At 38.3% G+C, this 72,089-nt stretch overlaps 1 protein-coding gene and 1 pseudogene across 2 annotated transcripts; one reads left to right on the forward strand and one right to left on the reverse strand.

Moving 5' to 3' along the window:
* Nucleotides 1–1,387: 1,387 nt before the first annotated feature.
* LOC143564487 (uncharacterized) lies at nucleotides 1,388–31,781 on the forward strand (annotated as a pseudogene). Its single transcript, XR_013140879.1, has 14 exons — nucleotides 1,388–1,810; nucleotides 28,055–28,194; nucleotides 28,261–28,379; nucleotides 28,456–28,543; nucleotides 28,620–28,771; nucleotides 29,755–29,919; nucleotides 30,005–30,115; nucleotides 30,424–30,535; nucleotides 30,616–30,759; nucleotides 30,873–30,910; nucleotides 31,010–31,102; nucleotides 31,187–31,270; nucleotides 31,401–31,553; nucleotides 31,647–31,781. The product of XR_013140879.1 is annotated as an uncharacterized LOC143564487 (transcript).
* A 7,758-nt stretch (nucleotides 31,782–39,539) lies between these two features.
* LOC143564494 (tripeptidyl-peptidase 2-like) lies at nucleotides 39,540–52,914 on the reverse strand. Its single transcript, XM_077051754.1, has 35 exons — nucleotides 52,455–52,914; nucleotides 51,315–51,393; nucleotides 51,154–51,227; nucleotides 50,949–51,058; nucleotides 50,761–50,841; nucleotides 50,585–50,671; nucleotides 50,353–50,495; nucleotides 50,042–50,192; nucleotides 49,839–49,961; nucleotides 49,683–49,766; nucleotides 49,411–49,598; nucleotides 48,505–48,617; nucleotides 48,271–48,332; nucleotides 48,065–48,186; nucleotides 47,913–47,992; nucleotides 47,775–47,836; nucleotides 47,514–47,668; nucleotides 47,262–47,440; nucleotides 47,056–47,168; nucleotides 46,819–46,989; nucleotides 46,601–46,729; nucleotides 46,407–46,507; nucleotides 46,205–46,322; nucleotides 46,037–46,116; nucleotides 45,883–45,952; nucleotides 45,713–45,798; nucleotides 45,585–45,636; nucleotides 41,065–41,199; nucleotides 40,916–40,990; nucleotides 40,754–40,846; nucleotides 40,562–40,654; nucleotides 40,401–40,499; nucleotides 40,210–40,299; nucleotides 39,892–40,092; nucleotides 39,540–39,817 (listed from the first exon to the last, which is right to left on the reverse strand). The coding sequence occupies exons 1-35, from the start codon at nucleotides 52,780–52,782 to the stop codon at nucleotides 39,668–39,670; spliced, it is 4,077 nt and encodes a 1,358-aa protein (XP_076907869.1). The 5' UTR covers nucleotides 52,783–52,914; the 3' UTR covers nucleotides 39,540–39,667.
* Between the last annotated feature and the right edge of the window lie 19,175 nt (nucleotides 52,915–72,089).

Raw genomic sequence — 72,089 nt, forward strand, 5'->3', positions numbered from 1 at the left:
TTAGAACTAATTGACTAAGTGGTTAGTCTTACTTGTGAAATGTTGAAAGTAATAGGAGTTAGACTTAGTCATAGAATTGCATGAAAAATGACTAAGTGCACATTACTTGATTTTTGTTAAAGTTGTGACTAGGAACATAATGTAAACGTTCTAAGTCTAACGAATTGGTCAAGAGTCATCAACGGGTCGTCGGTCAACATTTTGGTCAAATGTCAACATTTTGGTCAACGGTCAACAAAACTCAATTTTTAGTCTTCGGTCATCGAGACTTGGACTTTTTAGTCAACGGTCAACAACTTGGACCTTTTGGTCAAAGGTCAAACGAAAAGTCAAACTTTGGTCAAACTTCAAATAAACAAGGGAATTGTTTGGATACTAAGGGTTCTAGGAATCGATTAGCAAATACTTATAGTGCTTGTGTGATTTAGGCGCTAGAACAACATTGACTTAAGAAGTTGACTTTCAATTTGACCGCATTCGAGGTGAGTTTCACTACCCCACTTTTTACTTACTCCTTTTGGGGGGAAAGCATGCAACATACAAACTTTTTGGATAATTGTAGACTTTTTAATACCTCATGTGTACATTGTCAACTTAAATTGAAGTCCCCATGCACATTGGACCGTTAACAATTATATATTGGTTGGGTAATGAAAGGTAGTACTACTGGGTTTGACAAACCCCCTCGGGGCTCTCGGTTGAGGGAGTCGTCGGGCGTCTCATTTACTAGAAACACACTAGTCTTATATTAGACTTCGTGGGTGGCAAACAAACTAACAAGTCAGCCTCGGTCACAATGGTACACACACTAAAGTAACATGATTGCTAGCGTAGTTAACTAGCGGTATTACTAATGCATACATTATCAATGCTTTACTACTTACACTGTTTACATACTAAATGGTTTGATTGAAAAACTTGTTTTTAAACTCAAACCTGTGAACTCACCAACCGTTGTGTTGACCCATTTTAGCATGTCTTTCTCAGGTCGCTGATAGTGCAACGATAGGAGTTGCATTCATGATCACCAATAGACATTGCATCATAAGTTGGAACCTTTTTATTTAATAATGTTATGGCTTGCGCATGTTTTGGGCACTTTAGACTATTTGGTTTTTCTTAGGGATGTTTCCCGTTATGTTACGCTTCCGCATATTAAAACATTAAGAAATTAAATCTGAATGGTTTTCCCAAATATGAGACAATAAAGTTTATTTAAAATATTTAGACGTTGTTTGTTGTAACTAATGATTGAGATCCTGGTTTGTCACGCGCCTCGCGGTAAAACCCTGCATGTGGGAATTGAGGGTGTGACAATCCCGAGGAAGAATCTGAGGAAGAACCCAAAAAAGAGTATCTCGATAATACCAATGAGATATCAACACCGATGGAGGAATCACTCACTTCCCAAATCCCAAGTTACGGCTCTGTTGATCCATATGTCCAATATCTTGAGAAACTCAAGAACCAAGCTTCATCAAGTTTTCCACCGTTTCAAGGCGTGATCCCAATGGAAGAAGAGCAAGCCATCGAAATTCGAGAACAAAACGAAGATGCAGAAGCTTTCTTCCACTATTCATTCGACGTGACAACATCCTCGTATCCAGAACCAAGGAATCATTATGACATGGTGACGATGGGTTACCGCGACCTACCTCCAAGATATGGATACCCCAATGAAGTCCCACAATCATATGAGGAACACTTGGACTGTGCCCTGCATGAGTCGGACGATTTGAGGAAGAAGATGGTCGTTGATGGGAAAAAGATAGGAGAAACGCTTCTTAGAAAATGCAACAAGTTAACCAAGGTGGTGAGGAAATTCATGAAAGATTGAAGATGGAGAAGGATGTGATATGAAAGTTATGTGTGTAATGTAATCATATGTGTTATGTGTATAATAAAGAACGTTGAAACGTTCTTATGTAAAGATAGGTTTATCAATATATATATATATATATATATATATATATATATATATATATATATATATATATATATTAATATGAAATAAGATATATGTTTAATAAAAGAAAATTTTTAAATTTCAGATATTAAAAGACATAAGTGAAAAAGAAAAAGATAATGTCTGAACAAAGTAATAACAATGAAAGTGTACGAAAAGAAGAAGAAATAAGAAAGGGAAAGGGGAAAGACCCCGTAAATAAACAAGATGAACCGATTCTCGAAAAATATATGAGTCAAATCCAAAGAATGATAAAAGATGCGATTAGAGAAGAATCTATGGCTAGGTCCCAATCGAAACACTCAAAACATTCTCATTCCGTTGATCTTTTTCATAAATCGTAAAATCTCGTCCGAAACCGTCTCGTGTCGAAGAGAGTGTTCACGAATCGAATGTTGATGGAGGAATTAGACAAGAATTAAAGAAACTCAATATCGGAGGATGTTCGTTTAAAGATTTCAAATATTATGGACCAAAGGAGTTCCATGGTGATAATGGAGCCATCACAACCGTGAGGTGGCTTGAAGAAATGAAAACGATTGTTATAACAAGCAAGTGTTCCGACAAGGAGAAGATTCAATATTCTGCTCTCATGTTCAAAGGAGAAGCGCTCGAGTGGTGGAATACGATGATTATGAGTAAAGGAAGAGAGGTGATGTACAATCTGACTTGGGAAGAGTTTAAGGCTATGTTAATGGCAAAGTTTTGTCCCATGCATGAAACTAACCAAATTCAAACTAAATTTCTCAATCATAAGGTCGTGGGGACGAATCTTCGAGAATACAACAGCAAGTTTCACGAGTATTGTCGTTTGGTTCCCCAACTGGTCAATCCTGGATCTAGTAAAGTTACACGATAAATTTGGGGACTGCCGCTGGAAATCCACGATATGGTGAGATCTCATTTACCTCAAACTGCCGACTCCGCGATGGAGTTAGCTGGTTACCTGATGAGCGGAATGGTCCGCAACAAGGAAGAAGACAAGAAGATTACAACGACAACCGCTCAAGGGAGAACAGGAGGAAGCGCCAACTACAAAGGCAAGGGCGCAAATCATAGCCGATCTGGGTTCAACGCAAACGCTCCATGTTGTAAGACTTGTCGAAAAAGCCATCAAGGGCAATGCAGACATGCTTCAACAACCGTCTGTGAATCTTGTCAAAGACCGGGCCATGCTGCTGCTGATTGTTGGAAGAAAAAGATGACATGCTACAACTGTAAAGAGATGGGGCATCTAAGCTTCGAGTACCCAAAGAACAAACCCGCGACTGGTGGTGCGGGTGGAAGTGGCCAGAACAAGAAAGGAAATGCAAGAGTCTTTGTACTTGACATGAAAAAGGCCGCTGACATGCCGGAAACCATTACCGGTACGTTTCTAGTCAACGACACCTATGCTAGAGTTTTGTTTGATTCGGGTGCCAATTTAAGTTTTATAGATTATAGCTTTTGTAGTCTATTAAACAAACCTCTAACAAAGTTAAATAAAACTCTAAGCGTCTAGACTGCTAGTGGCGAAATCATTAAGATCTCCGAAGCCCTTGAAAACGGAAAAATTCATTTAGCTGGTTATATTCTACCTATCCAACTCTTACCAATGGAACCTGCTGGTTTTGATATTGTACTTGGTATGGATTGGTTATCCAACAACCATGCTCGTATCATCTGCAATAGCAAAACCGTTGAACTTCAAGCCCCCGATAAACGAACTATTCGAATTGAAGGGGACAAAGACGCTGGCCAAGTTAGCATAATTTCCATGATTAGGGCTAACAAATGTTTAAATCAAGGATGCTTATCATTCTTGGCCTACGTCACTGAAGAATCAAAGCCAAAGGAGATAAAGGACGTACCTGTAGTCTTCGACTTTTCTGATGTCTTTCCGGATGAACTTCCCGGAATCCCTCCCGATCGTGAAGTAGAGTTTGGGATCGATCTTATTCCCGGTACTGCTCCGATCGCAAAGGCACCATATCGTCTCGCTCCAACTGAAATGAAAGAATTAAAGAAACAACTAGACAAGCTTCTTGAGAAATGCTTCATTCGACCGAGTTCATCACCATGGGGAGCGCCGATTCTTTTCGTCAAGAAAAAGGATGGATATCTGCGTATGTGTATCGATTATTGTGCTTTAAACAATGTCACAATCAAAAATTGTTATCCACTCCCTCGAATCGATGATCTTTTTTACCAACTTCAAGGTGCTAGTTTCTTTTCCAAAATCAATCTTCGTTCCGGCTATCACCAACTCAAAGTCCAATCCGAGGATATCCCGAAAACCACTTTTTGAACAAGGTATGGACATTATGAGTTCACGGTCATGCCGTTTGGACTTACTAATGCTCCAGCTGCATTCATGGACATGATAAATCAAATCTGCAAGCCTTACTTGGATAAATTTGTTATCGTATTCATTGACGACATACTTATTTATTCTAAGTCCAAAGCTGATCATGAAGTCCATCTCCGAACCTTACTTGATATACTTAGAACCGAGAAGTTGTACGCCAAGTTCTCAAAATGCGAGTTCTGGTTGCACGAAGTGCAATTTCTTGGGCATGTCATAAATGTAAATGGTATTCAATTCGATCTCGCTAAAATAGAAGCCATATCGAAGTGGGATATTCCTAAGTCACCAACCGAGATCCGAAATTTCTTGGGTTTGGCCGGCTATTATAGAAGGTTCATTGAAAACTTTTCTCGTATAGCCGTTCCCTAGACTTCTTTGACTCGCAAAAACATCAAGTATGAATGGGGAACAAAGCAACAAGAGGCGTTCGATATACTTAAACAAAAGTTTACCCAAGAACTTATACTGGCCTTGCCAGAATGTAACGAAGATTTCGTTGTCTTTATTGACGCATCTCATTCCGGCTTGGGATGTGTGCTAATGCAACAAAAGAAGGTAATCGCATACGCCTCTCGTTAACTCAAGGTACACGAAAAGAATTATACGACTCACGATCTAGAATTAGGCGCCATAATTTTTGCACTTAAGATATGGAGGCACTATCCCTAGGGAGTAAGATTTACCGTGTACGCTGATCATAAAAGCTTAAAACACATCTCCGATCAAAAAGAGCTTCATATGCGCCAGCGACGCTGGATGGAAACTCTCAAAGACTTTGACTGCGAGATTGTTTATCATGAAGGCAAAGCCAACATTGTGGCTGATGCCTTAAGTTGTAAAGAGCACGAAAAGCCAAAAAGAGTCCGAGCGTTAAGGTTAGAACTTCAAGTCGATCTCTTCGAACAAATCAAATCTGACCAAACTCAAGCGATCAATGAAAATCAAATCTCCGACGAAAAGCATGACGGCACCATTGAGTTGCTAGTCAAGGGTGACGATGGTATCCTTAGACTCAGTAATAGGATTTGGGTACCAATCGTTGGAGGCTTGCGTGAGAAAATCATGAATGAAGCTCATAAGTCCAAGTACATGATGCACCCCGGTAGTGACAAAATGTACCAAAATCTTAGACCAAACTACTGGTGGAATGGGATGAAGAAGGACATCGCTTCGCATATTGCGAAATGTTTAACTTGTTTGAAAGTCAAGGCTGAACACCAAAAGCCTTCGGGATTGCTTCAGCAACCCGAACTTCCCGTATGAAAGTGGGAGTTAATAACCATGGATTTCATTACCAAACTCCTTAAAACGACTCGACAACACAATGCTATTTGGGTTATTGTGGATCTGTTGGTGCATAATGTCAGTAGTTCAGTATCTTGTGTTTTGTATGTGTCTGTAATCGTTTTAGATTGTTTGTTTGGTTTTGAATATTGTTTTGTATAAGTTTGCCTGAGATGTAGGCGAACTTGGAGAATAAGCGAAGTTATGACAACTTCTCCTAGTATGTTAGGCGAAGTTGTCGAGGTCTATTTCGGCTTATCGTGATACAGTTTTTCCGAACGTATGTTAGTGATTATTGATATCACGTGTTGAAGTGTTGCAATACAATCTAGTTTATTAGTATTGTGCCGTGAGTTTGTCTTATCGGTTCAACGTATTATCTATCTTACGCTCGTATCGTATTACGTGGGGGATTCCGCACCCTCGTGTTACGAGATATTCCTGTGTGATCCGGCTGGGAACCTACAATTGGTATCAGAGCGTTTGCTCGTGATTGTGTGGTTCGGGATTATCACACGGGTGTTAAGATCGTTCCGTTCTACTATTCGCGGAACGAGTTTACGTTGAAATACTTAGTTTTTGTGTCTTGCCCATCTTCCACCATCAAATATACCCCAAAGCACCTCCGCATTACTCGCAATACATCCAATTAAAACCTGCAAACCTTGTGTTCATCAAGCGAAGTTGCCGTCAACTTACGTAGGGTTTAAGCGAACTTATAAGGTTTAAGCGAAGTTAATAAGAGGCGAAGTTAGGAAGCAGCGAGGTTGAGTGTTAAGCGAAGTTAAGCTTCAAGCGAAGTTGTAATAACTTCGCTATTTGATCACTGTTCACAAAAAGTACTTTCTTTTTATTTCGAGTCGTATTTCTTTCAACTATGACTTCAATAAACATTACAGAACTGGTAAAGATGGAGGTTGAAGCCGGTTCAGCAACTAAAGCTCCAAAAATGCTTAAGGGTACCAATTTCGTTGCATGGAAAGATCGGTTTGAACAGTATGTGAAGTATCAAGATGCTAAGATGTGGGTTTGCATTCAAGACGGATACATTCCACCAACATCCTTGTTTGAAGGTCGTGAACAGATTAAGAAGTACAGTAAGATGGAAGAGGAGGAAAAGAAAATGTATGAGGCAGAGAGTAAAGCTCATGCAGCTATAACAATGGCTCTTCCACAAGAGATTCTTCATACCTTCAAGAAATACAAAACTGCTAGAGAGCTATGGGAAGCACTAGAAAATAGATATGAAGGTAATGTGGGGATACGTGCTTCCAAGACAAAGCTGCTAAAAACCCAATTCTCGGTATTCAAGTATTTGAAAAATGAATCACTTGACGATATCATCACAAGATATTATCACTTGATGACCGAACTAAGTAATTACTCCATTGAATACAAGGAAGAAGAGATAGTAGAGAAACTTCTTGATGCTCTTCCACCGAAATGGGAAATGTACACTATTCTGATAAGAGAAGATAAAGACTTTGCCAAGATCGATTTGGAAACAGTGGTAAATAAGTTACGAAATTTTGAGCTTAACATGGTTCGGAAGGAGACACCAACTGATCAGGTTCAGGATCCAGGAATGTATGGTGCGAAAGTCACTCCAAGCTCAAGTTCAAAATCAGAATCCTCTGCCTACTACTCAACTCGAGATGGTCATGTGATTCTCAATATGGATGGTGACGTATGTTTCGTAGCTGGAGGTAGTAATCCTTCAAAACCTCAAGCCACAACTGGAAATTTCTCGTCAAATGTTCCAAGCTACAACTACTCACAGATGCCCATGAGTGTTAAATCAGCTGAACAGCAGTTTGCTCTCTATGCATCCTTCATTGCATCCTATGAGAACTACATCAAAGGTAAAATAGTCGACCCTGCAACGTTGGATGAAGACTATGATCAGATCGATGCTGATGATTTGAAAGATATGGACCTGCAGTGGCAGATGGCTATGATAGTAAGAAGGGTAAAGAGATTCATGAAGAAAACGGGTAGAAAGTTCGTTGGAGAAAGACCAGGGTTTGATAAATCAAAGGTTCGATGTTACAACTGTCAACAAAATGGTCACTTTGCTAAGGAATGTACAAATGAGAGAGTCGAACGAAGTCAAAACAGGCCTGCACAACAGAATGGGGGTGGTAGTGAAAATAGGGCTATGGTATCTAGACAGAATGGTGGATACAACTGGAATATACAAGTTGAGGAAGTGTTCGAACAGGTTAATTTGGTAAACATCGAAACTGGAGGAAGTGAGAGGGAGACGGGAGAAAATCAAGCATATATGGCAGAAGTGAACGATCAGCTCTCTGAGGTAAGTTCTGAACTTCATTGTGAACAATGTGAAAATCTGTCTGAACAATTGAAAACAATAACTGATCAGTTTGTTAGTTTGGACACACAATTTAAAACCTTAAAAGAAGATCATCACTATACTAAAACTAGAGAAAACAGTTACTCGGTAAAAATAAAAGCTAGTGAAAAGGATATCAGAAGTCTTAAAGCCAGTCTAGCTGAAAAAATACAAGTAATTGATCTTAGTTATGAAGTGTTAGAAGAAAAAACCAAACTAATTGCTGAAAAAGATAAAAAGATAGTTGATTACAAGGTAAAAGTGGTGGAACTAAACAGAAAAATTGAACAATTTAGAAATTCTTCAGCAATGCTAGATCACATCATAAGTGTTCAACGTTCCCCGATTAACAAAGGAGGAATTGGATTTTCTGAAGTTCCACCACCGTATAACAATAACTATACTTATGATCCTAGTAATCAGCAATCTGCGAATGTTGAGATTAGTCAGACAGTTCCAATCAAAATTTCTACTAAAGAAACTGAAGTTAATAAAAGCGAAACGAGTAAGTCAAGTTCTAATGTTGCGATTTCTGTCCCTAGCTCTGTCTCATCAAATTCGGACAAGTCAACCGAATTGGGTTAGATAAAAGAAGAGGTAGTGTTACTAAAACGTGGGGAGGAATATAAGCCCGATGAAAAGAATTCTTCCCTAAATCCGTTCGTCCCACCATATGTTAAACAAACGGGTAGTAATGCAACCTTGACATCTGCAACAACTGTTGAGACGAAAGTTCAAAACAGAAGTTGTTTCAGATGCAATAAAGTAGGACACCTTATTGCTGATTGTCCTCTAAAACAGAGAAAATTTAGAGGTATGAGGCCTCCGAAAACTGAGAATAAAACGAATACTAATTATGATACTTGTAAGAATGTGAACACACCAAATTTCAGTCATTGGACTAATCCAAGATTTCAAAGAAATCAGTCTCATTTTTTCCCAGTCAACTACTAAACCAACAATTATAATTCAGTTAATTCACTAAGGTTTGGATGGCCTCATAGCCAGTCCTCTAGAAGGTTTCCTTTCAGAACTTACAGAAACCATCCTCAAACTGACTTTGGGCAACCAAAGTACTGGATGCCGGTCAACAGATTTAATCGACCCAAGACCAGTAGGTCTTGGGTCCCCAGATTTTAATCTATTTCTTTAATTGTGCAGGAACAGTCAAACAGGGCTGTAAACAATATGTGGATCGTTGACAGTGGCTGTTCCCGGCACATGACTGGTAACAAGAAATTGTTACGTGACTGGAAATCTATTCAAAGAGGAAGGGTTAGTTTCGCCGGTGAGAGTGGAGGTAGAATCAGTGGTATTGGAACTGTGACGAATGGAAGAATGAAGTTAGAGAAGGTGAATTTTGTGTAAGAGTTGAAGCATAACTTGTTGAGTGTATCTCAGATTTATGACAAAGAATACACGGTGCATTTTACTAAAAATGAGGCAATCGTTCTTTATCCTGGTTTCATGATACCAGAGGCCTAGGTGGTGATGAAAGCTCCACGAGAAAAGAACACGTATGTAATGGATATGAGGTCAACTAAGATGACAACAGAAGAGTCATGTCTTCTGTCAAAGGCAACTAAGTCTGAGTCAGATTTATGGCATCGAAGAATGGGACATATACATCTTCGCAAAATGAATTACATTGTCAAGAATGGGCTGGTACTTGGAGTTCCCTTGAAGAATTTTAACTTTGAAGATCAATGCTTGTTGTGTAAGAAAGGAAAGCAACACAAAAAGCCTCATCACTCCAAGAAGGTTAACTCAATTGTCAGTACCCTAGACCTACTACACATGGATCTCTTTGGTCCTGTGAATGTAAAGAGTCTAGGTGGAACGTCATACTGCTTGGTTGTAACCGATGATTACTCTCGATACTCTTGGGTATACTTTTTGAAGGCACAAGATGAGACTGTTCAGTTGGTAATTAACTTGATTACCAAGGTTGAAAATATTGTTGGGAGAAAGGTTAAGTACATCAGGAGTGATAATGGTACAGAGTTCAAGAACTATCAGATGCAGATGTTCTGCTTACAGAAAGGGATAGAACATCAGTACAGCGCCCCGTATACTCCGCAACAAAATGGAGTAGCTGAGAGGAAGAATAGAACGCTAATCGAAGGAGTCAGAACCATGCTGGAAGATGCTAAACTTCCTGTGGTGTTCTGGGCTGAGGCTGTTGCCACAGCCTGTTATATCCTTAATCGTGTTTTAACTGTTAAAAGATTAAATAAAACTTGCTATGAGCTTATGCATGGTAGAAAGCCAAACTTGAATGGTCTCAAACCTTTCGGGTCCCCATGTTCGATATTAAAGACAAACTCTAAATTTGGTGAGAAAGCCGACGAAGGTATTTTAGTCGGATATGTTGTTGGGACTCCCAAGAGAAGAGTCTTTAATTTATCGAACAACAAGGTTGAGGTGGTCTGTAATACTGACATTACGAGTTACAAATCACCAAGGCCTAGCATGGGACCTGCTGAAGCTTTCGACTATGATAAACTATTCAAATCTTTTAATGTGCCTTACTTGGATTTTGCAGAAGTTGATGAGAAAATTGCTTCACATATTCTGTATGACGAGGAGGAAAATATTGTGCAATGTCCGCAATACGATGAATTCAAACAACCTCGTCAAGTGCCGTTGATACTCCTGCTGCCTCCACTGAAGAAGAATTCTACAATCCATTTCACTCTCAACATCAATCACACACTGATGAACTCTCTTCAAATTCAGAAAACAATCTGGAAGTCGGTCCGGTTCAGACTACTGGAATTCACAAAAATCATCCTTTGGAGAACGTGATAGGTAATCTGTCTGACGGTGTTCAAACAAGAAGAAGTTTGGATGAACACACATGTGTTTACGCAAGCATTAAAGACACGGGTATCATAAATGAATACTTGTACACCTGCTTCATCAGCCATATTGAATCGAAGAATTAGCAAATGGCTCTAAAGGATAGCTCATGGGTTGAAGCCATGCAAGAAGAATTAGCACAGTTTGAGAAGATGGAAGTATGGAAATTAGTTGAAAAACCACAGAACGTAAATGCAATCGGTACAAAGTGGGTTTTTAAATGTAAGAGAGATGAGAAAGGGATAATCATATGGAACAAGGCAAGACTGGTAGTAAAAGGGTTTAATCAACAAGAAGGAATCGACTACAACGAAGTGTTTGCTCCTGTGGCAAGATTGGAGGCAATTCGACTATTTTTGGCATTTGCTGCACACAAAGAGATGAAAGTGTTCCAGCTAGATGTGAAAAGTGCCTTTCTTAATGGTAAAGTCGATGAGGTGGTGTATGTTGAACAACCTCCGGGTTTCCCTGACCCAGATTTTCCTGATCATGTGTACAAACTGAGTAAAGCTTTATATGGGCTACATCAGGCCCCTCGTGCCTGGTACGCAACCTTGTCCGATTACTTGCTTGAGAATGGGTTCGAAAGAGGAAAGATCGATAGCACGTTGTTTATCAAGAGAAAAGGGGGAGATTTTCTACTCGTTCAAGTCTATGTGGACGACATCATTTTTGCTGCATCAAAAGTCACCATGTGTCAGGAATTTGAAGCGGTCATGAAGAAGAGGTTTGAAATGAGCGCCATGGGCGAATTAACTTTCTTTTTGGGATTGCAGGTAGATCAGAAGAAAGATGGGATGTTTATTCATCAAACGAAATATGTCCATGATGTGCTCAAACGCTTCAAGATGGACGATAGCACCCCATTTGACACTCCAGTTTGCGTCAACCACAAACTGGGTGCTGATTCTGACAGTGATGAAGACGTTGATCCCACCCAATATCGAGCAATCATAGGTTCTTTAATGTATCTAACTGCATCTAGACCTGACATTATGTTTGAAGTTTGTCTTTGTGCTCGTTTTCAGGCAAGCCCGAAGGAATCTTACATAAAGGGAGTGAAGAGAATCTTGCGGTATCTCAAAGGCAAGCCTAAGTTGGGATTGTGGTATACGAAAGGGGGAGAACTAGATTTGGTAGCCTACACAGATTCTGACTATGGAGGTTGCAATCAGAACAGGAAGTCAACAACGGGTGGGTGTCAGTTTCTCGGAGGAAGATTGGTGTCTTGGCAGTGCAAAAAGCAGACCTCAGTAGCCATTTCAACCTGCGAAGCAGAGTACATGGCAGCATCAAACTGCTGCTCCCAGGTTCTATGGATACAACAGCAATTGCGCGATTATGGTCTGAATTTCACTCAAACTCCTATTTGCATTGATAACACTGCTGCAATATTAGTAACTAACAATCCCGTCAAACACAGCAAAACTAAACATATTGACATTCGTCATCATTTTATACGGGATTGTGCTGAGAAGAAATTAATTGTGCTTGAAAATGTTGATTCTTTGGATAATTTTGCCGACCTTTTTACTAAAGCGTTTGACCGATCCCGTTTTCAAAATCTTGTTGAGCTTAATGGGATGATCCATCCTGAGTAACCTGGTTTATTAAAAAAAAACATCACTATCGCTTAAAATTATGTCGGTTGCTTAAGTTTGAAGGACATATCTTCGGATATGTTTGGTCCTTACTTCTACTTGTAGATTTTAAGGATAACCATTAACCAGATGACTGAAAGTGACCGGGGTGGTTTATGATAGGCTTTTATTCTTTCGCTGAAAAATAGTCGTTCATACTTAGTTAGAAGGACACATACTCGTATGTGGTCGGTCCAGCTGATCCATTGGATCTTCAGGATAGCCATTTACCTGAAGACTTTGACTTGATCGGGGCGATAGAATTTAAAATTTTTTTTTTGGGAGATGATATAATTTTTCAAGTCTATAACTTCGTAAGAAGTTTCAATACAATGTTTAAAAGAAAATTGATCCAACCTTGGAAAGTGATAGAAAACTGTTTTTGTGTGCTTAACTGGTGAAGTTATTAGGCCTAAAGGACTCAAGAACAGTCATTGTATGTTATGGTAGCTTTCTATGGTACGTAAAAGTAGAAGTGATACAAACTAAATCTTCTCGATTTAATGTGGAGAATCATTCTGAGTTGTGCATGTCTCCATGTACATCTTTCCGAATGATAGGCAGAAAAGTGATTACCCAGTCATACACGAGCCCGTGAGTGTTCTGATTCTCGAGAAGATAGTGTCAACTACCTGCAGTGATCCAGATTCGGGACTTGCAGTTGTCTACAATTTGAAGCTGTATTAACGTCTTTATTAATAAAAAAAACATGTATATTGTTAAGCCTTTTGAAGCTTATGTTGTTTCAAATATCAAGAAAGAGGCAAGAGAGAATATTTCAAGCATAAAAAAAAGGAACGGGAAGAAGACTCTAAAGATCGATGTGTGCGTACTGTTTAATCAGACACAACGGGTCGAAGTCAACTCGGGGTGACATGGGGAAAGCAAAATATGCTTTGAGAATAGATAGGAGGCATCACAATCTCTCATGTGATGTCCATCTAAAGTTTGAGCTTAATTGAACCTAATCCGTATCACAGACGCGATGAAAACCATACTAAGTTTTATAGCTGCTTACAACCTGTTTCTTTAAGTCATAATACCGCTGAACATGGATCTATGTGACAACCACTTAATTAGTATGATTCCTTTTCGGATCTTTTCCAAAACATGCAGGTTCTCGTCAAGACTGAAATTTGATCCCGTTTATTTTATTACTAAAATTTTCATTGCCTATTCTGTCTTATGGTTTAAAACAAGGTTACTTGGTTCTTTGATCGTAAAGTTTAAATTTTTAACGGAGGATTTTAAAAGCGTGTTGCATTTTGATTAATTTTATAAGGTTCTGTTTGTAAATTGACTATAGGCAAAGTTAATTGGTAATCTAATAGGCGAAGTTAACCACCAGGTTGACTATAGGTGAAGTTAATATTGGGCGAACTTAACAGATGAGCGAACTTAACACAACTTCGCCTATGTGGTTGCTTCTAACTATAAGAGGGGTTCGGTGGTCAAACGAGTCAAAGTATCTTCAAACTTTAACCCTCGATACCTTGAATCGAAACCTCATTATTATCTGTTTTTTGTCCGTGATAAAGGTGTGTAGGATCGGTTTAACCTGTAATTCATATTAATGGTGATAATCAGAAGCCTTGGTGATCCGATTTGTGACATAGTTTGTGCAACCCTTTAAACACTCGATAAACTATCTGTTTTTACTGTGTTTGTAACCCATTTGGTCTTCTAGATCTCAATTGAACAATATTTTCATGTTTTCATTCTCAAATACTACCAAACAAAACCATGATCGGATCTCCGTAATACGACGATTCAGATGGAGGTGAAGTTAGGGTTTAGGCGAAGTTGTACTCAACTTCGCCATATGTTTAACTTCGCCTCCTCAAGAATATTTTGTTTAAGTTTTCTGGTTTGTTCTCAGGCGAAGTTAGGGATTAGGGTGAAGTTGTCCTCAACTTCGTCATATTTCTAACTTCGCCTGCACATGAAATTTTTACCTAAGTGTTCTGATCAGTTTACTCAGGCGAAGTTGGGTTCTGCGAAGTTAAACATAAAAGATTTCATAACTTCGCTCATGGTAATAGGCGAAGTTATGATCTGCTATGTCAATGTTCTAACTTAGACCGTTTTTTGTGCAGATATGGCTACTGTGGCAGGGGCTGGTGGTGACGAAGGTGGTGACAACAACCGACAATTCTTTCCGGGTCACAACATGTATATCACTTTGGATCCGGATGCTAGTGGTATAGACGACTATCGTGAGATCATTTCATTCCTCGTTAGCTCACGTATTTTTCACGCCATCACGACTACTCTCCCCATTTCACTACCAAATATCGAAGACTTTTGGCGAACGGTAGAATATGACTGTAGAGTTGATCCTCCGGTTATGCGCGCTACAGTGAACAATCAGGTGGTACAGTTCTTGGCAGATCAAATAAGGGCCGCTTTACAGTTCGGGTTGAAACTACAAATGATCCAAAAGATTTTCCGGCTCCATTCAGAGATGGTGCGTTTCTGCGTATGGGTTATTCGGGTCCGTTAGGTGACACTCAACGGAGAAAGGGATTTTTATTAGATTAGTGGCGGTTTCTGATGCACGTGATGATAGTGTGCATGTCGGGTCGTAAAGCTGGTACAGACGGTATGGGGGCAACAATGCAATCTGCAATAACTGCCCTGACTTACAACAAGCCCTACAGCTTTAGTCAGATGGTGTTTTATGAAATTGATCGTCAGAGACGCGCGGTCGCCAGGGAAAGATTTTTGATGTACCCGAGATTCCTACAGATGATTCTGAATCACGTAGCCCCTACGCTGCCTCAACGAAGTCCTATCCGTTATGTTGAAAGTGTAAGTAAGAGAATTTTTGCGCAATGTAGGTCATCAAGTGCTTGTAGCAAACCAGAACTTCGTCCGCGACACACTGCTTTGTTTGGTTATTTGGTGAATCCTGCTTATATTGTTCCTCCAGGAGATGAATTTCGTGACCCGGCACCGCAACAGGCTAATGTTCCTCAATCACCTCTTGTGGTTCAACCACCACTTGTGGTACAGCAAGCACTGCCTGCTGATCCTGTTGCAGCTCCGGTAGAACAGGTCGATCTTGAAGTCGCCTTTGGAGGGCAAGGGGTTCTTTGACATGGAACAAATTGATCCAGCTGCTGAGGTTCGAGCCCCAGTAGCTGAGGCATCTGGTGTGAATATTTCTATGGTCACTACGTCTGTGGCGGATTTTGAGAGAACCGACTCTGACTCATCCACTGACGATATTGCTGAAGCACAACTGATTCTGGTCAGACAAGAAAGAATACATGGCAAGAGAAAGAAAGACTCGGATGACAGTGAATCTGACTATGAGGAGGAGTTAGACAAGTTGGTACGAAGATCGAAGAAGGTCAGAGCTGGTGAAAGTTCAGGAGTTGGTGAAAGCTCAAGGGTGGTTCGTTTCTCTCCACCCTCGTTATCTGGTATGACTATGGTTCCTGCTTCTATGACTGTGACAGTACCGATTACCTCAAGTGTTCCCGTGGTGACCACATCGTCATCCTTTGGTGTTCCTCCGACCACGTTTCAATTTACAGCACCGGAGATAGTCTCCTTGCCACCTCCTACTGTCACTCCATCGGAAGTTGTTGCAAGATTTGTTGAGTCAACGTTGGTTGCTACTGCGGGGATGCCTGTTTCAATACCACCCGCAGTTACTTTTCAGACTACTTCTGATATTCCAGCTAGCTTGGGCATTCCTCCACCGTATGCTCAAGACATTTCTCACATAAGGTTTGATTTTGATGCTACTTTATCAGATTCCGAGAGGATAGCAGCTCTTGAACGGTTGGTTGTTGAACAGTCAAGAATTAATCTCATCCAAACTCATGCCATCCAGAGACTTGTGGCAGAGAACCAGTTACAGTCGTCCCTCCTTGTTGAACACGGTAAATTATTTGATGCCCTTAAAGAGTTCTTAGCATCTCAGGGGGAGACGAGCTGCAAGGGCGACGAGTTGAGAACCAAGAAGAGACAAGATAGAGACGATGATCCCAATGCATCGAAAGGTGCAGGTGGTGAGTTGCCAAGAACTGAACAAACTCTTGGGACTTCCACATCTCAGGGGGAGTCAACTGGTACATCAGGTGGATCAGGTGGTGAGAATGTCGTTGTTGTTGATGATGAGGAAATGTTGGGCGATGATGATGATTTAACAGATGATGTGTTAACTGTTGATGAGATTGAAAAGATAGGAGAACAGATTCTGATTGATAGTGAGATAGAAGAAGGTGAGATTGTGGATGATAGTGTAGAACATGATATTCCAGATGTTGACAAGGTGAATGTGAGTCTAGATATGGATGTGTTAGATGAGTCTGAGTGGGAAGAACAGCCGAGATGGAAAGAAGGCTATGCTCAGTGGTTTGTTAAGACAAAGAAGCCAGCGGTTCCAACAATGTTCAAAAAGAGTTACAATATCAAGGGGTATGCTGAGTCGAAGAAAGGTATTATTTGCTGGCTGTATGATGAGCAGTTAAAGTTATTTGTGATTAAACGCTTTGATGGGATTCAGTATTTTAAGAGGACTTTGAGATCGCTCAATACCTTGCCTGAGTGTGAGGTGAAGGATTTGGCTAAATTGAGATTGATTAATAGGAGTGATGACAATATGGCTAGAATAATTGGGAAGATCGTGTGGAAAGAAAGCGTGAAAGAGAAGAAGTTTGAGTTGTTAAAACCTCAGAAAGGGAAGTTAGTTGAAGATAAGGAAAGGAGAATGCGAGCTGATGGCAAACCTTGGATGGTGATGAAATATAAGCCGATTCGGTGTTTGAAAGAAGTGCCGATGAAGATAATGCCCAAGGATGTTTTAAAGAGTCTCAAGTGGTGGTACGTTGATAGTCAAACAGCTGAAGCTTTTATGGAAGATGAGGACGAACAGGAGATTCTAAGAGTGTATGATCCCATGCACTTGGTAAATTTGTCTCAAGCTGATTTGTAGGTACTAAACGATAAGAAGATATTCTACATTCCTGCGTGGAAAGATGAAGCCAAGAAGTACCAGAGGGTGGTCTCTGTCTGTGTAAGACATGGCGTTCATGCTTGAAGACGGGTGGCACGAGATTTTTGGGATTACTAGACACGAGAATGAAGATAGAGATATGAAGCTACTGCCAAGGGAGAGTCTGTTGGTGCATAATGTCAGTAGTTCAGTATCTTGTGTTTTGTATATGTCTGTAATCGTTTTAGATTGTTTGTTTGGTTTTGAATATTGTTTTGTATAAGTTCGCCTAATATGTAGGCGAACTTGGAGAATAAGCGAAGTTATGACAAATTCGCCTAGTATGTTAGGCGAAGTTATCGAGGTCTATTTAAACCTCCACTTCGGCTTATCGTGATACAGTTTTTCCGAACGTATGTTAGTGATTATTGATATCACGTGTTGAAGTGTTGCAATACAATCGAGTTTATTAGTATTGTTCCGTGAGTTTAATTTATCGATTCAACGTATTATCTATCTTACGCTCGTATCGTATTACGTGGGGATTCCGCACCCTCGTGTTACGAGATATTCTTGTGTGATCCGGCTGGGAACCTACAGGATTGATTGACAAAATCCGCACACCTTATACCCATCAATGAGTCATACTCTATGGATAGACTAGCGCGTATTTATGTGAGCAACATCGTTGCCTTGCATGGAGTACCGTTGTCTATAATTTCTGATCGAGATAGTCGTTTCACGTCTTATTTTTGGAAAAGCTTCCAACAAGACTTAGGTACAAAGCTCAACCTTAGCACCGCCTATCATCCACAAACTGATGGGCAAAGCGAAAGGACAATTCAAACGTTGGAAGACATGCCTCGCGCTTGTGTGATCGATTTAGGCGGAAGTTGGGATGACCACTTACCCCTAATGGAATTCTCGTATAACAATAGCTATCATACAAGAATCCAAGCCGCACCATTCAAGGCGTTATATGCTCGTAAATGTAGAACGCCCGTGTGCTGGTCTGAAACTGGAGACAATCAATTATCTGGACCCGAGATAGTCCAAGAAACCACCGACAATATTCTCCAAATCCGAGAACGCCTTAAGACGGCACGTGATCGCCAAAAGAGTTACGCCGATGTCCGTCGTAAACCGTTGGAATTCAATGTTGGTGACAAAGTTCTTTTGAAAGTCTCGCCCTGGAGAGGCGTTGTTCGCTTCGGTAAGAAAGGAAAACTAAGTCCTCGATTCGTTGGATCCTTCGAGGTACTTGAATGAATTGATACTGTTGCATACCGATTACGACTACTCGAGGAAATGCAAGGGATACACGATGTATTCCATGTTTCGAATCTGCGTAAATGTTTAACCGATGAATCTTTAGCTATACCAATAAAAGACGTCGAAATAAATGAAAACTTAAAATTCGTGGAACGTCCAATTCAAATAGAAGATTCAAAAACAAAGAAATTAAAAAGAAAAACATTGAAAATCGTGAAAGTTAAATGGGACTCACGAAGAAGGCCCGAATATACATGGGAACTCGAATCGGAAATGAAAAAGAAATACCCCCATTTGTTCTTGTAAAGCAATCTCGAGGACGAGATTTATTTCAAGGTGGGGAGAATGTAACATCACGTAAATTTCAAGCCAAAAATGTTAAACTTCCAAAGTTTAGGGATCAAATATGCCAAATTCCAAACTCCAAGGTTTAAAATGAAAATTATGTTTTCTTGTCCTATCGCGATACGCGATGGGACAAAAGGACAAGCCATCGCGTATCGCGAAGGGCTTGGTCAAAAGCTTCTGGAAGAAGTCAATAGCGATTCGCTATCACCTTTGAACCAACGTCATCGCGTATCGCGATAACGTGGCCTGACTGTTTGTGACACGTGTGCCACGTGGCAACCGGTGGCACTATGTGTTGCCACGTGTTACCACGTGGCAGTCGGACCGCTACGTGTCGCCACGCGGCACAACGCCTGCCACGTGTAGCCACGTGGCAGGTCTACGTGGTGACTGTCCAAGCCTACGTCGCGATACGCGACGGGCTGGCCAAGGAGGCCATCGCGTATCGCGATGGGCTCCAAAATTTGCCTATAAATAGAAGGCCACATGTTCTTGTTTCTCACACCTCAAATCACACATACAAACTTCTCTCTAACATCTCTCTAGAAGTCTACTATCATATTAACGATCCACCTCGAAAAGCGTGCCCGATTTCTAGTTTTCCGTGCCAACGTTTCCTCGTAGTTCCTGCCACCCTCCACCCACATATCAACCAAGAAGGCGTTTTTTAATTTCCAATATCATGGCGATGAGTCTCGAAAGGCGTGTCAAAGAGTGTTGAAGTTTGGTGTTTATCATTTGGCGTACTAAAAGGATGGTGACGAGAAGGGAAGTTTTGATCAAGAAGGCAAATGAGACCAAGCGGCGTTGGAGTGCTGCCGGAATCATTAGGGTTTCCATAAGCCTATAAAGGTATGCGTAACGCTGGTGAATACAATAATAAAATATTATAAAGGCTTAAACCTTAAGTCGAGGTTATACTCGATACCTCGATAAAAGAAAAGAAACATAACATAACAAAGAAAAGAATAAAAGATAAGATAATAAATATCGAAAAATATATATATGTGTGTAAGTATATATATACTCTTTTTTATGAAAATATTGTTTAAGTAATAATTAACTATTCTTAAATGATAAAAGAAAAGAATACGTTTCTTAGAGAAGAAGAAACGTCGGGTTTTATAAATAAACTAAAGGTTTATAAATTACTTTCAAACTAAAGGTTTTTAAGTAAAAGAAATTTTGAACTAAAGGTTCATCGAGGTAAAGTTTATAAAATAAAACTAAAGGTCTTAAGCCGGATTGTATATCCGACTAACAATTGGTTATACTCGTACTATAGGTGCGAGATAGCAATGGGAAAGACCCTCGGACGGTGATTGAAGCCGATCCAAATCAAAAGGTGAATACACCCCAACTTTTACAAACTTATTTTCAAATGAGTCAACGTGTTATATGAAAAACTTTACATGAGACTAAGTGTCTCTAAAACGTTTATAAACAAGGGTATATATACTAGCCTCAGGCTATCGTGTACGTTTGTCTGTATCCTTTCATATGTGGTGGGCACACCACACCTGGTCACAATTACGCTCGCCTGCGGGGAGTATGACCTTGTGTACTCATATAGGCACTCAACTAGTCGAACGATGCGGTGTTTCGCTGGGGTAACCGAGTATAGAGACTTGAGTTTATAAATTGTGTTGTTTTAACTTGATTATTCCTAAGCCACGTTGGGCCGAGGCCTACGTAGTCTCGAGGGGTAATTAATTAAAGAAAATATTTTTAGCGTCAGCATATTCACCAGCGTTCGTTGCTAATGCTGACGTATTTTCTTACATTTTGCATGTGAACAAGGATAGCGCTTGGAGTGTCGAAGTGCTATAGATATCCGATAGCTCGGATCTTTTGTTTTAAACTTAAATATGATTAATGGTGGTTTTTGTAAAACATAAACAAGTAATTCTTTAACACTAAACGGGAAACTTTTATATCCCGTCTTTTGTATGTAAATATTTACAACTTAAATCCGCATGTTTATAAGTCTTCCGCTAATTAAACATAACTCTGATTTATTTACAAATGTGGTACCAACATATGTGTCATACGCCTAGGCCATAGTTCGGGGTGTGTGACAGGTTCTAACCAAAGTACTAGTGCTGTGGGGAAAAATAAAATGCCAGCACCACTAAGTATCTGACAGTTTCTTTGTTTATTACAACTTTCCATGTGAATTTTCATTTTCCATAACCTTATAAATTGATTTGTAGGCCAGTTCTGTGGGAAACATCTTTACCTCAGGTGAGGCTGTGCAACAAGAATCCGCTCCTCAGGTAAGCATTTGACAGTTTGATTGATTTTTTTTAATAATTAACTTTCCATGTGAGTGTGGTGATTTTGCATAAGTTAATTGTAGGCCAAGTCTGTGGATAAAATAGTTGTCCAAACGGTACCCGCTCCCCAGATCGCGACATCAGTAAGTATTTGACAAATTCGGTACTTTTTATAATTCGTTTCCAATGTGAGTGTGTTCATTTTCTATTACCGAATTGCAGTCCAAGTCCGTGGACAAAAATGTTGACCAAATAGTAGTCGATTACCATAGCGCGACATCAGTAAGTATTTGGCAATTTCAGTTTTTATATTTTATAACCAAATAAGTCTAACAATTCCAATTTCTTTTATATTACCAATGAAGCCTGTAGAGAACAATGTTGACCACACTACGGATAGTAACGGCTCAAAAAAACCATCAGTAAGTATTTGGTAATTTCAGTTTTCCCTTTAATTGTTGATTGATTTCCATCCATAAGCTGATTCATTGTTTTTTTTTAGGTAAAACGGAGAACCCATAAAAGAGGTTGATGTATCTACGGATGAAGCTTCCCCACATTCTGAAATAGAGGTATGTATTGCACGAAACATTGTTAATTTCCCACCAACATGGCATATCCATGGGTATGTACTTATATATTGACTTCAACTAAGCCATATTAATTTCCCATGCTTGTTTATAGGTGTATGAGTGTCGTTTGTGTGTGCATGACAAGCGTAACAAGGTGGCACATGGTAGAGTTCATTGGTCACCGTTCCACAACAGTTGCATGGAAAAGCAATCCCGGAGGGTTGCTATAAAGGTAGTATTGAAGAAGCCATAAAGGAACATGCAATTATTCCTTGAGAGGCAGGTGAAACTATGACTGTTGGTAACGCAACTGGTAATTTTGTTGTTTGGCCAGAACACCTGATCTTATGTGACCAGGAGGTTTGTTCCCTTTTAACTTTAAATCTATATGAAAACTTAACCGAACAAATATCTATGTTCAGATTCATTTATTTTAAAAAATGAACACTTGTGTTCGTTTATGTTCCTTTGTTTATAATCTAAGCTAACATAATTGAACAAAGATAAACGAACATAAAAGAACGTACGCTCATGAACATAAATGAACGAACGGAGCATGTGTTCCCGCCGAACACAAATTTTGTGTTCGTGTTCATTCGTTTATTAAATAAACGAACATAAACGAACTTCCCGCTGAACGTTTCACGAACAGTTCAACGAACGTTTGGTTTGTTTACAGGCCTACTATTTTGTTCTATTCAATTACAAAATATGACATTAATTATACATATTTGTTTTTCATATTATGTTGTTCCAGCTACCACCACTCCCATCCTCAAAAGAACCAGACAGAGCTGGCAAGAAGCCAAAGGAAAAGTACACAACAATAGACAGGGTGACCAAACAGAAGACAATGAGTAGTACCCAAGAAAACCGACGCCTTAGCTAGTATATAGGTAGTCGTTATTTTGTATTTTGTAAGATATTTTGCATATATCTTACAAAAAGATGTATACATTTGCTTAAGTGAATATTATTGTTAATATAATTTGTTTCTAATTTTGTTTTGTCATGCTTGCTTACAGCTGTTTTATATTACTGCACAAAAAATAAAAATAATTATATATTGCCTAATTACACACTATTTGGCCACATAGAACACATTAAATAGGTGTGGCCAAAAGTAAGACAATATTCGCACCCCAAATTACAAAAATTAGAGTCTATAAATGACAATTAGCCACAACAAAAACATTGTTGTGTGACGAAAGGGTAGCAAAGTTGATGGAGATAACAAATTATGTGTGGCTAAAAGTGTGACAAAGCCACACCGAAAACTCGTGATTTTATATATCACCATTACCCACACCATGCTTGCTTCGTTTTTTGTGTGTGTGACAGAATCATATAAAACGTCATATAAAAAAATCACCATGTGTGACCAAATGGCATAAAATAACCACACTAGCCATTGGCCACACTTTCATCACTTGGTTTTTGTTTGCGTGGAGAAACGAGATCAAATGGTCATTGGAAAAATCACTATGTGTGACCAAAAGTATGATAATGGCCACACTTTCTATTACAAAAGCATTATGTGTGACAAATGGTAAGACAATGGCCACACCACAAACTACAAAAGAGTGTTTGAGTGGCAAGTTCACATTTTTAGCCACATTGACAGTAACCTCCAGTGTCTATATGATATGATTGGCCACGCAAGACATCACTATGTGTGACGAAAAGTTTAACAATAGTCACACTTTAAATTAGGAAAAGCATTATGTGTGACAAACGGTAAGACAATGGCCACACCACAAACTACAAAAGAGTGTTTGACTGGCAAGTTCACATTTTTAGCCACATTGACAATAACCTCCAGTGTCTATATGATATGATTAGCCACACAATACCTCACTATGTGTGACGAAAAGTTTGACAATAACCACACTTTAATTACGAAAAGCATTATGTGTGACAAACGGTAGACAATAGCCACACTATAATCTACAAAGGAGTGTTTGAGTGGCAAGTAAACATTGTTAGCCACTTTTAATGTAATATACAGTGTCTATATGATATAATTAGCCACACTATTATTAAATTTAAGTGGTCATTGCTTTGCTATATCCACACGGTATATGTCACAATGCACGCTTAACACAACCCTATTGGCCACATTATTATAAAATTCATGTGGCTGAAACATGAATTCATGTGGCTCTATACGTGCAATGGTCACTCATAGTAAATAGTCATGTGGCCATTTTCTACCGTTTAGCCACACATATTGGAGAGGCTTCTTGATGGCCAACAACTAATGCATGTACCCTTTAGCCACACTTATAATCACATAAGGCCACTAAAAACTGTGTGTGGCCATATCATACCCACGGTGTTGCGACCTTTGGTCACATATGACCTGAACCAAAGTGTGTGGCTAAAGGCCTACGGCCACACTTTTTTCGTGTGACCAAAGGTCAATTTTCATGTAGTGATAAAAACTAAAGTTACCAATATGCTCTTGACTTAACGGACAAATTAAACGGAGTTACGAAAAAGTACTAAAATGGTCAGTTTTTGAAACATGGAGTAGCCTGTTACGAAAAATTCAAAAAAAGTACTAAAGTTGCATAGTTGATAAAACCACAGGTACTAAAATGGCACTTAACTCTATCTAAAATGATTTATTAATATGTTACAAGTATGAATTGTGTACTATAATTTCTAAGTTCATTTTAATAAGTTCTATGGTATTGGGTATGTGGCAACCATCCTCGGTTTTATTCCGAGTCAAGGACCGAACCAAGACCGAACTAAACCTAGTTCACTCGCTTAAGACACACTAGTGTGTTTTGAGCCACCGAATCTCATATTTTCTCTAAAACTATTTTATAAACTAATTTTAAATTGTTTTCTCAAAACACTTGGTATGTTGGATCTAACTTGATCTTATAACAAGTTTGGACCGACAAAACCAAACACTTGCTTAACGGACGTCGAGGTTCTTCTTAATAGAACTACACACTTGGTTAAGCTTCTTTTGATTTCATTGAGTTAGCTCATAACATTTTGGAACCTCGGCTTTGAGCTTGACCAATTATCAAGACTCGAACCGACATATCTGAACACTCGTAAAGTTTCGTTTTGGTATCTATTTAACTTTGCAATATTGCAATTGTACTCAAATATTTACTTAACAACGGTTAAGTAAAAACTAATAAATAGCACACCAAGACCCGACTTCGAGTTCCAAAATCAATACTTTAATTCCTTATGTGTTTACATTTTAGCCTTCAAACTTTAATTATTTATGTTACTTGTCAAGTTATTTTACTTTAAAGCTTTTAAAACCATCTACTAACTCAAGACCCTTTTTAATCTAGGTCTTGCCCGTTGAACTTACCTTTCCCCTGTTTTATCGCAAACTATTCTTTAAGTTACTTATTTCATGTGAGTACATTTCATCCCCCGTTTTCACTTTTATACTTTGGAGGTAACATGCATACTTATCCAAAACAAGAACGATTTACTATCTTCAAACCACAAACTTTAGGGTGTATGATACTTAGAATACTTGCTCTATTGTGTGTTATATGTGTCATATGCTTTACGTGCACGAGTGTTTATTTTATGTTGTTGTGGAACGCTATATGTATGATCATACGCACCTCTAACTACTTAGCCTTGTGCAAGTAGCATAGGGAATCATTATCCGAGTATGTCGGTTGTTACCGATTCGAAAGGATCCTCATTTACATATGTTTTATATACCATGATCGATGTTTTTATTTATAGTCTCATTAACGTTTGTGGGTTTCGCTCTATTATATATATATATATATATATATATTCAAAACTATGAAATTGCTCACCAACATACGTGTTGACAAATATTATTTTATACATTGTTACAGGTTTGATTATTATTTGACTTGGAGTTTGGAAGACGTCACTCTATATTGATACCGCTAGGTTATTATAAGAATGCACAATATCCGTTTCTTGCATTTGGTGTTTATTTGTATGAACAAGATGTGCTATTTTGGTGATTGAATGAAATTAATGAGTTGTTTAAATATTGTCACTTTAATAGTGTATTGTGTTCTTGAGCAATCCGTTGCACCCCGACATGTTCCGCCGCCTTTGTTCGGGGTGTGACAGTTTGTTATTATATATTTTAGCGTTTGAGTTTTTTTAATTGAGATGTGTAGGTTTTTTAGATTTTTAACAAACAAACATAAACGGACATGAGCATGTTATTTTTATAAATGAACAAACATCAACACATATATTTGTCTAATGAAAAAGGGATGTTAATGTAGTTGACAATGGTGGGTAGTATCGGAAGTTAACCGACGATGAAGATGATAGACCAGCAACAGAGAGCATGTAAAGAAGATAAATTAAATTAGGGTTTAATGATAGTATTTACCAATAAATGAGATCTTATAACTCATTTGAGGGCTATTAGGGTTTGGTAAGACCCATAACCCGTGTAAATTATTCTTTGATGATTAAGGGGTTATTTCACTAATAAATGAGATGTTATAACCCGTTTAGGAGTTATCCGGGTTTGGTGAGACCCATGACCCGCAAAAATTATTGTTTAATTATGAAAGAGTTTAATAAATATATGAAATGTTATAACCCATTTAAAGACTATCCGGGTTTGGTAAGATCCATACCCGTGAATTCGGGTTTAATGCATGAGAAGCTTCCATTTATAAATCAAGCAATCTAGTGGCTCTTAGGAATGAGGGGAACAACTTGAGAGTGACACGTAGGATTTCATGGTAGACAATTATATAGATAGTTAAATATGATACGTAAATAAATGGTAAAAAGTTTATTTTCTTAAATAGGTTTTGTTCATTTATATATGTGTTGAAAATTTTGTTTATCCACGCCGATCGTCACAACTCACATTTAGCGTCAAGTACGTTCATAACCGAATCTTCACTTCATATCTTTTCAAAGTTTATAACACATAGGAAATCCCCTGTCATGATTGGTCCAATCAGGGCCGGCTCAACATCCTCGGAGGCCCAAAACTAACTAAAATGTTGAGACCTTTTTCTTTTCTTTATGTGTATAGCTTTAGAGAGTATACAAGAATTATAGAATATGGATAATATGCAGTGATAATTGATGTGAAACAATCCTTCTTAGCTTGTGACCCATTAATGAGTTACTAATTCTAAAAGAACTCTACTTTCAAAATCTCATAAAACGTAACTCTTATTTAAGATAGAGGTCTTATAAAACTGGCGGCCTTAAGCCATCGCCTCATTTAACTTACCCACGAGACGACCCTGGGTCCAATAAACTTAGACACGTAATTCTCAATTTAACTCGGTGTGGTTGGCCAACTTGTCCTATAAAATAATAGTGATAGCTACATCATGCATCTCCCTTAGCATGCTTCAGTTGTACAAAAAATGACTGACATTGATGATATTAAAATCACTAACATTTCTCCCCCATGTACTTTGTTCAACTTTGTTATTTTCGTTCTTAGAGTTTCATTTTCGTTGTATTTTTCTTCCCTATGGTTTGTTAAAATATGCTATCTCTATCTGGCTCCAACATATGTTAATGATATTAAAGAAAATTACATTGAAAATGAAACTCTGGGAATAAATTTGGAGTGACATTGCAACAAATGAAACTCTAGGATGGAAACTGCATTTTAGTAATACAAATATTATTGATTTGGCAGCCCAATAATATCTATTGGGCTTGGAGTGTTTCCTTCCTTGTTAATGAATGTGTTAATTATTAAATAATAATAATAATATCTGCTCTGCTCTGCTCTGCTCTGCTGCCGTCAAACCTACAAAACAGACCACGGGCGGACGCTTCCTCCACCCCAAGTCCAATCGACTCCACTCTATTGCCAAACACCGTCCGATCAGGAGTCTATCTGGTACCAAACTACTACGAGTATAAATAATATATAATCTGACCATGTTATTGCCTTATTGTGTCTAATTGTTATCATCTTCTTAACTGTTATTTATTCTTCAATTCAATTGTTGCTTTATAGTATAGGATCTTCTAAGTTTGTTTATTCAGTAATCTTTGTATTGATTTTCAAATTTCTTCTGCCTTTTAAAGCATGACGACGACGACGCCGCACGGTATCAAACTAGCCATCTCTACTTATTTCGGCACATTCCACTTATCATTTACTCTTTTTAAACAAACAAAATTGTTATTGAATAAGGAAGGATGTAATTGCAGAAAGTATGCGACTGTCTACTTAATAAAGGACCCTTGTCACTAATACTAGTCATCAAATACACACAAGCAACAGGTTACCAACTCCTTGCTCGTCTTAATTCAGCATAATTGCGTTCAAGCCTTCAATATTCAACTACCAGGTACGTACGTACGTAGTATTTTAATTACTTTGATCAACAATGATCGAGTGTTGAGTACTATTTTAGGTTCATTTGGGGAACCGCCAAAGATTGTCACTCAGTATATGGCATTGTACGACAACATCATTCACCATACGAGGTTTCCTAAGTTTTCATCTATCGTGTCAAATGAATTTGGTCCAGATGTAAGTATCCGGGCCCTGTTTTTCGGTTGCTTTATTATTGTTATATTCTCACGTGTTTGTTTTTGAATCATGACAGTGTGCATATATTTTTGATGGGTGGCTTCAACATGGGAGGTTATCTATGAATCAAATTATGGATAGGAATGAGTCATATATTAAAAATCGAGGCTAGTTCGGATGAAATTGTATATTTTTTTAAAGATTTAGGTTAGCAGTTGAACACGCGTGCTAAAATTTTGTATTACTACGCAGAAAATGGCAATGCGAGTAATGTGTTACATGAAAACTTTAACAAACTTGCTCAGGCTCGTTTTATTGAAAGATGCCCGGCTTTTGAACCCTTTCTTGAACCGCAAGAGGAAGGTCCAAAGAAACGCGGTGCTAAGACTAAGGTAACAACTGTCACCCTGTAGTAGGGTTGTTCAAACAGCGAGCGTTGGCGTGTTTGTAAATGAGTTGAGACGAGCTGAGGACAAGCTCGAGTCAATGTAAGCTCGGTTCGTTGGCTTATTCATTTAGCTGGTTCACTCGAAATCAACTTGTTTGTAAATGAGCCGAGCTGCGCCCGAGTTCGAGCCAAGACAAGCTCACCTTGTTGGCCCGCTCATTTAGCTGGTTTGCCCAGGACCAGCTTATTCATAAATGAGCCGAGCCAAGCCCAAGGTCGAGCCAAGGTAAGCTCGTTTAACGGGCTCGAATTCAGCTTTGGTTGTAAACGAGCTGACCGTAACCCAAGGTCAAATCAAAGGTTGGTTGTAAATGAGCTGAGTGTAGCCCAACCTTGAGTTAAGGTAAGCTCGGCCCTTTTAGCTGGCTTGTTTAATGGGCACAAATTCAGCTTGTTTGTAAACAAGCCGAGCCTAGCCTAGCCCAAGCTCGAGTCAAGGTGAGCTCGGCGCGTTGGCTTACTCGATTTCAGCTTTTCTGTAAACAAGCCGAGCCTGAGCTCAAGCCAAGGTAAGCTTGGCTCATTGGCTTACTAGTTTAAACTTTAAATTAAAGCCCAAATTTTTATATATATGAATTATAACCCAAATTTTAATGTAAAAATAAGTTGTAATTTTTGTAGTTTATTTGTTATGCATTATATGTGTGTTAAGTATATTATATCACTATGTGTAAAAAAAAAAGAAAAAAAGAAACAAGTTGTGTCGAGGAGCTACAAGCCGGCTCGAGTTATTTATGACCCGATCTTGAGCTAAACATTTTAGCTGGTTAAGATAAATCAGCCAGTTCGTATACAGACTTACCAGGTAGGTTCAAAAGTAATTGAGACTTAACTTACCAAATATTCTTTTATATTGCAAAAACATGGTTGCATATTTTAAGGTTTTGTTAATCCTTAAATGTATGCAAGTGACTTTGATTCTTTCAGATAGGTGATGTTTCACAAACCTTAGAGGCACGTGCATTAGCTGCTGCAGCTCCCATGGAATCATTAAGATTTTTAGTCGAGTCGGATGCATTGATCAACGGGGCCCTTAATAATAATGATGATGATATCAAAAAGTCTCCCACCACAAGCATTGTTGGGGAAAAGGTTCATTTATTTTAACTTTTGTGCTATTACTTATTATTCCAAGTTTAGTAACGTAACGTGCCCTAACATATATTGTGGTTTACAGCGTAAGCAAGATTGTTTAAAATCTGAAACCGAGAATTGGGCGACAAACAAAAATAAAGAAATACTTTGGCGCGTTAATTTTGAGGAATTTGTTCGATGTCTACGTTATAAGGTTGTTTTCTTTCTGCTTGATTAATTTATGGTTAAATTTGCGTTAAGTTAAGGTTGTTCATGAGAAAACTACAAATGTTACAAGGAAGCCAAGTAAACTACTACAAAAAATGAAGCGGAGTAATAATAATTACATTAGGTTAAAATCTGTATAAGTGTATAGTAAAAATAATTACTCAAGTGTTATTGTGTTAGCATAATTTCTCTAGTAATTTGTACGCTTAGCATGCTAAATCTATTTATATTTGATCCTAACACTATATATACATGCACACATTTGACATTAACTTTTTAGTGTGTGGTTTACAGGCATGTGTTTCGCATGTGACTGAACGTATAGATAGCGTAGCTGGTATTGTTCTACATGCAGTATTTGAGGCAAATAGAAGAGATGAAACCAAAGTCAAAATGGAAAAAACTGGTTAAACTCTTTCTTTAAACATCATATTAGCTTAATTTATTGGTTGTTTCTAATATTATTTTGTGACATGTTGTCTACAGTCCCGCTTTTGTTGCAAACCATATTTGATGAAGCAATGAAGACCGAAGAAGGTCGAAGTTTGACTTTAGAGCGTGTTCGGGCCACCCTTGTTCAATTGGGCTGTGAACTCCCGACAATTGCAATAAATGAAACATATAGCATAGGTACTTTCACTTTCAGCCTGACCCATTATATAAATGGGTCGTAAACGCCACATGCCATTTTTAAAAAGTTGACCTCAATCTGAGTTATTGAGTATTAATTTTTTTGTGTACAGACTTGAAGAAAATCATCGATCAGGCTCAAGCCCAGGAGGTTTGGTCCATGCTCTAATTTTAATTATAAAAGAAAATTTACAAAAAAAAGTATTTTTATTTTTACTCTTTTTCTTTTTTGCGGTTTTGTGTTTTGCAGGTTGAATCGATTGTGATGAAGAAATATGGAAGAGAGTCTTATAGGATGTTCAGGTTATTAGCTGAACGTGAGCGGTTTATTGAGACGGATAAGGTAGTTAAATCTGTTGACCAAAGTTTGACTTATCTGTTGACTATAAAATGATTTTGACCCGTTTGCTGTTTGAGTTTTTGGTAGATAGCGAGCGCTACATTTGTTGAAAAGCAAGATGCACTGGTTGCTCTTTTTAAGCTATGGAAAGATGATTTCTTGCATCTCGAGGTACTCGTTCAAAACTTGTGATTTTGTTTAAATGATTACAAAATTATATGAATCATGTGAAAACAAACATGGTAGAAATAAATCATAACCTAAGATTAAAACACGTGTTTGATTGATCTGTTTGTTTCAGAGAATTGGAAACGGAAACAATGCTCAGAAGTCGGAGGTTATGCTGTGGAAGTTGAATAAACGGTCTGTTTGGGAACAGGTCTTGGATGACATGTATCACGCAGCACTCAACTTAAAACTTCGCATTGTTCATGAAAATGACCTCGCAAAAGATGTATGCATTCTTTTGTTTTTGTTTATTATGAAATTTGTTTGTTTAGACATTACATTAATGTGCGTTTTTTTCTTAAATAAAATGTGTTTGCAGAGTCTGTTGGTGGTTAAAGGAACTGCAGATGATGCTGCGATGAAAAACCGATTGCGTGCCAAATGGAAGGTTCTAGAAGCTTCTCTTTTTATTCTTGATGATGCTATCTTGCTATTGCATGACTTTTGAGTATGATGATGGAGAGCAAACTGCTCATAACTGTTTAGTTTTTCATAATTTAGTAGTTATTTATAACAGTGATTAAATGTTAGTCAATATTAACCGAGCATTCTAAAATGTACTTGGCTATCATTTTCACATATGGTGTTGCCAGATATCCTCCATTATATGTGTCATTCATCGAGTTTAAAGATGTGTAGTGTAGTGTAGTGTAGAGGGGCACAATATCGGGTTATTTTAAAACCCGGAACCGGGTAGGAACCGGTTTTTTGTCATCGGATACAGAATGGAACTGGTTCCAGTCAGGAACCCGCTAGGAACCGGACCCGACCCGCTGAAATGAAATGGGAACCCAGTGGAACCGGGTAGGGTAGGAACCGGACCTGGGTTTTACGTAAAAACAGGATATTTAATTTAAACATTTTTGACCGTTAGGAACCGGTTCCAATGGCTTTATAGCCGTTTTTGACCGTTGGAACCGGTTTTTTTAACTATATACACCTTACACACATACTATAAATAGCATGGTGGTGTGTAGATATTGTTAAACCACTTTCAAAACTCAGAGATCAAGAAAGACCTCTTCTTCTAATTAAGATGTTTTCTCTCTGAGGAGTTTTCAAGCCAATCTATAAGTCTCTTTTCTTTCAAGTGAAGCAAGGCTACAACCTTCGACTTTGGTTGTTTGGCCCGCTATAGCCGTTTTTGACCGTTGGAACCGGTTTTTTTAACTATATACACCTTACACACATACTATAAATAGCATGGTGGTGTGTAGATATTGTTAAACCACTTTCAAAACTCAGAAACACACTTTAAATCACAATTAAGCTTAAACCGGCAATCAATGGTAAGTTTCGACGACGTTATGGTCATCGAAACAACACATGCCCCGAGGTTTGGGTTCATTATGATTTGTGTGTCATGACCGACTCACAAGAGAGGCCCGGTGCAAGTATTGCTTCAAGTTTCTGAAAGCGGGGTTGAACTTTATCTTACGCAAGCATACCAATAAGTATTGCCGTGAGAACAAAAGTTAGGATGCCAAGAAAACGGAAGCGGGAGAGTCATCCGGCTTTACAACTCAAGCACCTACCGTCGCCAGTAACAACGCTGTAGTGGTGTCTAACATCTTTTAATAGATGGCATTAGAATTCTAAATATGAGTGTACGCATATGTATCTTCAGAACTCTCATATTGTCAAAACTCGAGGAGTAACTCATTAGATTATGTGATCTATGGCTAAAGTTTTAACTATGAAATAGTAATAATTAATTACAAAGTTAACCAAGGCAAAACTTCTATTTTATTGCAAATCCTTACTTAGCTTACTCTCATTTCTCTTTCAAAATGTTTTGCAAATTAAATCATAAATCTTTGGTTGCCATGGGTTTTAATCCTCGGCTGGAGTTAAATCGAGGCAATAGAGTAGTTGAACTTATTAAGCAGACAATCAAGTAGTTAAATTATTTCTTTTATGCAGTATTGCTTATATTAATCTAAGTAGCAATTTTGCTTCACACTTTTAACTATCAGAGTTTATCGAAGAAATTGAATGAATTTTATTTTTGAGTTATTTTCAATGTTTTGAAACCTGGCCGGGACCCAGTGCCAATACCGGTCCGGGTCGTAGTATACAACCCGTTTTCTAATGGACCTGCCGGGTCTCACGGGCATCGGTTGGACCGGACCCGGTGACCCGACGGTTGGACCGGCAGCTTTGTTATTTTCCCCTTTTTAATAGTCAGATCTGAATAATATCACCAAACACACAAACTAAACCCTATATTCACTCCAACACCACCGCCGCTCCTAACATCTGACGCTTCTAACACCGCCACTCCCAAATCAGATTCTTCGGTCTTATTAGATAAATAGACAATTAGTTATTATTAGAGGGTGTGCTATGTAATTATGTTTTCTATTTATACCTCCTGTAATCATCTTTGTTATTTACAATATATACACAATACAATTACCAAGTTCAACTTGGTATCAGAGCCTTGTCTCTGTAATCCTAATCTGCCGTCACCAACAACCCTAGCCTGTAACCCTAATCTGCCGCCACTCTTAACCACACCACCTGTCCACTGATTAACATGGCGCTATTACAACCATTCTCTGATGCTACCAAAACAACCCACAATTCTCACAAATTCTCATTCAAACTCTCTCCCACAAATTATGGATATTGGAAGGCTATACTTCAACCCTTTTTGGTTACAAACAATCTCTATGGCTATGTGGATGGCACAATCCCATGTCCACCAGCCACTATTCAACCACCCTCCCCTGCTGCCGATCGACCACCACCTGCACCACAGCCAAACCCTAATCACACCACATGGCTATCAAACGATGCTCATATTCGTATGCTCATCCTTTCAACTATCTCCGAATCTGACTTCAGTCATGTTCAACACACTAGCACATCACGTGAACTCTGGTTGGCTCTTGAACGAGCCTATTCACCCAACACTATCTCCCGAGAATTTACTCTCAAACAACAACTGCTGAACATCGAGATGAAAAGTGATGAAGCACCATCTGCCTACCTTGAACGAGCACAAGAGTACGCGGACGCTTTAGCCAATATTGGTGAACCGGTAAAAGAAAAGGATTTGGTTATGTTGGTTGTTGCTGGATTACGAGACGATACCATGTACTTAATAGTAACATTATCACTCGACAATTTCCTACTGCTTTTAACGAATTGCATGCCCTAATTTCTGACAATGACTTTATGATCTAAAAATCTTTACCCACTGTCCCTCCTGCCCAAGCATTCACAGCCGCAACCTACAACCCCGTACCCATTACATCTCCTCTCGGCCCCTCCCACTCTCCCACCATCCAAGCCTTACAACAACTTGCTAACCAACTGAGCATTCAGCACCAGTCCGTGCAACCAGCTTTACCTCAACCTCAAGCTAATTACACCAACCGTTCTGGAAATACTAGGGGTCGTGGTCAAAACAACAGACGGGGGCGAGGTTCTTACAACAACAATACAAACTACAATTACCGTAATCAGAACAGCAACAATCGCAACCAGTTTTCTTGGGCATCTACCCAGAACACAGTTTTTGGTACTTGTATTCGATGTGGAATTGGCCACATCCCCTCTCAGTGCCCCAACCGAGATCCGTCTACCATGCGTGGTCGTTCACCGTCTGCCAATTATGCTGATGCTCGCTCACAAGCTTCCACCTCTTGGCGTCCGGATACCGGTTCTACTCACCATGTGACACCTGATCTTTCAAGCTTTGAGTATTCTGAACCATATCATGGTGGTGACAATCTTTTGTTTGTGATGGTAAGCCTCTTCCAATCCTTCATATTGGTTCTTCTCGCTACTATTCTCCAAACAAAACTTTTTCCCTAAACAATATTCTTCATGTTCCAACAATTAAACAAAACCTCCTTTCCGTTCAACAATTTTATCATGATAATAACGTGTTCTTTGAATTTCACTCTAAATTCTTTTATGTGAAGGACAAGCTTACACGCACTACCCTCCTCACGGGTCCCAGCAATGATGGACTTAACTCATTCTGTCTTCCTCGGATTCAGGATGTTCCCAAAGTTGCTTTCTCCACTGCTCGTGCTTCGTACAAGACTTGGCATCAAAGGCTTGGTCATCCACATCAGCAAACTTTAAATTCTATGCTTTCTAAATATCTTTTACCTGTTTCAGACAAAAAATCTGGGTTTGCTTGTGATTCTTATTTTGTGGGAAAATCTTCCAAACTTTCATTACCTTTATCTGATTATAAAAGTTCACATGTCTTAGATTTGGTTATTTGTGATGTTTGGGGCCCTGCACCATTTTCTTCGTATGATGGTCATCATTATTTTTTATTATGTGTTGATCATTATTCTAAATTTATGTGGTTCTTTCCCTTAAAACTTAAATCTGATGTGTTTATCACTTTCCAACACTTCATAACTATGGCTGAACGACAGTTTAAAACAAAACTTAAATCGGTCCAAACCGACTGGGGAGTTGAGTTTCAAAAATTATCTCCTTTCTTTTTAGAACAAGGCATTATCCACAGACTTTCCTGTCCACATACAAGTGAACAAAATGGCGTCGTTGAGCGTCGTCATCGCCATGTCGTCGAAACTAGTCTCATGTTCCACAAAAATTTTGGCACTTTGCTTTTGGCACAGCAGTTTACCTGATTAACCGGATGCCCTCTCGCCACAACTCACATATTTCCATTTGAACATCTCTTCAATCGCAAACCCGATTACTCTTTTCTTCGGGTTTTTGGGACCCAGTGCTATCCACATCTTCGAGCCTACAATCCTCACAACATGGATTTTCGATCTATTCAACGTGTTTTTCTCGGATATAGCACCTCACATTACGGATACCGGTGCTTTGATCCCCATTCTAACCGGCTTTATATTGCCCGTCATGTTCGATTTAATGAACATGTCTTTCCTTTTCAGCCATCACCATCTTCTGCCCAACCAACACCACAATCTCCTTATTATTCCTCTTATCCCACTCCACCAATATCACCAGACCATACACCAACCCACACATCAGCCCCCATATCCAATTCAACTCCACCACCCTCTTCGACATTCTCACCTACAAACGCTACTTCCACTCCTCCATCTGTTTCATCCTCCATACCTATTCCTCCTCCTCCACCGCCACCTCGAACCCACCCACCTAATTTGCGACCCAATCCGAAACAACCTTCTCGGTACAATCCTTCATCTTACATTACAACCATCTCCCCGGGTACTGAACCCGTGTCCTTTGCTATTGCCAACAACGATCCTCACTGGCGGAAAGCCATGGCTGAAGAATACTCAGCGCTTGTTCGAAACGGCACTTGGTCTTTAGTTCCACGTAGTCAAAATATGAATGTTGTGGATTGCAAATGGGTATACAAATTAAAAAAGGATCAAACTGGAGCTGTTACGCGTTACAAAGCGCGTCTTGTAGCTAAAGGTTTTCGCCAACAACCGGGTGTGGATTATCATGATACATTTAGCCCGGTTGTCAAGGCTACTACCATTCGTGTTGTCTTGTCTATTGCGGTCACGAGAGGGTGGTCTCTTCGACAATTGGATATACAAAATGCCTTTTTGCATGGTGATCTCAAAGAAACTGTTTATCTCCAGCAGCCACCTGGTTTTATTAATCCTCAAATACCAGATCATGTGTGTCTTCTTCATAAGTCTCTTTATGGGCTTAAACAGGCTCCACGAGCGTGGTTTCATCGGTTGTCATCTGCTCTAATTGCCCTTGGATTTAGAAGATCCAAAACATATCCCTCCTTGTTTATTTATTCAGTGGGTAACACTCTTATATATGTTGATTTACATGGATGATATTATCCTCACTAGCAATGATCCCGCTGCCATTGATAACATTGTTCGTCGTCTTAGCACCACTTTTGTTGTTCAAGACTTAGGAAAGTTGTCCTACTTTCTAGGGATTGAGATTGTGCAACGTGGCAAAGATATATTATTGTCTCAAAAGAAATATATTTTGGAATTACTAAGCTGGGCTGGGCTTTCTCAAGCCAAACCGGTTCCTTCGCCCATGACCAATTCTGACAATCTAACACTTGGTGACAGCGCCCAATATAATAACCCAGTTCAGTATCGACAAATTGTTGGGGCTCTTCAGTATGTTACGTTATCTCGTCCTGATTTGACATTTGCAGTCAACAAAGTCTGTCAGTTTATGCATTCTCCCACGATTAATCATTGGTCAGCTGTTAAACGGATACTGCGATATCTTCAGGGCACATCTGATTTTGGTCTTTTACTGCATCATAAATCTGCCTCGTTACTTCATGCTTATACTGATGCTTCTCTTACAGCATATAGCCCGGATGACCTTCGCTCCACCGGGGGATTTGCCATTTAAATAGGTAACAATCTTGTTTCTTGGACTGCTCGTAAACAGAAGACTGTCTCTCGGTCATCCACGGAATCTGAATACAAGGCGTTGGCCGACACTGTTGCTGAACTGACTTGGCTAGAGAAACTTCTTCGTGAATTGTGTGTTCATATCACCACTGCTCCTACAATGTGGTGTGACAACTTGGGAGCTACCTACCTATCTGCTAATCCAGTGTTTCATGCCAGAACAAAGCATGTTGAAATTGACTTTCACTTTGTACGCGAAAAGGTTGCTCAACAACAGCTGGTGGTTCAATTTATATCTATACAGGATCAGATTGTTGATGTCTTTACCAAGCCGTTACCCACACAACGGTTTCTATTTTTAAGGTCCAAGCTACAGATCGAACCTCAGCCTTAGCTTGCGGGGGAATATTAGATAAATAGACAATTAGTTATTATTAGAGGGTGTGCTATGTAATTATGTTTTCTATTTATACCTCCTGTAATCATTCTTTGTTATTTACAATATATACACAATACAATTACCAAGTTCAACTGATCTCGTCTGATATAACTTGGAATATGGGTCACCGGGTAGATAGGCCTTGTCGGGTGTGGATTTCAGCTAGGGCTATAAACGAGCCGAGTCGAGTCGAGCTAGAGTGTGCTCGAGCTCGAACTTAATCGAGCTGGCTCGAGCTCGGCTCGTTTTCTTTATCGAGCTGAAAAATCAAGCTCGAGCCGGACTCCTTTAATTTTTTATTTTTTTATTTTATATTTTACAAATTTTAATATATAAAATACAAAAAATATAATTTTAACATACATATTATATAAAATTTATAAACTAGAGAATTTATAAACTTATTTGTTTTATTTTCGTTATTCTTTTATAAGATTTTAGGTATCGAGTGACATAATCTATGTATAATTTTTATTTATTTATTTCTTGGTATGATATTATTATATATAAATATTAAAATTTAGGGTTTAATCTAAACGAGCCAACGAGCCGAGCTAACGAGTGAGCCAAGACCGAGCCACGAGCCGAGCTGACCCTGGCTCGAGCTCGGCTCGTTTAGAAATCAAGCCGAGTCGAGTCGAGCTCATTTAGAATCGAGCTTTTTCGAGCCAAGCTTTATTCGAGCTATTTACGAGCGAGTTTCGAGCGAGCCACGAGCCGCGAGCTTTTTGAACAGCCCTAATTTCAGCTATACATGCGTGAGGCAGCAATATGGATCCATAAAGAAACTGGGAATCCTATTGATTGAGCGGCAAGGTGGCGGTGGCCACGGAGTTAGTTGTTTAGGGTAAATATCAACCGGGTTACACATGTATGAATATCTACTTGTCATTGGTTATTGACAAATGACACGTGTTCATGATGTGACTACACACATACTTGCTCTTTTTTGTTAACTGCACATGGATATGCCATGTGTCTTTTTGTTACATATAAATAAGTCACCTGGAAATGCAAATTGAAGTTATTGATGACACAAATACATATGTAAAATATACTATTGAACAATATACATGCACTATAGTATACATGTGTAGGTACATCAAAACTCTAAAACACGCTAGTAGCAATATTCCTACGTCAAAATACATTGGTGCAGCTTGAAAGAACTATCGATTTAATCATGTTTAGGTATGCAAAAACTCCATACTATATGAAGTAATATAAGTGCACATAAAAGTTGAAAAAAATAATTATTAAACAATGTTCATGCCACCAGGGAATGCATGTGCCAAAAATTTGGAGAAATTTAAAGATTTTCGACCTTTGGCTTCTCTAGTTTTTGTACTCACATGCTCCAAACATCACAAGCAGTTACATTCCTAAAACCTAGTAAGAAATTTATTTTAGTCAATAAACATGCAACACAAACCAAACCAATTTCTGGTGGTTTCACTTTAACCATGCATATAGAGTCCAACCAGAAACGGCATTTATTACAGAAACGTATACAATTATGAAAGAAAGAAAGAAAGAAAGAAAGAAAGGAATCCGACTAGCTTAGAAGAGGGGTAGGGCTGGCGGGAAACGCACGAGCATCCATTGTTTCTCATACACCACCAAATGCTCCCACCCGCTTTGCTCAAGCACAGATATTCTTTCTTCATAAAGCTTCTTCTTTCCATCTTCTTCAATCATCCCATTCACCACCTGCCCCCCCCATTTTTATGTTATTCATAACTACATGTTTACGCATATAAAGACACAAGACTAACAAAGTGTACCTTGAGTGCAGTGCCGAGTCTTCCACTATGTCGTTCACGTATCATCACAAGAGTCAAATACTTGGAGGACTTAGAGTCGGCCCATTTCTGCAGCTCTTTGAAAGTCTCTTCAAATAGATCAACAGAAGATGTCGATGATTGGCCATCGGGTTTATCCACAACCTCTGCATCCAAGTTAGCAGCCAACGCAGCCATCTCACCCTACACCATACAATAACACCATTGCTTAAATTATCTAACTGATACATTATTATATGAAAAAAATATTTTCAACAAGCATCTTGTTACTAGAATATTAATTAGTAACAATAACAATACCTTGAGGGACGCAACTTCCACTAAAGCTAAACCTTTTTGGTAAAGTGCTTCAACCAGTTGATCACGTATTGTCTCCATCTTCTTCGTTTTCTATAATCACAAGATAAATACAATCACCAAAAAGTTTGCATCGCTAAGACAAGAGATAATTTCACATTTAGCCAACAAGAAACAATAATATCTTGATATACCTCAAAATCTTCATCTTCAGGATCACCATTGATGGAAAGAAACTTTGCTAATTCGACTCTGTCAATACTGTCAACAACCTCATCTGCTGCAGCAATTATCTGTCACAGGGAAACCATTAAAATGCAATTCTTACAAAACAATAAAGCATATCATTCATTACCTCTTCATAATGGTGTGTTTTATCCTCAACTTCTTGGGATATCAATCCGTCCAATATTTGGGCCAGCAACGGAGTGTATTTTGGATATTCAGTCTATCAATATCATAAAAAACATTAAAAATGACTGTAAGTTTGCTGTAACCGTTACCTCTTTATTTTACTATTATAATGTCAAAACTTGATAAACAAAACCTTGAGTGTGATGCATAGTTTTTTCCATTCGGACCGTTCGTCATCAGTTCCTTGTTTTAGGCTTGCAAGAACCTTTATCTTTGCATCACGAACCTGGTCAACCAGAAACATGATAAATTATTTATTTTTAGCAAACCAAAAAAAAAAAGAAAAAAAAGGCACCTGTTCCTCTAAACGCTCCGATACACTTTTGGTTGAATTTTTGGAAGTAGAATTCTTTCCCTTATCCTCATCGGCCTGTCAAACAGATAAAGTTAGTAAGTATGATCTACAGTAAGATAAATAAAAAAGATTGATTGTATAATCATAACCTTATGTGGTGGGACTTGATAAGTTATCTGATATGATACCGGATTCTTTTCAGGGTCGTTTGCCTGATCTGACACCACAGTTGATGGCCTACCATATGAAATTGCTCCAAGTAGTACAGACCCTTCAGGAGAGTTCTGCAACAAATCAAGTTTAGTAAATCATCCCTGTTAGTTGTATTTAGTTATAATTAGGGTTTTAGCCCATATAATTGGTTAAAGCCCATTGGCCTTTTATGGGTTGTAAGTTAGGGTTTGCTTGTGTATATATAGATGTAGTCCCCTTGGTATTTCTCACACATTAAGTAATAAACATCTCTTTTCACTACCATAATTCTTTACATGGTATCAGAGCTACGGCTCTCGATCCAAATCCGCCATCTGATCTGATATAACATCCTGACAGCCGGCCCTAGATTTGAATCAAACTCCACTCGGTTTACCTTCTGCTCAGGTCACGAAATCTTTTTTCAAGACACTTTTTATCAACACCGCCCCTGCCATCATCATCTACACCCTTCGATTAGCCTCCCCTGAAAATCAGCCGCCAAACAGACGCCGCACGCGCCCCCACGCGCCGACCGCCTTCCGCCGCTGCTGCCAACGCGTGACGGCGCGTGACCCACCTTCGGGGCGCCGTACTTTTTCCAGATTTCTTATTTAACCCGCCCAGCCAGCCACTGCCGGAGTACTGTTACTGTTCACGCCGCATTTACTGTTCGCGACAAGTTACTGTTCACGCCTGAATAGTTACCGTTCACACCGGAATCTGTTTCCGACCACCACCTGCACTCGTTACTGTTCACAGTCAGAAGAGTACAATTTTTCAGTTTAGTGTATTACTATGGGCGAAAATAAATACACGTATACATTTACTAAGGAGGAGCATGATCTTATTCAACGGTTTCTTGCCTCGCAATTGCCTCATCCTCAAACCAACTCGGCACATCCAGGTAAACCTTCTAGCCTTGACTCATCATGGGTGATTGATTCTGGAGCCACACATCACATGACTGGGAATCGGGGTATTTTTTCTAGTCTTCAAAATGTTTCCCATGCACCGGTACGTCTTGCCGATGGATCTTCATGTCCCGTTCTCGGCATAGGATCCATCAGCAACTTGGAAAACCTAAAACTGTGTCCTATTCTATTTGTTCCTAAATTTCCTACCAGTCTTTGTTCAGTGAGTCAGATTACCAAACAAAACAACTGTTCTGTGACCTTTTACCCAACTCACTGCGTTTTTCATGAACTAGGAACAAACCGGGTAATTGGTACTGGTTTTGAATAAGGAGGTCTCTATCGTATATCCCCGTTTTCGCATCCTGTAGCAAACTTATGTGATTCCGCTGTCAGTGAGGCTCACTGTCGGTTAGGTCATTCCTCTACAACGGTTTGAGGCAAATGCGACCAGATTTACCACTTTCGTCTTTTAATTTTCATTGTGAGTCGTGTCAACTTAGTAAACATACCAGGCGTCCCTATCCCCCTAGAATGCCTAATCGAGTCAGTTTTTGTTTTGAACTTTTGCATTCTGATGTATGGGGTCCTTGCCCTATCAAATCTACGTTGGGTTTTGAATATTTTATTACCTTTATTGATGACTATTCTCGCACTACTTAGGTTTATTTGTTGAAATCTCGTAGTGAGGTATTTTCCATATTTCGAGAGTTTAATGCTTATGTTCAAAACCAATTTAACACCACCATTAAAACTTTACGATCTGATAATGCTAAGAATATTTTTCCACCGACTTTTCTTCATACTTAAAAACCAACGGCATTATTCATGAATCATCGTGTGCATATACATCTCAGGAAAATGGTGTCCGAACGCAAAAATCGTCACATATTGGATGTTGCTCGCACAATCATGATCCAATCACGTGTTCCTCATCGTTTTTGGGGAGATGCCGTTCTCACTGCCACATATCTGATTAACCGCATGCCCACACCCGTTCTTCATGGTAAAACACCGTTTTCTGTACTATTTCCCAACGATGATCCATTTCCTCTCGCACCTAAAGTATTTGGTTGCGTCGCCTATGTTCATGACCATCGTCCAAAAACCATCAAACTTGATCCCCGAGCCATTCGTTGTGTCTTTCTTGGTTACTCACGGGTTCAAAAAGGGTATCGGTGTTATAGCCCATCACTTCACCGATACTTTACTAGTGCCGATGTCACTTTTCATGAGTCATATCCTTACTTTCCCGAGTGTTCCACTCCTGTTTCTGACCCGTTTCCCAACCTCGATATACCCACATCTCCCTTCTTCCACACCATTCCTGTGTCGATTCCCTCCACCGATCCAATCTCTACTGATTCTGACCCACCGACAGAACCTCCGCCACTACTTTTCACATACGCTAGGCGAGGTAAGGGTCAAATATCAGAGACACTTGACTCACACCCCGGCCACAACATACCCTCAGATCTTCCGTCTGCATCTGAACAATCTACACCTCTCACTGATACATCCTTACCCGATCCGACACCTTTACCAGAAACTACCCCTACCCCTACCCCTGATACACCCGTTTATGATCCTCCTGGTGCACCACTACCCGATATACCTATTTCTTTTCGCAAAGAACCCAGGAAATGCACTCGTTACCCGATACAGGACTATGTTGCCTACACCCACCTCTCTCCTGAATCTCATGTGTACACCACTACTCTTGATTCCTACCCGATTCCCAGAAATGTGACGAGCGCTCTCGCTCACCCAGGATGGCGACAGGCTATGGAAGATGAAATTGGGGCTCTAAGGTCCAATCATACATGGAATCTTGAAACACTTCCTAAAGGGAAGCGTATTGTTGGTTGTCGTTGGGTGTTTACAGTTAAACTACACCCGGACGGCTCCTTACACCGCTTAAAGGCTCGGTTGGTCGCAAAAGGGTATTCTCAGGCATATGGCATTGATTATGATGAAACCTTCTCGCCGGTTGCTAAAATGCCATCTTTCCGTATTTGTATCGCTCTTGCTGCCATTAATCATTGGCCGCTCCACCAGCTTGATGTCAAGAACGCCTTTCTAAATGGTGTTCTTGAGGAGGAGGTATATATGGAGCAGCCACCAGGGTTCATTGTTGAGGAGTAGGCCTCGAAAGTTTGCAGACTACGTCGTTCTCTATATGGACTTAAATAGTCTCCCGGGGCATGGTTTGGTCGATTCTCTAGTGTTATGGGACAGTTTAGGATGACTCGTAGTGCCTATGATTACTCAATCTTCTTTAGACACTAGAAAAGAAAGCGGATTATTGTAGTTGTTTATGTGGATGACATTATAATCACAGGTGATAACGAGGTCGGGATCACCGAACTCAAGCAGTTTCTTCAGTCTCAGTTTCAGGTCAGCGACTTAGGTCGATTGAGGTATTTCCTTGGCATAGAAGTATCTCGCTCTCCACAAGGAATACTTCTCTCCCAACGAAAGTATGTCCTTGATATGTTGACTGAATGTGGCTTACTGGGTTGTAAACCTGTTGATACCCCAATGCTTCCTACAAAGAAACTCCTCTCAAAGGAAAGGGATCCAATGAAAGATCCTGAGCGATACAGACGGTTGGTTGGTAAACTTAATTATTTAACCGTCACACGACCGGATATCTCCTTTACTGTCAGTGTTCTGAGCCAATTTATGGCTGCACCATACACCGGTCACTGGGATGCTGCCCTTCGTGTCTTAAGATATCTTAAGACCTCACCTGGTTTGGGTATATTATACTCCGATCAGGGTCATTGTCGTGTGGGTGCCTTCACAGAAGAAGGATATGGTCGGATATCAGGGTTTTCAGATGCAGATTGGGCAGGTTGTCCGATCTCTCGACGATCTACCACCGGATATTGTGTGTTTGTTGGAGAAAATCTTGTATCATGGAAGAAGCAACACACGGTTTCCAGATCAAGTGCCGAATCAGAGTATAGAGTCATGGCAGATGTAACATCAGAGATGACATGGGTACGTAGTCTTCTCATAGAGCTCGGGGTTGTTTCTAATGACTTGATGCGGTTATACTGTGATAGTCAATCAGCCATCCACATAGCCAAGAATCAAGTATTTCATGAGAGGACAAAACATATTGAGGTCGACTGCCACCTTATCAGAGATCGAGTAGTAGGCACACAAACTGATCCTCCATCCATTCAACCAGTTCATGTGAAGACAAACTTTCAGCTAGCAGACATTCTAACTAAACCGCTCCGGAAAGCTCAGATAGATTTTATTTGTAACAAGTTGGGCATGATTAACATCTATGCTCCAACTTGAAGAGGAGTGTTGTATTTAGTTATAATTAGGGTTTTAGCCCATGTAATTGGTTAAAGCCCATGGACCTTTTATGGGTTGTAAGTTAGGGTTTGCTTGTGTATATATAGATGTAGTCCCCTTTGTATTTCCTACACATTAAGTAATAAACATCTCTTTTCACTACCATAATCCCTTTCTTTACAATCCACTTCATGTATATCTAATATCATTAGCACAAACAGAAAATATTGGTTTAATTGCTAGCTTACCTTTGGAAGCTTGTCCTTACTGGGAGGCCCTATGTAAAAGGCTTCTTTTGATCTACAGGATAAAACATAGGAGTCATTAAATGCCAATCATACAAAGATGAGGGGGTAAAGATGGAGAGAGGACAAACCCAGGGTCTAATGTTGATGTTTTGTAACTACCGGTACCCGTGACTGGACCATCTGGTTGAGTATAGAAGCTCAATTGCACAGCCTCCTATTAGAAGTTTATAACATTAAATGGAAAACATACAAACATTAGTACCAAAAATATATAGTTTGCATGGCATCTCACATATACCTTCTCCAATTTTCTTTCAATGAACAAGACTAATTGCTTCAACTTCTCCAAGTATTGCACATTCTCATGTCTGAAAAATTCAGAAATTTCAATATATAAGCAACTCATTAACTTTATAAGCGCATATATATAAGCATTTAAGAGGGAATCATACCTCAAGTGCAGTTGTAAAGTGTAATCACCTTTGGGCAATTTTGCATAATCTGGGTAGACATCACCCATTGCATATACACGCTATATACAATAAATGGAAAAGAAATAGAAAATATTAAGTGAACAAAACAAGATGATGAATTATATATGCAGTTGAAAAAAAATATACCTTATTTGAATCTGATATCATATAAAACTGGGATTCAAACTTGCTATCATAGATACGATTGTTAAGTAAGGGTATCTGTGGTTTTACTTCAGCAGCATCTTCTAACTTGAACTTGTAACTGCAGCACAAGGCATTAATGATATATAATTCAAAAAATAACTAAGTTAAGAGGAACAAGAGAGAAAATTCAACCAAAACGTACGTCAAAGTCAATGCAAGTATCTGTTTTCCAGATGGTAATTTATCTCGATCTGCTGAAAGAGCACTCAGTTTTGAATCAACAGGACGATAAGGGACTCTAATCTGCAGTATGATTTTGGATACATGAATTTCTTTAGTACCAAACACACACGAACAAAATTATACTAATTGATTTATGAATGAAATATGTTGTACCTTGTTTAGCTTGGCGGTAGGAGCAAGTTTCTCAGATGATAATAAAGCTTGGGCTTCGACTCTAACAGGTGCTTCACTTCCATCAAGGATCACTTCATCTTTGTTAACATCTATCCCATGGAACGCAATCTAAATATTAACATAGAAACAATCAGTAAAAAGCCCATACGATACAATATTTAAAATGATTACAGAGAAACATAAACAAAACATGTAACCTCAAATTCTACAACAGCAGGTTCATTACTTCCTACACCACTGGACCAGAATTGAGCTATCACTAACTCCATCGTACGACCACCCTCCACAGAAAAGGTAAAGCTTTTTGTAGATGGAGATGAAAATACTGCATTACTTTCCCACTTGATAGGCCTTTTTAATGGTGAGATCTGTAGATTTGAAAGAAAGTCAATGTAGAATCTGTTAGAAGTGTCACCTCTAGTTATGCCACATACCTGTACTGCGTCAATGTAGAATCTTCTAGAGGTGTCAAACCCTGATGTGCGCATGGTAGCCTCAACCCAAGTAGCCCCATATGGAACCTTAATGAACTTGCGTTCAATATGGCCTGTTGAAGCAATATATGGTAAAACAAGAAAACAGTTATACCACACAATATATGTAAGCAGTTTCACAAATTATCATCAGTGTACAAACCCACCTGGCTGGAAAGACAATCCAGAAAATGTAATTATAGGAGGTTGAGTTTTCACAATTTTTGGCTTGGTTATAGTAACGGGTATTCGGAAAAGAGGACCACGCCAAGGGTTGTTACAGTCTATTCCACACACTTCAAAATAATGTAAACCGTCACTAAGCTTCGTGGGGTCTACAACCACACTGGTAGAAAGAAACAAAAGATTAGCAGAAATTACAAAATGCAAAATTTGAAGTAGAGAAACGGTTATATTACTTGAAACTACGGCCATTGTAAGTGAGAAGGAGATAATCTGGAGCTCTAACCACTTCTTTTCCAGTAGAACGTAACTCAATACACTCTTCAAATGGGACTAACTGTTCTAAGTTACTTGCACCTTCATGAAATTGTGGGTCAACTTGCACTGTCCACTGTTTCAATAGACATATGTGAATGGTTATAAGGCTGGCTCATTTTAGGATGTTTTTAAAACTACATAATGATGTGAAGTGATTTTAATTAAAATATAATAGTCACCTCAGTAGATTGATCACAGTAGCTAGATTCTCTTAAGTATATGCCTCGCAATGTTGATGATGCTGCAATCGATTGAAAGAGCTAATCAGGGCTTGATATTTGAAATATACAATAAGTTTAAGAAAGAATTGAACCTACTTGTTTTTCCTGCTTGACTAATGCTTATCTTATACCAAATGCATGGTAAATCAGCTGCTTTCTGAGCATACTCAAAGGCCCTGAAAGGAAGTCACTTGTAAGAAATTATATATAAAAAAAATAATTAAATAATGCATGAAATTGAATCTAACTTGTCAACTTGAATAAGGCCATGTCCATTAGATAGTTTATCTTCGGGCAAACAGCCAATTGGTGCACAAGTATTCTCAAGGGCCTTCCTGACACTATAAGGACTCACTTGAATCCCCTTAGCCTGCATCATGTTATCTTATGTTATATGAATTTACAACAAAAGAAAAAAGTTATGTATCTTAAAACAGTTAAAAGACACTGATACCTTCATTGCACTGATAATCAGAGCTACTCCACCGCATGCAGATGGGGATGACATGGATGTACCTGAAAACAGTTAAAAAGTCAGTTGTAGTGAGACTGAGAGAACGTAGGTAAACTTCATTAGTTATGATTTCGCTAACTAATACAAAAGAGATACTAGCTACCTATATATACTATGAATACATACAAGGAACTAACATGAACACAGGTCAAACAGTCAACACACTGATAGTACCATTCATGAGCTGACGTCGCTGGAGAGTCCATGTAGGAACAGGGGCCACCGCCCCACCAGGAGCACTCACATATACACCAAGATCCCCGTCAGCAGTGGGCCCCCGACTAGACCTGTCATTTCACATTTCATTAAGCATGTTCATAGGAGACACGGTACAAATTACATCATAAACTAAAGGGGATGGTTGACACGACCCAAACCCAGCACGAAACAATAACAGGTTTTGGGTCGACTATCACGACCCGATTATTCAAGTTGACTTGTTAACCTGTTTAAGTATTTAAAAAACTTTTATACTTATATTTCTAAAAAAAACAAAAAAACTCATATTACTCATTTTTCTCTACCGACTCTATATTTTATATCCATTTTGTTTTAAAAAAATTTTAACAATTTTTTTAGATAAATTTGTTAAACGTGTCGTGTTCGGGTCGGCCCAAATTATGTGTGCAGGATAGGGTTGAAATCTTTTACACGAATAATAATGCGGGTCGGGTTCGGATTGCACAATTCAACCTACCACCCCTCAAAGTGGCTTGGGTAATGGGTTGTGTAATGGAGCGAAATGGGTTCCAGCAAAACAGCTCGGGTCAATCAGGTAATTTACAAACACTTGATGCATATCAACACATTTCGCTTTCAATAAAGAAGTAAGAAAGTTCGACCTTTGTCGGCTAGCTAGGAAGGCTAAAAGCTAAAAGCAAAGTCCCCGTAACTGCCTGCGAATTGACTTTATTATAAAAACAAATGTAACCTAAGAGTTTGATAACTATCAATCAACACTTGGGCCGCTTTCAACCCAATTAACCTCCTCGACCCGTTAAAGTTAAAATATAACCCAGATCAACCTTTAATATAGATTGAGAGAGCATTCAATAGTTTCCTCCAAAAACAAAACGTTACCAAGTGTACTCAAGCCCTTCAGGAGGAGCCTCAACTAAAGCATGAGCTCCAGCAGCCATAGCAGGAGAGACATAAGCACCAATTCCTATTATGCTTGATGTGGTGCCACCTGGCGCACCCAGAGTGGTCAATGCAGGCCCATTGTTGCCAGCACTACTAACAAACACTACACGGTACTTGTTTACCACCTGCATTCAATAATAATTTCCTGTAAACGACAAATAAACAAACAAAACCGCATTCAAGAAATTTAATTATTTTTAGGTTATGACCTCATCAACAAGCTCCACAAAACGACCATAATCCGGAAACATCGTATATTCTCCATAGCTCATGTTGATAACATCACATTTGTGCTGAAAAGATCCAAAACAAATTAATTTACAAAATTATTTGTATAAAGTTGAATACAATAAGAGTTATGATACCTCCACAACAGCAATTAATGCACGTGTCAAGCCCGTTCCAGTTTCCATTGAGCCTAAGCGTGAGTCACCTATCTTACATGAAACTATCTGTGCTCCAGGGGCAACTCCATTGAGCAATGGTTCCTGTAAGTTCACATAAAATTTAGTGAGCATGTGGTCATGAATAGATTAGATTAAAACAGAGCATAAATTTAAGATCATACCTTTGGGTGGAAAGCACTGGTAATACCAGCAACATGAGTGCCATGTGGCGAACTATCAGTTACTATGCTCAAAATATTACCTTTGTTATAAACATTGGTTACGAATGTACAAGCATCCAACTTGCTAAATACACCATACTTTCGCTCAATCCTGCAAAATTATCTGTGTTATATTATTTGTAATATGGAACTGATAATCTGATTATTGCAAACTGAGGGCACAATGATCAGTATAATAAATCAATATCACATAAAGTACAACTAAGCTTGAGAAAAAGAGAAGAAAAAGTGTCAAAAGTCAGCAAGTATACTTGAAATTAGTTAAGGGAACAAAATCAGTAAGTTTCCCACAACTAGAATCACCCTCAAAATTCTGTGTGTCAAGAGCCACCCTCCACACTTCTCCATCATGCCAGACAACAGCATCAATAACAGGCCCCTTGTCATCATAGCTCTAACATATACCAACACAGATGCACATAAATATAAATACGTTTGAAAACATAGACGGAAGAAACTTTAAATTTAAGATATAGCACTGACGTCTGGTTGTTTCTTCAAATAATCAACTCGATCTTGAAGGTCTGCACGAGTCTTTTTCAAATTTACCTCATCAACCTTAGTGTGCTTCTGAAGTTAGAAAATTTGTTAGACGCCATAATAATATAAACTTACAATCACTTTATATGATAATAAAATAATGAACTGGTAGGAACAACCTTGTCAAACTCTTCAAGTTGCTTCACAGCCTCGGCTATTGCTTCCTGATTCTTCTCATCCCACTTTTTCTTTCTTTCTTTCTGCTCCATGTTACAAATTTCACACAAACAAAAATAAGAAAACAGTTACATTATTTCTTGTTAACTATATGAATAGTGCTCTCAGACCAATCGCAAGTAAGACCCACCTTCAAACGAGATACTAGTGTGTCTGTAAGAAGCTCATATATCAACTTGTATCCCACATGCCACTCCCCAGAAGGATTCTTCCAAGAAGGATTTATAGTAAGAGAAGCCCCTAAAACATAATCATTCAAAAGAATCAATCAAATATCTTAAAAGTGGTATATATTCAACTTCAAGCTACTCATTTAAATCAATATAACTACCAACCTGATGCACCACGAATACAGCCATTTTCATCAGCCTTTACAACAGCTGATGTATCAACATCACCACTCCCAGTGCTGCGAGAAAAGAAAATATTTAGTTAAGTAAAAATAATATCACCAAGGGAAGAAATATAACAAAACTGATTGGATTCAGAAGGATACCAATCGATGACATCCAGGACTTTTGGTTTGCCATCTGAGGTCACGTGTAATCCTGCTGCAGCTGGATCAACACCAGAATCTGAAAGCAGAAAAATAGCATAAAGATGAAGAGCTTTCACTTGCAGAAAATCAATCAAGAAAGATTAAAGGTCCATCCAATTACGTTCTAGAACTAAATAATACATCATCATGCTAATATTCTGGATATCATATCATACTGTTGGGAATAAACAACTAAACCAGACAACTGAAGAACAGTAACGATTATTCTGTTCAGTCATCATGTCTTCAGTTTGATATATTTAGACAGTTACTTCTTCAGTTGAAGTTGATCAATTTAGACGGCTACTTCTTCGATTTTAGATATGTTAAACTGACATTTATATATGTGTAGTATGAATCACAATGATTTCGATTTACATAATCATTTTATTCAATTCGCGATCATTTGTTCCTACGCCACGTTTAATCTATAAAACATACGTAATAACTAAATATCTTCACACAATCTAAACACAGATGTCGATTAAGCTACAGATTCAATCTCCACACTCACTAATTAATCGGTAATCATTACCTTGAATTGCTTTCAACTACGAATCATCATTCATTTCAAAGGTCAACAATAACTAAACCTAATAACTGATTATTTATTCTGTTCAGTCATCACGTCTTCAATTGATCTATTTACACGGTTACTTGTTCAGTTTTAGTTAGGTTTAGACAGTTATTTCTATAGTTTTAGATATGTTAAACTGATACAACGATTTCAATTCACCTCATCACTTGATTCAACTCACGATCATTGATTCATACTCTACTATTCATCGATCAAACATATATAATAACTAAACATTTCAGATAGGTTTAGACAGTTATACGTGTTAAACTGATATCTATCTCTGCTTAACACGAAACGCCTCGAATTCGATTCACCTAATCATTTCATTCAATTCGCAATCATTTGTTCACACTCTACGATTCATCTATCAACCATAAGTAACAACTAAACATCTTCTCACAATCTAAACACAGACACACTCGATTCAGTTATAGTCTACTAATTATTATTATTATTATTATTATTCAATATCAGAGGTCAGCGATAACGAAAACCTAATTAATAATAACATATAATACCGAAAATAGCAACGACAACACCGCGGCCGTCGAACTCGGGATGCGCGTCAACAAAGCGATCGGCAGCGGTCTCTTTCTTCGGCATGAGAGAAGCGAGAAACGACGCTTCGTTGAGCTTAAACTTCCTCAAAGCGCCATTGTTATTGTTATCGTTATCTATCTCCGGTGAACCTGCAGGCATTGCAACACTTGTCTTGCTCGGTAAGTTTGTACGTTTACTATTGGGCGTCGTAACGAGATGAGGTGAGAGAAATGGCGAAGAATAACTATAAAATGATAATGAGTGTAATGACACGTATGGTCCTTTAAGTGTACATGATGGTTGCATTACTTAATGATGAGTGCAAGGGTGTTTTTGTAATTTAGTGGGGTGCAGGTGGATGACGGTGATGAGGGGTTTGTTGCGGTGGGTTTGGATGTTGTTTGAAAATGTGAGTTACGGGTTCCACTGGATTCGGTTTTCCATACATCATCATCTTCCTATCGGAGGTACTGTGGGTCTCGCCTTACCTTGAGTCTATAAATTTCCTTGTGACGTGGGTTTGCATTATCTACAAATGTGTTTGGAAAATACAAGAAGTTTAAGGCCCTGTTTGTTTTTGCATCTTTTCTCTGAATATAAGAAAACGTCAAATTCGGTCAGACGTAATCAGACGTGGGGCTGTTTGGTTTTTTTTCTGGCAATAAGAGGTTCAGCGTCTTAATAGCACCTGAACCAATAAGAGCTTTTAGTGGGCCTGAAAACCTCTTAACCCAAAAAAACATACGTTTGTCTCCGGCCTCCATTAACTTCTAACCCGGAGACTAGGCTCCATCTCCGACGACTAGAGGTTCGTCTCTAGCCTCCACCTCTTAATGATTCAGATTTCAAACATGTGAACCACCTCTTAACATTCAGATGTGGTATTCAGATTCAGACTTAAATCTCTAAAAAAAACAAACAGGGCCTAAGTTTGTTATGTGTTTATGCTAGTATACTGGTTATAGTTATATTCATCATAATAATTCCAAAAATGAACTTCAACCATTGCTTGCCTATTCAATTACCTTGATCTCCTCGTCTCCCGTAAGAAGCAAACATGAATTTGGACAAAAATTAGAAATAGGTGATACTCAAATTTAATACAAAACTTTATAAATGAAAAGTTTTATACTTATAAAAGTTGTTCTAGGTAGCTTACATGTTTACATCTATCTTTGTACAAAGTTCCCGTGCAAATGATAAATGCCCTAAAAAGTATTAAAAGAAGCTTTTTTGGGCAAGCAATAATCACAGTTTTAAGACTATGCTTATCGATCATCAAAAAGTTGGATAGGTAATCAATGACTTTGAAGCAAAAACTTAATTTTTTTATTGGTGATTGATTCTCAAAGCCCTTAGCAACCTGGTCTTCCATGACAATCTAGGTTGCAACGCCTTTGCATGTCAAATGTCATATATTTATCGGCTCATGTTTTGTTTTCCTATTTTTTATATAAAAATTAATTTCACATATAATTTAAGTGTTGTTTAATAGTTTATAATATAATATTTAACATTTCTACAAATCTAAAAGCATGGTTTTTTTTTTCTTGTTTTTTATTGTTTAACATTTGATATAATTTTTATTAAAGAGGGTCTTTCAGAATACGAGATTATATGCATGACGTAGACGAGACCAGGTTCACGAAAACCCATTGAATTTCGAATTTTATGTAGAAAAGCTATATAAAACTGAGAGTGAACTCATATATATTTTGTGAGTGAACTTAAATTGAAACTCTGATTAGATGGTAAACTTCCCTACTTCTTATTTTGAGAACCCGGGTTCGATTCGTAGTCCCAACATGTTATTTTCTTCTTCTTTTTTCCCCATTCAACGCTGAACAACCATAATGTTATTTTATTTGTTCCCTATTTAACGCAGAACAACCATATTATAATTGTGTAAGTTATTTTGTGGAAATGGGTATAAAAATTAAAAAATGTAATATACATATTACAATTATTTGTAATTAAATATATGTTATTAACAATTCATCGTAATCAACGTGTCGTTAGAACAAAATATTTGCTAATCCATTAGAACCCGCTAAACTTTTTTTTCTTTGGACCACCAGTGGGGTGGTGGTCGATTGACAAAGAACTCGTTAAACTTAATCCATTAGAATTGGATAGTTATTCCGTTTTTCTTATAAGTTATTAGACTTCGGTCCGTGAGAACCAATAGTAGTCTTCTTAAAAAAACATAAAAATGGCATATGATTCAATTTGTAATGTTTTGATTTTAGGATGGGTATAGATATAAATCTGTAATTTATATATCTTTGTCATCTACTGCATTCTTAAGAACAATCTTACCAACACAAATTACATGTTTGGTAGTAATATCATAGGATTAATCATAGATATTTTGCAATATAAGTTTAAAATTACTAATAACTAGTGATTTAACGCGCGTTGCGCGGTAAAGTCGGTCGGTAAAAGTCGGGTGTCGTAAAGGGGAGTCAATGCGAATTTAGTCAATATTAGCTACATTCGGTACGGTATTGAAACTAAAACAAATTGAAAACAACAAATAAATATAAAAATTGAGGTATGCCAATGGGGTAGCGTCGGTTGGTCCAGGACGACAACAGCGAGTCAACGCGAATCTAGTCGATAATTGCTACATTCGTTATGGTATTGGAACTAAAACAAAATGAAAACAAAAAATAAAGATATAGGTGAGCCACTGGGTAGCGTCAGTCAGGCCCGATCGCTGAGACAATGACTCAACAACACTCGTATAACATATTATAATTTTTTTGTTAACAAATTTAAAACAATGTTTATTCGGTCGGTAAACCCGGTCGTTACACAAAAAACATAAATAACACAATTATAAAAAAATATAACAATCTTTTGCTGCTTTAAGGAGTCGAACCTGCGCCCAAAACCGCACAAACGGTCGGTAAACCCAGTCATTACACAAAAACATAAATAACACAATTAAAAAAAATGTAACGATCTTTTGCTGCTTTAGGGAGTCGAACCTGCGCCCAAAACCGGCAAAAACATCTTTCCTTACCAACATAACCACTCAGCCAACTCCAATACTTGTTTCTTTTTTCAAAACCATTAATACATATATAAAAACAGAAAGTAACCATTTTGTGACACCAACTTTCTCTTTTACTCTATAAAAATAATTGAAATGACTCCAAATTCTACACTATTAAACATATATGATATGAGATTAATGTTATCATGAGCTAACTAAAACTGATTCTAGGTTCTTTTTTTCATGCTTCGATATGAATCTTTCTCGCAATGTTATTATTAATAATGTAAATGTATCCATGTTTTTAGTTCACTGTGAAGCACGGGTATTATACTAGTAATGTCTAAATTTGATTTGTAGACATTATTACTGCCGCAAGTGCTCTATTGGGCCACTTGGCGGCACCGAACTGGTTCGTAAATTTTATTCTTTTTTAGTTCAGTCACCATAACGAGCGTAACGAAAACTGATCGAACGCCATTTTTTTAGTTTCAGTATCATAACAAACATGACTGAAACCGACTGAATTCCCATAGACTCACTGCCTCAACGTCCGGGATCGACAAATGTCAGGTTTTACCAACGCTCGAGTTTTACCGACCGATGCCACCACATTTGTATATCTCAAATTTTATAATTTTTTTGGTTTTAATTATGGTTTTAATTCTGATACAATAACGCACGTCACCGAAACCGACTGAATTCGCGTCGACTTACCGACTCAACGCTTGGGTTTTAACACCGTTTGAGTTTTACCAACCTGCCTGGCGCAACGCGCCGGGTAATAAACTAATTATGAATATTAAGAGTTCTAATGAGAATGTTTTTGTTATTCGTATTTTTATTATCGGATAAAATTTAACCAACTCGAACCGTCAAAATGACCCAAAACGTCAAACCGACCTGAAGAGTGAGCCCCACTGGAAGATATCCCAGGATCCGCCACTGATTATATGAGTTTATAAGTTTTTTTTTGGTTAACTTGTAAATATCTATTAGGTTCGAAATGCAATCATTATTTTAAAAAATAATCGTAAATCATACTTATGTAATAAAAATTCGTGTTGCGATGAGTTGTGACGAGTGTAACAATGTGAGTTGGGTTGTATAAATGAAAGAAAAATTAACTTTTTAATAAATGTTAAGTTGGAAGAGGTTATGAATGTGGAAGGATATATCATTAGCCAAAGGACTCGGTAGTCTCGGTATTGGTAGTATAAGGGCAGATAACTTTGCCTTGTATATGGACATTCAAATGTGAGCCGAATATTAAGAGGTCTAATTAGAATTTTTGTTTTTGTTATTCGTATTTTTATTATCGGTTAAAATTTAACCGAAACGAACCGTCAAATGACCCGAAACGTCAAACCGACCCGAAGAGTGAACCCACCAGAAAATATCCCTGAATTCGCCACTGATTATATGAGTTTATAAGTTTTCTTTTTGGTCAACTTATTAATATTTATTAGGTTCGAAATGCAATCGTTATTTTAAAAACTAATCATAAATCATATTTATATAATAAAAATTTGCGTTTTGGGATTAGTTGTGAACGAGTGCGATAGTGTGAGTTGGGTTGTATAAATGAAAGAAAAATGAACTTTTTAGAATGTGGGAGAGGATATCATTAGCCAAAGGACTCGATAGTCTCGGTATTGGTAGTATAAGGGCAGTCAACTTTACCTTGTATATGAACATTCAATTGCGAGCCAAATATTAAGAGTTCTAATGATGATGTTTTTTTTGTTATTCGTATTTTTATTATCCGATAAAATTTAACCGACTCGAACCGTCAAATGATCCGAAACGTCAAACCGACCCGAAGAGTGATACCACCGGAAAGTATCCCTGGATTCACCACTGATTATATGAGTTTATAAGTTTTGGGTTTTTGGTTAACTTATAAAAAGTGCAATCATTATTATAAAAAATAATCGTAAATTACATATTTATATAATAAAAAATTGCGTTGGGATGAGTTGTGAACAAGTGTGACAATGTGAGTTTGGTTGTATAAATGAAAGAAATGTTCACTTTTTAAGAAATGTTGAGTTGGAAGAGGTTGTGAATGTGGGAGAGGATATCATTAGCCAAAGGACTCGGTAGTCTCGGTATTGGTAGTATAAGGGCAAACAACTTTACCTTGTATATGGACATTCAAATGCGAGCCGAATATTAAGAACTCTAATGACAATGTTTGTTTTTTGTTATTCGTATTTTTATTATCGGATAAAATTTAACCGACTCGAACCGTCAAATGACCCGAAACGTCAAACCGACCCTAAGAGTGAACCCACTGGAAAATATCTCTGGATCCGCCACTGATTATATGAGTTTATAAGTTTTCTTTTTGGTTAAGTTATAAATATTTATTAGGTTCGAAATGTAATCATTGTTATAAAAAATAATCGTAAATCATATTTATATAATAAAAAGTTGCGTTGGGATGAGTTGTGAACGAGTGTGACAATGTGAGTTGGGTCGTATAAATGAAAGAAAAAATAACTTTTTAATAAATGTTGAGTTGGAAGAGGTTATGAATGTGGGAGAGGATATCATTAGCCAAAGGACTCAGTTGTCACACCCCGACTTAGGGCCTAGGCGTGTGACCAATAATTGTTACATGTTTTGTAAATATATCAGAGTTAAGCGGAAGTCTTTTATTTATAATAAAATATTAATATACTTTTGAAATAACAATTTAATTGTAAATAATAAAACATTTAACTTATTTGGAAAGCTTCTCGAATAATACATATTCGAGGGTTTGATTTATAAACCTTGTTTGATTTTATAAAACTTGTTTAAATATTATTTGCAATATTTTAATAATTTAAAACTGAGTCATCTCTACCTTGCGAGCATCTATCTTCTTGGATGGCTATAATTCCTTGCTACCTGTGCTAACTTTATTTCCTGAAATATTGGGGGGGGGGGGATACGTCAACGATATGCTGGTGAATCCTTGACTCTAAAAACGTTTTATAAATCTTTCTTTGACTGACAAGGTAGTTTTTTTTAATACACCCAGCAAAAACGTCTTATTAGTTCTGGGATTTGTACCACTTGCCATACACACACAATTTAGGTTCTCCGGGAGTTGGACACCCATTGGAGAACTTTTATTATGATCTCTAGTCTGTGGCCACGTAGCCTTGATTAATAGACTAGATTAAGTAATTATGTTTGGATCCAGACACATGTGTACTCGGTCTGAGTTTTGCTTTTATTCTCTATCTTGTATTTAAATAGGGATCATGTAATCTCATAAATCTTTATTTGACCGTCTTTGTTTAAGATAAACAACCCGTTTATCTTGACTGATTGAAAAAGGTTTAACGTATTCACCTGTGATTGTCTGTTCTGAATGATGTGGTGATCTCGTTTGAAAACCTTTAAATGAATGAATGATTGACCTATAATGAAATAGGTTTATATAAATACCCGGATCGTCTTTTAATTCATCTACAGACCTCTAGTCTGGTTTTGATAGCTTAAATCTTGATTGGTCATTCGTTTGTATAAAATATTTTGGACATGAATTCCTTTTCTTTATTTGCTAATCATGTACTTTGTTTCTTCTTTAAGAAGAAATGTTTATGACATGTTTCTTCTTCAAGAAGAAACGTCATTGATCTATAACCTTTGTATGTTTAAATCTTATGTTTCTTAATAATATAGAAACACTATTTTGACTATAACATTTGTATATAGACTTTTACTTTTCTTAAACATTTCAACTATATCCTTGTATGTAAAAGCTTAGGTTTCTTAATCATGAAGAAACTACATTTTTACTATAACCTTTGTTTATATAATTTATTATTTCTTAATAAAAAAGAAATCTTTATTTAATTGTTACCTTTTAAATTTGATCAAGGTCTAGGCTATACCCCCGACTAGGGTCTAAACCTTTGGAATAATAATATTTTATTTCGGCAAAACCCCTACCTTGCTTAGCTTAATAATTACCTAGACTTTTGACAGAACTTCCGCACTTGCACGAATGTCGGGGTATTCTTGATCTACCTTTCTTGGCACGCAAATCGAGGCAAAACGTTCAGGGGTCGCCGGGTCGTGATAGGCAGAATGTCGGATTATTTTAGGGTGGCACGCACTTCGAGGAATCGTCAGGTATTTGGTACGGGTTACGAGGTTCGGCGTGTCAAACGATGATCAGCACGCAAAACGATGTAGAGAGAGAAAGTATTTCTAGAGAGAGGGAGAGTGGGGTGGTGTGAAGTAAAATGAGCCATAGCACCTCCTATTTATAGCTGATATTGGGCTCCATCGCGATACGCGATGGACCCTTTCTCATGGTCATCGCGTATGACGATGACTCATGTTGTCCAGAGGGCGCCACGTGTCGCCATGTGGCCTGACACATCTGCCACTTGTTGCCACGTGGTGGACACATGTCATCTTTTTAGACACATCTGCCACGTGTTTCCACGTGGTGGACACATGTCATCTTTTTTATTATCATTGTCATCGCGTATCGCGATGGCTTAATGTCTTGGGCCGTAGCGTATCGCGACAGCGCCCTTTTTGGGTTTCTGTGACGTTCCAATCGCGTATCACAATGTCTCCTTGGATACGCGATGGGTTAATAAATCAGAATTTTCATTTTTTTAATCCATTTACTTTTACTAACTTGTCATATATGGATCGAAATTTTGGGGATGTTACATCCTCCTCACCTTGGAATGAATCTCGTCCTCGAGATTCGTGAGTGATTCATTGCTTATCGGTTTACTTATCAGACTCTTTCTAATCAGCTGCTTGAGCTTAACTTGAACTATTTGAATGGTTGTAATCTATGATTTGTTATTAACTCATATCGTTGGATGATGTATTCAGTTAATAGTTCAGAATATCGTAAGTAATTGTAAATTGCTAAGCACAGTGGCCAGTTGTGTTTAACTATTTACCTTACCCTTGTATTCTAAACATTTACTGTTGTTAACAAGATTGCTTCTTGGATTCAGTCTATCGAATCCTTTTAATTTACTTATCTTGATACTTTTCAAGATTTTCATATTTTGAGTAATGATATTCTTTACTTTATGATCTTGACGGATTCCTTCCGTTTATTTTCATCAATTATACTTTTGAACTTTAAATGTTCGGATAACTGATTTTCCTTGAATAGACATATTCTTATGTCTTAATTTAATTCATTTGTTTCATCTTTCTATACTAGATAGTTTCTTGTATAAAAATTTTACTATCTCTTTTCCTTTGCATATATAAGCATTCTTGTGTAAAAGACACGATCTATATGCTAATATTTTTCTTTATACATTGGGGATTTAAATACCCTTATATAGTTACAAAATTTCTCGTTTAAAACGAGATTACAAACAGTTTACAAGAGTTAACTAAACTATTAGTTATTTCTAATGCCCTTGGATTTTGAACATTCACTTGGCATACTCTTGTCTTCTTCTATTCTTGATTGTCGGATGCTTCTTGTGCGTTTAATATATTTATTTTAGCTTTTCCTTTCCTAGCACCGCTTTCACTTGCGTTGTTTGTCTTATTCGGACATTCTGAGCTGAAGTGTCCGTTTTCTCCACAGCTAAAACATACAAGTGTTTTCCTTCTACAATCGTCTTCCGAATGACAGAGTTTCTTGCAAAAGTTGCATGTGATCAACGGAATATTTTTGGTAAAGTTGGTTGGTCTTAAACATTTCACGTGATGTCTTTTGCCATAGCTCTGACAGATTGGTCTTGTGAATTTAAACGACCCTTCCTCCTTTTCTTTGTTCTTCTTCGTTTTCTTTTCCTCGGTTTCTTCTTTCTTTGCTTTACCATTCTTATCTTCTTCTTTATTTTTGATAAGACCATTCATAAGATAACCGGCTAATTCCATGGCTGAATCAGCGGTATGAGGCAAATGAGATCTTACCATATCTCTAATTTCCCGAGGCAAGCCCCAAATTTAGCGGGTTACTTTGTTGGATTCGGGTATTACCAAGTGTGGTACTAATCTACAATACTCATGAAACTTAGTATTGTATTCTTTGAGATTACTGCCTTCCACCTTGAGGTTCAAAAACCTAGTTTGAATAACATCGATTTCATGCATGGGAGAGAACTTTCGTAACACAAGTTCTCTGAATTCTTCCCACTTCAATTGGTACATAGTTTCTCTACCCTTTGACATGATCAGGGTATTCCACTATTCGAAAGCCTCGCCTTTAAAGTATTGAGAGGAATACTGAATCTTTTGGATTTCAGTACATCGACTGATGATAACAATGGACTCGATTTCTTCAAGCCATCGTACAGCTGATATGGCACCTTTATCGCCATAGAATTCTTTTGGTCCAAATTCCTTGAAGTTCTTAAAACTACTGCCTTGAATTACTTATTGTTTCTTGAATTTACGATTGAATTTTCTCTCAGCGTTGGAGCTATGAACACTTTCTTGATTATGAGAAGATTTTCGGTGATTGAATGTGAAATTTTTTATAGTACAAATTTCGCTGTGGACATAATAGATTTTAGTACGAATTTTTTTTATTTATATACTAATGATTGAATGTGAAATTTGATATAAGTGCGAAAGATTGATTTGTTTATGAAATGTTTAATTAAGTTCGTCGCATTTCGAGGGATTTCTTTCTAACCTTTCTAGAGATTGTTCGTTTTATAATGACACATTCTACTTATTTATTATTTTTTTTGAAAATTGGATGTTTGGGATAATCGTAGGAAACGATCATTTTCTAAGTATCTTAATTATAGTAGTTGATAAAGTTCTTGAGAGGCATCAATACTTTCTTATTGTGTATTCTTGAAATAGTTAGTACATACATTGTGTACAAATAGACCACGAGAATTTCTATAATTCTTTTTCTAAGTCTGTTTCATTTAATCATTGCTAGTTATTTTGTGAAGTGTTGACTTGAGATTAATCATCTTTTTATACTTTGTCCACCTGGACCTTTCCTTTATTTTTTAGATATTACTCTCTTACTTCCAGATGTACTTGGAAGAATCATCTTGAGAGTTTGTGCAAATATTTTCTTGACATGATTCTTTAAAAGATACATTTACTAATATCGAGGAAATTCAAATATATCTCTTATTTATATCGTTACAAGATTGCACGACATTTATTATAATTGTATTGTTTACAACTACTAAGATTCTTATTTCTTCCATTGAATAATTAGCCTCTTGATCTTATTGCCTTTGTTGGTGTTTTCTCCTTTTACTTTTTCATTTTGCCTTTCCTCAGCATCCATTTCTTCCTTGAGCATTGCTTCAGTTAGTTTGGTGACATTGACTTCATAATGAGTTGAATCATCTTCATTGTCATACATTTCCATGTTTTGACGTTCACCTTCAGTGTGGGTAAAGTATAGATCTTGCATTGTTGAATAATATTCTTGTCCCTGAGGATTTCTTTTGAATAAGTCATTACTTCCTTTCCTTTCGACACCATTGGTTTCTTGGATCTACTTGATACGTCTCCATACGTGTTCTGATTTGGAATAATCTGGGCTTGAGGGATGTTAGAATCAAACGAATCTGAATCTTTCTCCATTGCCGTTTGGTATGAACTTTTATCACTAGATATAGGAATTGGGAGAAAAGATGTTCCCATATAGCCTTTTCCTTTACCTGATCGAAGTTGAACTGATTCTTGGCTAGATCGATGATCGGACATCTGTACGAGATTATATAAGGGATAGGAGCGTGTTTTCCTATCTTATCCATACTTGTTATATCTTATTTGTATTTAATTTTTAATCATTCAATGATTATTTTAATATCCTTAATTGAATACTAATGATTATCATAAACATGAATCTGATCAAAGCCTAGGTATGATTAAATACTAGTTCAGGGGTCGTCGGGTCGTGCACACACTTCTAGGCAGAATGTCGGATTATTTTAGGGTGGCACGCACTTCGAGGAATCGTCGGGTATTTGGTACGGATTACGAGGTTCGGCGCGTCAAACGATGATCAACACGCATAACGATGTAGAGAGAGAAAGTATTTCTAGAGAGAGAGTGGGGTGGTGTGAAGAGAAATGAGCCATAACACCTCCTATTTATAGCTAATATGGGGCTCCATCGCGATATGCGATGGATCCTTTTTCATGGTCATCGCGTATCGTGATGACTCATGTTGTTTAGAGGGCGCCACGTGTCGCCATGTGGCCTGACACATCTGCCACGTGTTGCCACATGGTGGACACATGTCATCTTTTTATTATCCTTGTCATCGCATATCGCAAAGGCTTAATGTCTTGGGCCGTAGCCTATCGCGACACCGCCCTTTTTGGGTTTCTGTGACGTTCCCATCGCGTATCGCGATGGGTTAATAAATCAGAATTTTCATTTTTTGTAATCCCTTTACTTTTACTAACTTGTCATATTTAGATCAAAATTTTGGGGATGTTACATCAGTAGTCTCGGTATTGGTAGTATAAGGGCAGACAACTTTGCCTTGTAAATGGACATTCAAATGCGAGCCGACAAGTCTTTAGGGTCAGTTACTGAGTAGTATGCATTTCAAAATTAAGAGCAAAGTAGCAACACTATGTATACAAATAATTCTGGTTGTGTAAAAGGTACACATAGAATCATAGAGCAATGGTTATTTGAAAGAGATCAAAATTAATGTAACTGGTATGTTGTAATGTGAAGTTAAAAATGATGAAAACATTAGTATTTGGTTTGATAAATGGTGTGGGTCTGACGTGTTCATGGAGAGCTTTAGCTTATTCGAACTTGAAAAAAATTTGTAAGGTGTCCAAAGGATGATGAGTGACATGGCAATTTGGCCTGGAATTGGATTTAGATTAGGGAACCAGTGTTGGATGTTGAATTGACAAAATAGACAAATTGTTTTTTATAAGGTTGCGGGCTTAACTCAGGTTCATATGTTTGGTCTTGGCTCGGAGACGGTTCGGGTAGCATTTCGGTACACTCAATGAGACAATCAACTCAAAAGGCGAAATTACATCAGACCGTCTCCAATGGGGGTGATGTGGCAAATGTTTCTAGGGTTTTTCAAGAAAAGAAGATGAGGTGGAGGTGATCTGGAGGTGAGAGAAGATAGGGAGAGAAAGAAAAATTATGCACACATTTGTAAAGAGAGAATGATGTTTGTGAGTAGTGTAGTATTAAATGAAGAAAGGGAGAAATGAAATAGAGTGAATTGTTAGATGATGTGGCAAACATAAATGCAGGGATTTTAATTTTCATTGGTGATGGTCTCAAAATTATGACTCCTTTTTTTTGGTAAGTTGGATACCGATTAAGTTCAATGTTTACAGTTAGAGGAATTCTTTCAACATGCTCCCTACAAAGATGGACTTGGCAAAACAAAATATCTAAGTCTAGTCGTGTCTATGTCTAATATGTAGTGGGAAACCAGGATATATAGATCACTTGATGCTTCTTTGTCCAAAGAGAAGCGATAAAGGCTTTGTCTTCTTTGGATAGGTTCCCTTCGGTTATGTTCACCATGGGATACCTAGAAGATTTGGATTGTATTTCTGGAGAGTAACGTTTTGCTAGAATTCCTTTAATGACTCTTGGTGGGAGGACACATCTCTCGGTGGTTTCTTCTTCTCTATTTTATTCTTGTATATGTTCTTCTTGTTCCACCTGCATTGTTTGTTTTACTTCTATCTCATGGTTGTTAGTTATATCAATATTTTCATGAATACATGAGATTCTTCATCAATTATATTTTTAGGTATCTTAGTATTACTTACCTCATGTATTAGGTCGGGAGGATTTGGGATTATAGCACTAATTTTTGGTCCACCAGATTGATGTGGGGTCGGTGACTCATCTTTGGTGTTGTTATTGACGTATATGGACGAAGATACCCATTTTGGAACCTATTTTAGCCAACTTAGTGTGTCATACTCTTTCTCCCCCTCATCACCAAGTTGGGAGGTATAAACGAATTCAGTTTGAAGAAAAGTCACATTTCATAGTGGTATATACATGACGTTTTGTTGGACTATAACATTGACACCCTTTTTGGTTGACACCATAGCCTACAAATACACGCTTTTCAGCGCATGGATTAAGTTTGCTTCTATTAATTTTGGGTATCTGGACAAAAATGGGGCATCAAAATATTCATGGTTGTAATGTTAGGGGTGGTGGAAGTATTGAAATATTGCCCACTTTAAAATTTTCAAATTGTCTTTATGCCCTTTCTTTATCACATAAACTATTATCCATTAGCCATGTAACAAAAGAATTAAATTGCTCGGTATTGATGCACTCGACCTTCTGTATCTTACATGATACCAGAACGGGTCCAACAGATGCCATGCTATCGAGGGAACTGTTCCGTTCACCATTGTTGTGCCGGTCTCCGCTGTTGTTGGTGGCTTCAGAACCGCCAACGGCGGCCGCCACATTTTCTTTATTTTATTTTAATTATTATTTTCTAACAAAGTTAAGTTACGGGAATTTTAAGGGTTTTGTGGCTCAAACTCTGGTAAATTAAACATTTTGTTGGTCATACGAACAAAGGCATGATTAAATAGGACTTTAGCTAGTGCATCATAACGAATAACATATGCTTATATTGATTAAATGCACGAACCACACCTAAGGTGGATACTTGAATAAGATTCACATAGAATTTGAGGTGCCCAAAGTAGATTTTTTATTTTTATTTATTTATTTTTGCTTTTGAAAGACGAGTGCACAAGATGCTTTGATAAAACATTTTCATAAGATTCACAACTATTGTTCCAGCTGCCCAAAGTAGATATTTAAAAAAAGCTAGCATATGTTTAAGGTTCCCAAAGTAGATACTTATAATAGGATTCACATAGCATTTAAAGTTTGCTTTTTATATTAATTATAGGATGTAAGTTTGAACCTTTTTCTAGTAGTTTTGGCCCCACTTTTAATATGTAGGGTCTTAAAGTGTAAAGCTGAGAAACTGTTAAGATGTCAATTGACTCGTGTATATGCACAGTATCATCGTTAAATTGCGAAAACCATTGAGTAATTGTTATAATGTCATACAATTCATGTATAATCATGGGATTAAAGTTTCATATGTGTATTCATACATGTTATGATCAAAGTGAAGAGCATAGAGAGATTGTTAGCGTGTCATATGACTCAATTAAACATGTGACAAGAGTTAACATGATGTCATATTGACTCATATAATTCACATGATTGAAGTTTCATGTGTATCCATATATTTAAAGTGAAGAGAGTTGGGAATTATTAATACGTCAATGACTCATGTTGAAGTGTGAAAAGAGTTGGAAGAATTGTTAAAATAACACACGACTCATGCTAAAGGCTGAAAAGAGTTGGAAGAGTTGACATAACAACATTGACTCATGTTAAATTGTAACATTGTTAAATCATTATATGACTCATGTAATACACATAATTAAAGTGTCGTGTCGTGTGAGATATGATTAAATGAAGAGCAATTATCTGAAAATGTAGAGCTGGGAAATTGTTAAAACCTTACATATTCATGTTAAAGTGTGAAGAGAGTTGAGAAATTGTTAAAATGTCATATGACGTGTTGTTAAAACGTCATCGACTCCTGTAATACACATGATTATGACTCCTGTAATACACATGATTTAAGTGCGAGTGAAGAGAATTAAGTGAAGAGGGTTGATAAATTATTAAGCATCATATCAATACTCATTTAAAGTGTAAAAAATGTTGCAAAATGATTAACTGGTATGATAATGTGATTTGAATTCATAATCAACTGGTATGACTTTACTGTTGCAAGGACTTCCTCATTCTTACGGCTTAGTGCATCAGCGACCACGTTAGCTTTACCAGGGTAGTACTTAATGTCACAGTCGTAATCCTTTATCAACTCCAACCATCTTCTCTATCTCATGTTCAATTCTTTCTGCTCGAAGAAGTAGTTTAAACTCTTATGATCTGTGTAAATGGTACACTTAGTACCATACAGATAGCGTCTCCGCATCTTGAGAGCATGCACTACTGCTTCTAGCTCTAAATCATGCGTCAGATAAGTACTCTCATGGACTTTCAACTGTCTAGACGCGTATGCTATCACTTTCCCTCGTTGCATCAACATGCAACCTAACCCATGATGCGAAGCATCGGGACAAGCAACCAAATCCTCGTCACCATCGGGTAAAGCAAGGATTGGAGCTTGCGTGAGTCTCTTCATTAACTACCGAAAAGCCTCTTCTTGAATCTTACCCCAACTGAATCCTCAGCTGATGATAGCCTGACCTGAGATCTATCCGTGAGAACCAACTTGAACCTTGCAGTTGGTCAAACAGGTCATCAATCCTAGGCAAAGGGTATCTATTCTTTACCATAAGCTTGTTCAACTCGCGATAGTATATGCACATTCTCATACTTCAATCTTTCTTCTTCACGAACAACACTGGCGTGCCCCAAGGGGAAACAATTGGTCTTATGAAACCTTTATCGAGGAGTTCTTGCAGTTGCGACATCAATTCTTTCATTTCAGACGGCGCTAGACGGTAAGGTGCTTTCGCGACGGGCTGGGCTCCTGGTATTAAATCTATCTGGAATTCTATCTCTCGCTCCGATGGAAACCCTGGAAGATCCTCTGGGAATACTTCTGGGTATTCGCGCACTATAGGAACATCCTTCATTTCTTTTGTCTCGGCCCGTAGCGTTGACAACATACGCCAGGTAGGCACCGCACCCTCGCCTTAACAAATCTTCGGCTTTCATCATTGAAATGACGTTAAACCCTGAACTTTCCTTATCACCATAAACCGTCGCCGCACTACCATGTATAGACATTAGCTTTATTATTCTACTCTTACATACTATCTGAGCTTCGTATTCAGATCACCAATCCATTCCCAAGACTACATCGAACCCTCCTAAGGTCATAACATACAAAGTAACATGGAACTCATGTCCCTCTAACTCTATCTTACAATCCTTAACCATTTTCATTATTTTCACTGAGGTGTCACTAGCGGTTTCTACTATGAAGGTTTCAGACACTCGGCAACTTTTCATTCTAGCTAGTTTACTAAACGTCGTAGCTACAAAACTTCTATTCGCACCCGAATCAAATAATACTGAAGCAGAAATACTGTTTACTAAGAACGTACCCGTCACAACATCAGGAATCTGTCTAGCTTGTTCCTGGGTCAGCATGTAGGCTCTAGTTCTCGGCCTCTCTTGATCAGCGTCTTTCTTCTCACTCCCTCCAGCTTCACCACTCGTACAAGTCCTTGCCAAGTGACCTGTCTGTCCGCACATATAACGCGCGGGCTTCACATAGCAATCTTGAGCAAAGTGCCCCATCTTACCACATTTGTAGTAGGCATTTGACCCTGATCTACACTCCCCAGCATGGGACTTCCCACACTTGCGGCACACCTCAGACCCAGTGCCCCACTTGCACTCTCCAACGTGCATCTTTTCGCACGTCCTACATGACCTTTTCTCCCACACTCTCGGTTGCTTGTTCTTGGGGTTCCACATCTGAGTACCAGGTCGTTTGGCAGGCGCGACCCACTTCTTCTCCTTCTTCTCTTCCATAGCCACCTCACTGTCAAGTCCTCATAAACTGTTTCCGCGAGCCCCACAGCAGAATCAAAAGTACCTGGTCTACCAGCCTTGACCAGACGCGAACATTCTGCGGCAGTCCCCTAAGGTAGCATTTGATCTGCTTGGCCTCGGTGTTCACCATATATGGAACCAACCTTGACAGACGATTGAATTCAGTGAGGTACTTGCGGTGCGTCATCTTACCCGCCCTCAGACTCAAGAACTTCATCTCAACCTTCTCTACCTCTGCATCAGCACAAAATCGTTTCATCACTAACTCTTTCAGATTGTCCCATCTCAAGGCCTTGATCTCTTCTCGACTCTTCCTCTGCTCAACTGTCTCCCACCAGTACATCGCCTCCTCACCGAATGATTGGGTAGCATACACCACAGCTTGGTCGGGACGGCATTCGCTAATTCGGATAATTTTGTCCATCGCGGTTATCCATTGGAGAGTAGCGATTGCGTCTCCCAAGCCAGTCAACTTCGGTGGGTCACAACCCTTGAAGGACTTACAGTTGCACCCACCTCGGCTCCTTTTCTTGTCTTCAACCTTCACTGACATAACCACGCATGATTCTTCCCCGTCCCCTTCATCATTTTTCTTACCATCTCCTTCCGCCCTTTCAGCGGTTCTTTCACGGCCTCCAGCAGACCCTTCAGGATTCATGTTTTTCACAGCAGCTGCTACCGCTTGAGCAATAGCAGTTTGAATCAGAGAATCCAGTTGAAATCCCTCGTTGTTACTCGGATTTCGACCAGCAGCACTTCCTTCGCCTTCATTGTTAGAGGTTGGCTCTACTGAAGGTTCTCGGACAACAAGCGGTCTACCACGACGTCCCGTACGTCCTCCTTTTCCAGCAGCTTTCTTAGCTCCAACCATTCGTATTTTATAAGGAAACACAAACGTCATCATTTAAGGAACCATCTAGTACAAGGATAGTAAGGTTAACAGGTAATAACAGTGGTCAGCTGTCATTAGCTGCTCACGTTACCTTCTGTGTCCTATACACTTCCTCTTATGAGTCTATTTGTGCTAGTTCTACTTCTAACAGTTAGACACTCAAACAGTTCATATCATCACATACTCTTATCCCAAGCCATTAAGCTAGCGTTCATACATTCTTTATTTAGAAATTACGCAAACATCCGGTCATCATTCTACTTTACACGTGAATTTAATCACATACTTTACCTTTACTTAGCTTGCTTGAGTGACACATGGCATTCTCGTACTGGCATCTTCTTTCTTTTCTTAATTTTATCCCATTCTTTGCTCGAGTCTAAGCATGTAGGATGCTTAAATCTCTCGAACTTTGCTCTGATACCAACTTGTAAGGCCCCGTTACCGGTACCCTACTTTTGACGTTGGATTTACTCATAAACACAGTTCTAAATATCAGAGTTAATTAAAACATTCGCGGAATGTTAAACTTCAAACCATATCCATCATTTCTTGTCTTTAACGAACATTCAAATCATTTAAACTTAAAACATTGTCTTTTAAAATAACACAACATAACACTTCATTGAGATGCCAGTGTCTTCAAATCCATGCCATGTGCCTCCCCTCAAGCAAGTTGCCTCATTCTACTTACCTGCGTGCATACTAAAAGTCAGCTACGCTGAGTGAGTTCTAGTTAATCAAATGACATACCATACATTCACATACTGACATATGCACCCGAAGGTACATACTTCATATTTACCTACATGCTTACATACATCCGTACTTTCATCCTTTCTTTCATACTTACATAATACTTCCATTCGTACATATACGTTTTAAAGAGCATTTCGCCCTATTAACTTCGCCAATATTATTAGGGTCGGTTCCCTACATTCGCCGATACTATTAGGGTCGGTTCCCTTCATTCGCCAATACTATTAGAGTCGGTTCCCTTCATTCGCCGATACTATTAGGGTCGGTTCCCTACATTCGTACTACTATAACATACCTGTCCTTCACATACTTTCCCTAACAATACGTGCAATCTTCGAAGAGCGTTCACGTACCATCAACATATCATAGATACATTATTCATACATCATATATATTCATACATACATCATTCATACATCATACATATCAATCATACCTTTAACTACCACTTGACGGCACATGCAATATCCGAAGATCGTTCACACACCGTCAAGCAATCATCATACATATATCATACAAGGCATACACTTACCATTTAAGGTAAGTGTATTAACTATCACATCGAGTATGCACACAGCCCCGAAAACATAATAAGGAAGTGGGGCTAGAAACTCACCTGAACGCGATTACGTTCACCGTTTATAGTTAATCCTTTCTTGAGCTTAGCACGACTAACTGTATAACAATTACACGTATCAATTAAATATCACTACTCACATCGTGTTTCTAATCTAGTTATAACCCTCAATGAACGGGGGGTGGGGGTCTAGGGGCGGCAGCCCCTAGCAGGGTGAAAGGGCAGAGCCCCTGGCTGGGGTCGAGCTGCCAGGTCAGCTTGGAAAAATTTATTTCTATTAACTGTCTTATCATATTTTCCTTTAGCATTTTGAATCATCAATTAATTTGCTACTTAAAAGTTCAACGGCTTCTTTGTAATTAAATTTTCTAAGTTCAGGGACCATTCTGTCCTTTTGTTAAACTTCTAGTTCGTTACATTGCTTTTAATGAATTGGCTTATCTTAGCGAACTGGTCTTTGTAACGAATTGAACCCTTTAACGAATTGGACCTTTTAACGAACTGGTTCAGTACGTGTAACGAATTGGTCCTTCTAATTCGCTATTTCTCTTAACGAATGACTATAACGAATCAAGGGTACTTCGTTATCTTCTCCCCTTAACGAATTGAACACGAACTTGGTCTAGTTCGTTAGGTTTCCTGTTACGAACCACCAGGCGAATCACCCTTAATTCGTTAGTTCCCCGCTAACGAATTAGGTTTAGGTCAGAGAATGTCAGAACATTCTCTGACATTCCTCTAACCTCGGACCACTTTCCGGCGCCGCCTTTTCCGGAAAAACTGGGATCTCGCCGGAAAAACGAGATCCAACTTAT

The sequence above is a fragment of the Bidens hawaiensis genome, unplaced genomic scaffold, assembly GCF_021521415.1.
Source record: "Bidens hawaiensis isolate Kalapana, Puna unplaced genomic scaffold, B.hawaiensis_p1.1 tig00022007_1, whole genome shotgun sequence".
NCBI lineage: Eukaryota > Viridiplantae > Streptophyta > Magnoliopsida > Asterales > Asteraceae > Bidens > Bidens hawaiensis.

Excerpts from the sequence above, each read along its gene's own strand:
- LOC143564494 (XM_077051754.1), bottom strand. The coding sequence starts at position 52,782 with ATGCAACCATCATGTACACTTAAAGGACCATACGTGTCATTACACTCA. Across the intron at positions 45,799-45,882 it reads TTGAAAGAAAATTGGAGAAG|GAGGCTGTGCAATTGAGCTT; the intron begins GTATATGTGAGA and ends AACTTCTAATAG. Across the intron at positions 40,093-40,209 it reads TGGAAGTTGCGTCCCTCAAG|GGTGAGATGGCTGCGTTGGC; the intron begins GTATTGTTATTG and ends TGTATGGTGTAG.